The sequence below is a fragment of the Akebia trifoliata genome, chromosome 15 (genome assembly GCF_017979445.1).
Source record: "Akebia trifoliata isolate Shusen 1 chromosome 15, ASM1797944v1, whole genome shotgun sequence".
Classification (NCBI taxonomy): domain Eukaryota; kingdom Viridiplantae; phylum Streptophyta; class Magnoliopsida; order Ranunculales; family Lardizabalaceae; genus Akebia; species Akebia trifoliata.
In genome coordinates this window covers 21,358,165-21,430,253 of record NC_141389.1, presented here as the reverse complement: position 1 = coordinate 21,430,253, position 72,089 = coordinate 21,358,165, and the positions used below count along the sequence as shown (strand labels likewise).

The following is a 72,089-nucleotide window of genomic DNA, read 5'->3' as shown; positions in this document are numbered from 1 at the left end:
GATCTAAAAGGATGATCTTGGCAACAATCAAAGCAAGGAAAAAAGAAAAAATTGTAAGCTCGCTAGATCGAAAACCTAAAAAGGCGATCTAGGCAAAAGCTAGAGCATGCTCGCTAGATTGAAAACCTGGATAGGCAATCTAGGCAAAACTTAGAGCTATCAAAAAATAAAAGAAAATCTCCGTTGAGTTGAGAAGCTGAAAAGGTAGTCCGAGCCGAAATATCAGAAGTCCGAATGATCAAGTTTCAATACCCAGTTTGAATCAAATATAGACTCAGTGGATACAAGTATCTCATTTATGATTGATCTGAAGAGTTTCATGTCCCTAAGCGAACCGACGGGGAGAAAGAACAAATTCTATGATGAATTTCAGAAAGAAATATTTTGTTTCAATGTCTTTGAGCCTGACTCAAAATCTTCAATATAAAAAGTCAAAATTAAAAGTTAAACCTTTATTACGCTTGCGGTAATCAAGGATTTCAAACTTTCATAACAAGGGCACTTCCTTTTTTCTAAAGAGTACAGTTTCCCCCCTTACACTAGGGGCATTTATTTTTAAATTATATTCAATTATCCCTAGTGCAATGTTCCTTGTCAAACTAGGGGCATTTTTGTTCTGATGCCTGGTCAATTTCAACCCCAAAGGATAAGGTTAACTTTGCATTAAAGGTTACCCTCTTGATAGCAATTTTGAAAACTCCTCAGATTCAAAGAGAGTTAAAATATTTACCAAACCTTCATAAAATCCAACTTTTTATTAAAAAAAAAGTCAAATGCGAGGTTAATCCCCCATTTGTTCCCTCAAAGCTTAGTTCATTATTCTTGCACCCTGGGCAGGTAGAATATAACTTCCTAAAAAAGAAAAAAATTAGTTCATTACTCTTTCACTCCGAGTAGGTAGAGTAGAACTTCCCAGAAAAAATTAGTTCATACTCTTTCACTTTGAGTAGGTAGAGTAGAACTTCCAAAAAAAAAATTAGTTCATTACTCTTTCACTCCGAGTAGGTAGAGTAGAACTTCCAAAAAAAAAATTAGTTCATTACTCTTTCACCTGGGCAGGTAGAGTAGGACTCCCAAAATAATTAGTTCATTACTCTTTCACTCCTAGTAGGTAGAGTAGAACTTCCAAAATAATTAATTCATTACTCTTTCACCCTGGGCAGGTAGAGTAGGATTCCCAAAACAATTAGTTCATTACTCTTTCACTCCGAGTAGGTAGAGTAGAACTTTCCAAAATAATTAGTTCATTACTCTTTCACCCTGGGCAGGTAGAGTAGGACTCTCAAAAAGCTTGGTTCATTACTTTTTCCCTCCGAGTAGGTAGAGTAGAACTTTCCAAAAAAAAAATTAGTTCATTACTCTTTCACCTGGGCAGGTAGGTAGAGTAGGACTCCTAAAAAATTAGTTCATTACTCTTTCACTCCGAGTAGGTAGAGTAGAACTTCCCAAAAAAATTAGTTCATTACTCTTTCACCCTGGGCAAGTAGAGTAGGACTTCTAAAAAGCTTAGTTCATTACTCTTTCACTCCGGGTAGGTAGAGTAGAACTTCCCAAAAAAAAATTTAGTTCATTACTCTTTCACTCCAAGTAGGTAGAGTAGAGTAGAACTTTCCAAAAAAAAAATTAGTTCATTACTCTTTCACCCTGGGCAGGTAGAGTAGGACTCCTAAAAAATTAGTTCATTACTCTTTCACCCTGGGCAGGTAGAGTAGGACTTCTAAAAAGCTTAGTTCATTACTCTTTCACTCCGAGTAGGTAGAGTAGAACTTCCAAAAAAAAAAAAACAAAAATAGTTCATTACTCTTTCACTCCAGGTAGATAGAGTAGAACTTCCCAAAAAAAAATTTTTGCATTACTCTTTCACTCTGAGTAGGTAGAATAAGACTCTCAAAAAAATATAAATTTATTACTCTTTCACCTAGAGTAGGTAGAGTAGGACATTTAACTTTCTCCCAACTTTTGCTCAGATTTGTCTCAAATATCATTCAAATTTTCTCGAGTTTTGTTTTACTCAGATTTTACTCAATTTCACACAGTGCACACACTTGCACTTTTTAGTCAGAGAGAATTCTCTAAAATTCAAGGATCTGACACTGTCAGTGAGAGCTCTCGCTCAAGGACCTGACAATCTTTTAATTCAGGGAGAGCTTTACCCTCAAGGATCCGAACACCCCGACGAATTACTAAATCAGGCTGCAAAATGAACTGTCACTAGCTTTGGCATTCAGATATCGCACTATCTACCAAAATAGATTTGCTATCTAGTTTGCTTCAACCCTCTGCCAAAGAGGGGCATCTGTAGACACCCCATTTTTGCACTCGCCTGATTAATCAACTCGTCAATCCAATTGCAATGATTCCCAATGATGGATGTGTATTCCATTGCTTTATTTTGTTACCAGATGTGTTTCAGAAAATCCGGATGAGGTATCTCGAATTGACAAAACCTTAGAAACCACGCTACGCTAGGAAAATACGACCCCAGAAACATAGAAATCATCATCTTGTAGACCAAAAAGAAACTTCACGATAAAAATCACTAAACAATTACCAAAATACCCCTAACCTCAAAACAACCCTAGAGCCTACGTTACGCTTAGGAAAACTCTCTCGAACACATAAAATAACAAATCGGAACAAAATAAATCATTTCACCAATTTTAACAGAATTTGACAAAATTACGAAAATGCCCCTCATAAAGTTCACAATCATTTCACATAAAAATTTTCATAAATGACACAAACCAACATTCTCATTGAATTCCTTACGAAAAATCGATTCTAAAACATCCTAGAACATTAAAAACCGACTTGAAACGTGAAAAGTCCTCTCCGGGGAACAAAACGGTAATTTCACAATTTTCATAATTAAAAAATTCGAAATTAATAAATAAAATATTAAATAATTAAAGTGAAACATTGATGAAATTAATTTAAAAATTTTAACCTAAAAAATCGATCAATCGGACTTTCGGGTAAAATTGTTGAGGGTTCGTGGGATATTTCTTTAAGGACCCCTCCATTTGGGGGTCCAAAGAATTAAAGAAATAATGGAAGGGGGTTCTCCAAAATTTAAAGTCAATCAAACAAGACTGTAGTCAAAGTATTAAAGTCAATTAAGTGAGACTAAAGTCAAAATTAAAGTCAATTAAGCAAGACTGAAATCAAAATATTAAAAGTCAATCAATTAAGACTAAAGTCAAAACATTAAAAGTCAATCAAATAAGACCAAAAGTCATAATAGAATTCTAATTAAATAATAACTCTATCTAATAGAGTTCTAACTTAAAAACAATTCTACCTAAAACAATTCTAATTAAAACACAATTCTACCTAAAATAATTTTAACTAAAACACAACTCTAATTAAAAGATCTCTAATTAAACACTAACTCTATCCAAATCAACCTTAAAAAAATTCTATAAATAGAGGTGCTCACACCCTATTTTCGTATCAAATCATAAACCCTAAGAGAAGTAGGTCTAGAAGCTCCCCTAACCCCATAAACCCTAGTTTTGGAGCCCCAACTCCTTACCTAACATCCCTCCTTCAATTTTAGTCTAGAAAACACCTAAAATCCCTCCAAAAACACCCCCAAATCCGTAACAAATTTGAAGAGTTCAGATCAAAAAACAATGAGATACCTTGATCTAGGAGATCCGAAGTCAAATCCGGAGACAGAACGAAGCAAGGGAGTACAGTACAAGGAGCTCTTTTTGTCAGATCTGAGGGAACAAAATCCTTGCTATCGGAAAGGTGTGAAATTTTTATTTTTATTTTTATTTTTATCTAGGTTTTTAACAATGTGATATATTTGGGAAGTTAGTAGAGACCGGCTTTGGTCGGGCGGGGTTGGTGCCTAACACCTTCCAACCCCGTAACTTGATCCCCGAATTCAGATTTTTTATGGTAGATTAGTTTTTTTTATCCATGTTAGAGTCAGTTTGGTTCCTAGACCACAATAACTAGGTGGCGACTCCCAAACCTCAAGAGTCAAAAGCGGATCCGCGCACCCCGCGAATCGAGGGCGCTTTCAGTGACTAATAATTTTTTATTTTGAAAAATAAAATAAAAGTATAATTTGCGATGAACATCATTCATGACAAAAGATGATTTTCGTTTTAAAAAATCTTATTTACCACGAAAAATATTTGTTGCAAAGTGCAAGTATTTACCACAATTGAAATTTCATTGCAAAAGGATTTATTTTATTATGAAGTCTTCTCGTGGCTGATGATCATTTATTTTTAAAATTAAATATAACATGCCACAAAAATTATTTGTGGAATAAAGTGATGTTTAAAAAAAAATTAAAATTAAAATTATTTTATTTATTTTATTCACCTTGTGTGAAGAACACACTAATTATCAATTATAAATCAACAACAAGATATATGAAATCCAAAGAAAATTAATATAAGTATAATGAAAATTATAGTGTGCAAAAGTATACATTCTATTTGTCCAAATGCATAAATAAATGAAAGAATAGAGAAAATGAAGCTCCAAGAAGTTGAACCCATACGTAATATATATATATATATATAGTAAAGTTCATAGACATTAAGATAATGAAGAAAGTAAAAAATAAGTCCTCATTATGAATGTAATAAAATTCATAAATAATATTATTACCTATAATATAACTTATATACCAAAATTAACTAATCATAAATGAAAAATTCGGCAGAATGTCATTTGTTTTTTTTTACTGTCAAACATTTACAAAACCTGTCATAAACCTGTTTTCCATAACATACAATTTAATATAATCAAAATAAATAAATAAAAATAAATCCTTTGTCAATTTGTTTTGAAAAACTAAATTTCTAACTTCATCACTTGTGTATAATTTGCTAATTAGGCAAAACAAATCTCATTTTGATTGGTCCGTACAAGCTTGTTTAGGCATGAGTTACATACTCGTGCTGGTATAGGGTCAATTGGATTAATACATTAGATTTTACCCCCAAAGATGCTATGTGTGAGTTTATAATAAATCTAATTAGTAGTCAAATATTATCAAATGTCACTCACCATGAAGAAGGAGCATTTCGGGAGGGCATATGTGATGTAATAAACTATTGCATCAACGTGGTGAGATCGAACAATTTTATGTGCAAGGTGTCAATGGTGTGTGACTTCTCAATAATCTGGTCCTGCATCGTTTGACACTGGTCATGTTGGTCACGAATCTACTCCTCCAATTGGTCAACCCTCAATCGAGCCTCCTTATCCCTATCACTCTTCGAAAGGTCTTTAATATCAGTCAAGTTTGAAATTCCTTTGACTTTCCAAACATCTCCCATACCTAAGAAGGTAGGGAGGTCCACAAAATCCTTCGCATCAAACAAATTGGCGACAGAGTATATATCGATTGATGATCCTGCAAGAACAATTAAATCACAAAAAAATTATGTATATATATATACATAGGAACCCTGAAATTTCTAACAGAGAGTGCATAAAATTACCTCTCCTAGAAAACATATCATTCCTAGCTTCAGCTTCTTACCTACCTAGAGTCACACCCATATCATTAGGCTTAATCTGAACAATAGGCTTCAAAGAATCTGTAAAACTTGATCTATGAACAGCCTACTCTACATCTATCCCAAGAATTTGTCATGCTCCATTTGAGTAGTTGCTGGAGTCAGCAGTATTTTTTTGAAACGTAATTTCAATCTAGGCTCCGTAATAACCTTTTGCATTTCATCAATACGAGTCTGCTTTATTCTTCTTTTTTGAAAAAGTGTTTGCATGGCAAGTAAAATACGATGGCCTAGCGATCTTCAACCCCTTTCCTTTCGTCAAAATTAAATTTCGAAACAAAGATATTATCCTCAAAAAGACAAAAATCAAGGGCATCCAAGTGAGGCACTATGTCTTGAACCACCAATCTCTGTTACTCATATAAAATTGCCACTCATATCTTATGTTTTTAGAGGAATAAAAAAGTTGACTCAACTCTTTGTTTAGGTCAAAGACAACCACAAACTGTGTAACTCTATTATGTCTACGGATCTTGTAAAAGGAGTCGGAGTTCTAGGGATACATTAATGAAAGCCTTGTAGATGAGCAAACCTATGAGGACTATACATTTCTACCTCACAAATATTACAACAGTGAAACACGACAAATTAGGATGACAACTTATTATAAAAACTTAGATTTTAGAAGAGTCATCACCATTATTAGTTTGTATCCTTCTATCACCTTTTAGCGGCCAAACTTCCTCAGAATGCCATTTAAAGTCACTATAACTCATGGTGAGGATTAAATCCCTTCTATCTTTAACACTATCTTTCCAACAAAAGTACAAGTTGAAAATACCAACTGTGCGAACTAAATACGAAAATCCAAAATCAGCATCAAGGTCACAAAATACTTCTTAAGGAAAATGAAGTTCAACCACCAAAACAAATAATGAATGAGGCAATAACTCATGAAAACACCTACAACTATCTGTATTTTCCTACCCCAATAGGTCTGAGTTAAATCTTTGTACAGACAACATAGAAGTGGAGGTACCAAGCTGAATGTAGTACATCGAGCCGTCAGTGTTGCTACCTTGAAAATGCCTAGACGAAGAACATCACTATCTTTGCAAGGGAAAACAAAGTGATACAACCATAATGAGAGATATGCAGCCATCATAACTTCATCTTCAACATTCTGATTCACAGGAAAATCAATTTTGATAAATGGATTTTCTCCCTATTTATGACTTCCCTTAACCAAAATAACTCGAGAAGAAAAGGGGCTTTGTAATTTTATTCTAGAATGCTGACAGCAATTACGATCAAAGTAGAATAATTTTATCTTTTCTTTGTATTCCATCATCAAACGAAGATTAGAAATCCGTTCAATTTTGGTGTATCAGAAATCAAGCCATTCATTGTGCCTAACACAGTCACTCCCCTTTTCAAAAATCAGTAAAGCATATGCCTTGAACAGATACTGACAAGAAAGAGGAAGCCCTGAAATACCGTTGCAACCTATAAGTTCATCGAAATTGGGAATCACTTCTTCATAATACTCACCCATGATAGAAAGCCCAAAAATCTTCTGTATTTCCCATAAATAAATGTCAACTTCTCCACTACTCATCACAAAAGTGTTGGTCTCAAGACACCAAAACTCACATAAACTCAATACATGCCGTTAGGATTACTATATTTCTTACTAGCTGTAAATATAGCTTCACCAAGGGAAGCTATCAATTTTCTCCTCTATAGCTTATGGCTCACATCCAAGCTCCAGTCCCAAAAACCACTAAGATATCAAATGTCACCTATCGAGTGAAACGTTGTATGATTTTTTACACCAAAACAGCCTATGGGCAATTACGAGCTTGATCCTGATGAGAAGGATGACATAAAGATGGTTGACGCTCCGTATCAATCTCATCACCTGGGAGTACATCAACTGTTGAAGGGTATTCAATTAAAGCTATCATATCAAGTGATGTGTCTATTTCTGTATCCTATGTCTTCAAAGGACCAATCATCAGTGTGTGCACAACAAGCTTCAACTCCATAAATGAAATATTTCCTTCTCTTGAATGACTAGCTATCATAACATAAGGAAAACAAAGTCATTTTCCCTTTTGAAAATGATCTACGGGGTCATCTGTGGCGCCCCGTCGAACGCTAACACAAATACCCATGTCAGATCTTGAGGTACTAGGTGGCACCTCGAAATTTCGGCATGGTCTCCTCTGTTTATGTTAGCATTTCAAGGCGTTCAACCTACACCTAATAAACGACATACAATCATGCATATAACAAATAAAATATAATACTAGCGGAAGCTTATATACACTAATAACGTACGAAAGATCAGAGTGCGGAAGAACAATAATTTTATACAGGATTATACAAAGATTCCTCACTCTAACATAAGTCTTAACGCTCTAACTAGGGGTAATAACCCCAATACTCACCAAATGACGGACTCTGGCTGTCTACCTGACCCACCAGATGATTCTCACTCGTTTTCTACACTTGTTTCGCCAAGCTTCGGATCTGAAACTAAAAAATGGAGAAGGAAATGGTGAGTAATAATGGTTACCTAGTAAGGAAACAAACAATTCCTGCCAATAACCCCTCCTAACATGAACGAATAAGCATACTGAATCATTTTAAAATAATCAAAATTTTATAGAAGAAATTACGATTAACTAGTATGTATAGCCAGGGATGAGCAACTAAACATTTTAAAACTGACATTACATCAATCAACAATACTCACTATAGCATTTTCTTTATGTACCAATCTAATTGATCAAATTGAAACATTTAACATGCATTTCATTTTTATAAATATCAAAATAAGACAACAGATACATAATACACAATGGTGGAGTATTAGAATTAGAGAGTTGGGATTCACGACTTGATCGCTCCCAGTCGGGACATGATGTTACAATTCTTCTCTAGCTTTTAGTTCCTGATTTTGTGGTCGATCGCTGCACTTACCACGCTTGGTTGACCATTTATCCGGCTCAGGCTGGCCGTTTGACGTGACCATAAGCAATGGGTCTCTTTTCGATGTGTCAGAACGTTCTACTACTATAAATTGTTAGTGATCACTGACTAATCATCTTCGTCTATGCCTATCAGGCATGCATGTGATTCCCAAATATACAGACCATTCGTATACGACCACCTTTACATTACAAGTTCACTGGTAAAGATAGAGAGGAATAAACCCGGATTCCAGTTGTGACTCCACTTTCATACGCGTCCCATACCACGTATGAGCTTGATGGTCCCAACCGTACATCCCAGGATAGTACATCACTCCGGATGATATGACGCACTATCCCTTCAGGCATTCACAAACTCTTTAACAGCTCATAAAATAGCTACATATATATATTATTTTTATTTGAAAACAAAAGAAAAATTAACAATACAAGGTTGAGAATAGATATCTAGTTTCCTACCATGCAAGTGTGGCCACCCGGCCTAAAATAAATAACAAAACGGAAACGTAAACAGCGCCTCGCGCTAACAGAAATTTAAATAAACATGCAACCAACAATATTATCCCTAGATATCTGTTCACCAACCTGCACACAACACAACAACGTAAATGCAGAGATCACCCCTCGGGTGTGACTCTGACATTTTACCGTTTCATTCCCTTTTTTTTGACTTTTTACAGTTTTCAATCTCTTCATAAAATATCCATTTTCTGAAATTCATCAACTCAATATGAGTTCATTGAATATTAAATCACATTTTTCAACTATAGAATTTATTTCTATCAATAATATTGAAAAAAAAATACAAATTTCATATCAAAACAGGGTCCGAGAAATGCACAAGACCCAATTTATGGAAATAACCCGGTAAATACCTACCCACGTATATTTGTTAAAAATACAATTAAACATATCAATCATGCAATTTCTGGCGTGAATTTTTGAAATAACAAAAGAATTCTACATTTCGGAAATACATCCAAACTTTGTTTTTCAATAAAATCCTAAATGCAATATTAACAATCTACGATTACTAATAGAAATTGAGAGTTCCTTACTATCTCTAGGCAAAAGGATCGAAGCGTGTACACGAAAATCGAGGCGATCAGTACGAAAATCAAGACGAACCGAACTTGGAAGCGGTTGATTTTTAAAACCGGCCAGGTGGTTTCAAAGATCTCGATGTGTTCGTCTCTTCTCCCTTCTACGGCGGAAGACGGTTTGACCCCGAAACGGATGAAATCCGAGGTCGAAGTTTCAAATCCCCCGTATATACGTACGGCTGATTTTTTACGATACGGGGTGAAAAAGTCGAGAAAACAAAAGGAATTTAGGTGGGTTATGTAGAGAATGAAGCTGCGGACGTTTCTCCCTTCTGCGTCGGAAGACGATTTGACCCCGAAACGGACGAAATTCGAGGTCAAAGTTTCGAAATTCTCGTATATAAATACGGCTGATTTTTGACGATATTGGATGAAAAAGAAAGTGAAATGGAAAGAGGTTGGGTGGGTTTTGTAGAGAACGCAGCTGCGGATCTTTTTCTATTCTACGGCGATCGTCGAAAATGGACCGTTTGCGAGGGATCTAAGATGGAAGATCGGAAGAAAAACAATTTTTTTTTTTGTTTTTATTTGTCGCGCGGCTGTATGGACGAGTTGGGGAAGATGACATATAAAAAAAAAATTTAATATTATTTATATAAAATTTGGGACGAATTCGATATTTTGCCTATTATTTTGATCGACGATAACTTGATCATTCAGACTTCAAAACTGATAAATGAATACTCTATTTCACCTAATTTTTCATTCCGGATCTAATGGTGTAGTCAATTTCTACAAATTCTATCTCTAGCAAAAATTTACATTTTTGGTCTGAGGTAACCCCTAAACTTGATGTCGTTTTCGTTTTTGACGATAATTCGACTTCCTGATCTCCAAAAATGACAAATAAATAGTCCATCTTCAATAATTTTTCGTTAGGAATCCAATGGTATAATCAAATCTTAATAATTCTTGCTTTAGAAAAAATTCACTATTTTAGCCTGATCCGACCCGGTAATCGAGGATTTTGTAACTTTTATATTCGGACTTGCATTTAAGCATGCTTACAGGCTAAACTATGTTTTTCGATCATTTTGAATCTAATGGTGAAGTCAGATTCCATTAAAAATGATCAGAAACATCATAAAATTTTATCCCTAAGTCCCACTTTTAAGATTTTCTTTAATTTTCACTATTTTTTTTCTCGAGATACGAATTAAAAATTCGGAGTTTTACATTCTCCCCCTTAATAAAAATTTCGTCCTCGAAATTAAATCATACCTTATCGAGCTTTATCATGATTCCTCTAACATGACATTATAATAAACAACACCTATTTTCGATTACCATCTATTCTTTAGTCTCAAGTCAATCTCATTTATAACTCGTAGACTTATGTCTCCCATATTCCGTAAACCCAACACATTCATTAATTTATCACTCTAATTCAAATTCATACTCCAACAATCTATTATTTGTATAACCCTAAGATAACAATCAATTTACCTTGTATCACTTCCCCACCACTATCAACAATAATCTTTTCTATTCTTTGTCTTACTTCTCTCACCAATTACACCGTCTATTATATTTTACTAATAATTGCTATGAATATTACTCCTCAATGTATAGTCTTACCGCAAACACACCATTACCTTTATATTCAATTCAATATTACATTTTCTACTTATCGTGATATTTCTTCAAAACCTCTGTCATAACTTTGATGATTTAAAATCTTACTCGAGGGGATAAATCCTACATCTATTTTCTCACAATTCCATTAAGTCATCATTAATGCAACATTGTCACAAGATTATTCTTTCTCACATTTTACATCGACCCACCTCCTGATTAATACTCTATTAAATCTCTTTAGGATGGATGTGGACATAGGTAGGTAGTAGCCACTGTTTCTACGGAATCATAATATTTACTTATAGCACTTTCGTTTCGAGAAGTGAAAAGGAGTCACGATCGAAGTCTCGAAGTGAGTGCTTGTCTGTATAGGGCATTGATCACATAACGAGAACGAGAATAATAAATTCCTCTACTGAAAGGCAATTGTGAATGTAGAAGGCAAAAGAAGAGTTAGAGCCTACATCGAAGATAGAAAGATGAAAGGGAAAGAATGATCTATCTGTTTAAAGAAGGAGAATCAATTCAAGAAGTCGTAAAGTAAGAACTGCTTCATCTAATAGTTCAATCGTTAGGCCTCCCAAAGTTAAGCTATCTTCAATCGAAAGGAAATATATGCAACTCCTTGTGTTGATATTCAAGGAAATAACTCTCGACATGAAGGATATACAAGATACATCTGCTTATCTACTAGCGTAATATATGGAGTAATTGACTAGACTATTGATATAAAGACTAACGTACCAATTGAACACCACTTGTTTTTTCACACTTTACAATTATTCTAATACCTATTTTGCAAGTTCTTAAATGATCTTTAAAAAATCTTATTCTTTCTACGCAAGGCCTCCCAATGGTATAAATAATTCATTACTTGACCTGTGTCAGTGGTTTCTAGTTCTAGCAAGTGTGCAAACTCTTCACAGAATTATATAATCTAGAGGAACCTATATTGAGTAAAACTCCACGTTCTAACATTATAATTAGAAATTGTACCTTCCAAAACTTCGTTGGAGACAGGTACTTTCTCCTGGGTCACAATCCTTGCTCGCGACTGTGATAGAGGGCATTATTTCCTAATATGTTCCACCTGACCACACGCATAACAATGTCAATGATTTTGTCTTCGTAGATCTCTGTGGAGTAGGCAGTTGGTAGACTGGGGTTTGTAGGCTCTGAACCTACCTTATTGATTCCTTTGGCCTTGTTGGCATCATTGGAGCTCCAACTGCTCTATAACTTGGCGATTGGGAAACTCTACAACTTGATAGTGGAGGAGTTCTATATTGTGGATACACTGATCCGAGGAAGATTAGCCTTGAATACATCGACCTCTTGGCCGAATCTGATCTGGGAAGGAAAAAAATCTAAGGTCAACTCATTTGCCCCTTGGAGGTCTGAAACTCTATCTCATCTCGTTTTATCATTTAAGCTCGATTTACCGTATCTCTATAATTGGTAGTTTCAATCATCGATCTCTTAGCCCTTAGATAGGGTTATAGTCTTCTAAAGAATCTACAGGCCTTCTGCAAATCTGTCAAGATAAGCTCGGGCGCATATCGTGACAACCTAGTGAACATCATATCATAGTCTGTAATCGATAGATTACCCTGCATTAATCTTAAAAACTCCTGGTGCTTGATTTCTCGAGCAGTCTCAGATATAAATTTATCCTCTCGAATTTTACCTACTCAAACGATCTATTTTTCAATACATTTATCTCAAAACGTTACTAATGATTGGTATCCTCGTCCAACTAGAATGTAATCGACCGTCACCCACTGATCTCTTGGGCATTACATGTCACTCAAAATCTTTCAGGTCTTCAAAACCCACTTATTGACCTCAATCAGATCGAAAAGATCCCCAAATCTTAATAGACGTAATCATTGAAAATTCTACAACTACATCCTTGGATTTACCTGTCTTTTGGACTGGGAAATTCTCTTATTTTTCAAAGGCACGACCTTGTGGTAATGGTCTCTAAGGTGGAATAGTATTTTCCTTTTGCGAAGAAGTCCAGCGCTTCCTCATTTCTTGGATTTAGTGGTGTGCCTTACAATCGTGGTAAGTCTTGTACCATCTCTCACTTCCGATCGCTAGTCTTATCTGTTCAGGATGGCACGAATACGTTATCAACTTTATTTAAATCTGGTGGCCTTATTGTTTCTTCAATTGGGTTGTCTAGCATCTTTTTGAGGCACGCATCCTTAATCGATTGATATTGACTCGAACATTGTTCTCCTTTATATCTCAATTTACCACATTCGTAATATATCACAACTCTTCTTTCCAACTGATTTAGTAGTATATGTTGTTTCTTATAAAATTCTTCCATCCATTAAGTTGGTATGTCTATCATATCACACCTCACGTATGGTTATTTTTCCTATGAATTTGCTAATTTCGTAATTATTTGTCTCTTATTAAATACTAATTGCCTTCCTTCCATTTGGCTTCGAGGTGGTGGTTGTATTATTCATACTTTCCCTTTCGACTTCATATGAGACGCAACCATCTGTCCCATGCACGACATTAACTGTGCAATCAGGTTAGTGGTCTGGTCTAGAATCTGTCTCGTCTACATTGCGTTTCAGCTCTGCCTCGTCCACTCCTCTCGCTTGTGTTTATCCGTAACAAGGCAATTATTAGAATACGGCCAAAATCGCTCTTACGTAATTATGAATTACTATCGTAGCTTGGAACTTAGTAATGGACTCCATTTCCATTACTAACATAACAAACCTAGAATCCTATCCTAGGCTTACTAGGCTCTATAGACTTCTAAACACGGAAGAACTCGTAATTCCAATACGGAACTACTAATGAGCTCGGGTACCGAATTCCTAGTGACACTCTATGATTAGCGCTCTAATATATGTGGTATCAGCCGATTCCCCAAAACATAGTAGATCTGTATCCCATACGGATCTAATACTATGCTCTGATACCATCTGTGGCGTCCCGCCGAACGCTAACACAAATCCCTATGTCAGATCTCGAGGTACTAGGTGGTACCTCGAAATTTCGGCATGGTCTCCTCTGTTTATGTTAGCATTTCCAGGCGTTCAACCTGCACCTGATAAACGACATACAATCTTGCATATAACAAATAAAATATAATACTAGCGGAAGCTTATATACGTCTAATAACGTACGAAAGATCAGAGTGCGGAAGAACAATAATTATATACAGGATTATACAGAGATTCCTCACTCTAACATAAGTCTTACACTCAAAACAAAGATCTATATTACTCTTGGACGAATCGACATCACTAGGGGTAATAACCCCAATACTCACCAAATGACGGACTCTGGCTGTCTACCTGACCCACCAGATGATTCTCACTCATTTTTTACACTTGTTTCGCCAAGCTTCGGATCTGAAACTAAAAAATGGAAAAGGAAAGGGTGAGTAATAATGGTTACCCAGTAAGGAAACAAACAATTCCTGCTAATAACCCCTCCTAACATGAACGAATAAGCATACTGAATCATTTTAAAATAATCAAAATTTTACAGAAGAAATTACGATTATCTAGTACGTATAGCCAGGGATGAGTAACTAAACATTTTAAAACTGACATTACATCAATGAACAATACTCACTATAGTATTTTCTTTATGTACCAATCTAATTGATCAAATTGAAACATTTAACATGCATTTCATTTTTATATATATCAAAATAAGACAACAGATACATAATACACAATGGTGGAGTATTAGAATTAGAGAGTTGGGATTCACGACTGGATCGCTCCCAGTCGGGACATGATGTTACAATTCTTCTCTAGCTTTTAGTTTCTGATTTTGTGGTCGGTCGCTGCACTTACCACGCCTGGTTAACCATTTATCCGGCTCAGGCTGGCCGTTTGACGTGACCGTAAGCAATGGGTCTCTTTTCGATGTGTCAGAACGTTCGACTACTATAGACTGTTAGTGATCACTGACTAATCATCTTCGTCTATGCCTATCAGGCATGCATGTGATTCTCAAATATACAAACCATTCGTATACGACCACCTTTACATTACAAGTTCACTGGTAAAGATAGAGAGGAATAAACCCGGATTCCAATTGTGACTCCACTCTCATACGCGTCCCATACCACGTATGAGCTTGGTAGTCCCTATCGTACATCCAAGGATAGTACATCACTCCGGATGATATGACGCACTATCCCTTCAGGCATTCACAAACTCTTTAACAGCTCACAAAATAGCTACATATATATATTATTTTCATTTGAAAACAAAAGAGAAATTAACAATACAAGGTTGAGAATAGATATCCAGTTTCCTACCATGCAAGTGTGGCCACCCGGCCTAAAATAAATAACAAAACGGAAACGTAAACAGCGCCTCGCGCTAACAGAAATTTAAATAAACATGCAACCAACAATATTATCCCTGGATATCTGTTCACCAACCTGCACACAACACAACAACGTAAAATGCAGAGATCACCCCTCGGGTGTGACTCTGACATTTTACCGTTTCATACCCTTTTTCCCTTTTTTTCGACTTTTTATAGTTTTCAATCTCTTCATAAAATATCTATTTTCTGATATTCGTCAACTCAATATGAGTTCATTGAATATTGAATCACATTTTTCAACTATAGAATTTATTTCTATCAATAATATTGAAAAAAAATACAAATTTCATATCAAAACAGGGTCCGAGAAATGCACAAGACCCAATTTATGGAAATAACCCGTTAAAATACCCTACCCACGTATAATTTGTTAAAAATACAATTAAACATATCAATCATGCAATTTCTGGCGTAAATTTTTGAAATAACAAAAGAATTCTACATTTCGGAAATACATCCAAATTTTTTTTTTTCAATAAAATCCTAAATGCAATATTAACAATCTACGATTACTAATAGAAATTGAGAGTTCCTTACTGTCTCTAGGCGAAAGGATCGAAGCGTGTGCACGAAAATCGAGACGATCAGTGCGGAAATCAAGACGGACCGAACTTGGAAGCGGTTGATTTTTAAAACCGGCCAGGTGGTTTCGAAGATCTCGATGTGTTCGTCTCTTCTCCCTTCTACGGCGGAAGACGGTTTGACCCCGAAACGGATGAAATCCGAGGTCGAAGTTTCAAAACCTCCGTATATACGTACGGCTGATTTTTGACGATACGGGGTGAAAAAGACGAGAAAACAAAAGAAATTTAGGTGGGTTATGTAGAGAATGAAGCTGCGGACATTTCTCCCTTCTGCATCGGAAGACTATTTGACCCCGAAACGGACGAAATTCGAGGTCAAAGTTTCGAAATTTCCGTATATAAATACGGCTGATTTTTGACGATATTGGATGAAAAAGAAAGTGAAATGGAAAGAGGTTGGGTGGGTTTTGTAGAGAACGCAGCTGCGGATCTTTTTCTCTTCTGCGGCGATCGTCGAAAGTGGACCGTTTGCGAGGGATCTGAGGTGGAAGATCGGAGGAAAAACAAATTTTTTTTTTTGTTTTTATTTGTCGCGCGGCTGTATGGACGAGTTGGGGAAGATGACATATAAAAAAAAATTTCAAATATTATTTGTATAAAATTTGGGACGAATTCGGTATTTTGCCTATTATTTTGATCGACGATAAGTTGATCATTCAGACTCCAAAACTTACAAATGAATAGTCTATTTCACCTAATTTTTCATTCTGGATCTAATGGTGTAGTCAATTTCTATAAATTCTATCTCTAGCAAAAATTTACATTTTTGGTCTGAGATAACCCCTAAACTTGATGTCGTTTTCGTTTTTGACGATAATTCGACTTCTTGATTTCCAAAAATGACAAAGAAATAGTCCATCTTCAATAATTTTTCGTTAGGAATCCAATGGTGTAATCGAATCTTAATAATTCTTGCTCTAGCAAAAATTCACTATTTTAGCCTGGTCCGACCCGGTAATCGAGGATTTTGTAACTTTTATATTCGGACTTGCATTTAAGCGTGCTTACAGGCTAAACTATGTTTTTCGATCATTTTGAATCTAATGGTGAGGTCAGATTCCATTAAAAATGATCAGAAACATCATAAAATTTTACCCCTAAGTCCCACTTTCAAGATTTTCTTTAAATTCCACTATTTATTTTTTCCTCGAGATACGAATTAAAAATTTAGGATTTTACATCATCTACCCAATCTTCACGTAGTAAGCTCCGTTTGGAATGATTTTTATTCCTTGAACCTTTAAAAAGAATGTCCCTAGCCATCTCTACGAAATTTAAAAAAGTAAGAATAAACATACTTATTCAAAAATATCATGTCCTACTAAGTACTAGTGTCACATTGATTAAAGATATATAAGAGTGTGAATCGAAAACCCATTATGTTCAATAATGCTCTAGCACCAATTGACGTTGTTTGTTCATGAACACCACTGATAAATAGTTATTTTAGAGATTGGCTAACCAATGTATACAAATCCTGAGTCACATACTTTTTCTAGCCAGTTGACATTGTCTACTCCTGAGCACCACTGATAAACAGCTGCTCTAAAGATTGGCCAACCTGCATGCACAAATCCTTCATCACGTCATTCAATCAATCAACGTTGTTCGCTCCCGGCACTACTGATAAACAATTGCTCTAGAGATTAGCCAACCAGCATATACAAATCTTGAGTCACGTACTTCTTCCAGCTAGTTGACATTGTCCGCTCCCAAGTATTACTAATAAAAAAGTGCTCTAGAGACTGGCCAACCAATATGCACAAATCCTTCGTCACGTTGTTCTTCTAGCCAGTCAACATTGTCCACTCCCGATAACTACTTATAAATAACTATTCTAAAGATCTGCCAACCAGCATATATAAATCTTAAGTCACATGCTTCTTCTAGTCAGTTGACATTGTCCGCTCCCGAGCACCACTAATAAATAATTACTCTAGAGATTGGCCAATCGGTATGTACAAATCTTTCATCATGTGATTCTTCTAGCCAAATTACATTATCCACTCCTGAGCACTACTGATAAACAGTTACTTTAAAGATTGGCCAAGCAACATGAACAAATACTTCGTGGCATGGTTCTTCTACATGTATATCTTTCATCACTTAACACCATTAAACAGTTGGTACTGTCCCCTCTAGTACACGACCAATAAATAATTACTTTGGAAGTTGACTAAGAAGAAACAGAAGGTACTAAAAAAATGTAAGTTTGGGAAATTACCTTTTTCTTTTACAATGACAAAGACTTAAGCTTTAAGTTGCCGAGAAGTTCTAAGTAGCTAAGAAGCAATAATAATGATGAAAGCTCTTAGTTGCCTCCCACGTTCCAAGAATCAAGAGAGAACCTGAATCAAACATATATATAATATATATATAATATATATATATATATATATATATATATATATATAATATATATATATATATAATATATATATATATATATATAAAATGAAAAAAAAGGGACAACATCTTCAAGTTTATGATGCTCGAGAAATTTTAATCGGAAAAGAACATTTCTTACGAATAAGAAGGCAAATTCAAATTAGCAAAAGATTCCAATTCAAGAGTCCAATTTAAATCAATGAGGAATCCTAAAGGTTTCCTACGTAAAAAAACTATGTGGTTTGTTACAAGTAAAAGTCGATATGCAAACAACCACTCCTTTTGGTGTGTTACAAATAAAGGTCGATGTGTTAATAGAACTTCTAACAACAACAAAAACCCTTTATTGAGGGGTTTGTAGATTTCACTAAAAATTGATGAAAATCCTAGATCATCATAATCGACAAAAGATGATGTTTTTCGAACCATTGAAGCTCTTACTATTTATTAAAAAAAAGATCAAAAGGGAAGAAATGCATTCAGCTGATTTATTTATCTGAAGAAGAAACAAAACAAAAGAGAGAGAAATATCATCTTTAATCTCTCCTTCATTTTTTTCTCTTAAATTCAAATATCAACTCCATGGCATTGAATACAATCTCTGAATCCGTTGAGAGCAAATATCGTAATAAAAGCCGATTATTATCCTTCACACACAAAAAATGACCAGAAGAGTAGAAGAAATAGCAAGAGTTTGAAAAGGAGAAGAAAGAGATTTTACCTATGCGGAGGGCCAACGGTCTACTTATGAGGAGTCAAGGTGTCAAAGCATCTAATCACAAACCCACCACTGCCAAAGGTGTTATTTATAAAAGAATGGTGAGAGTCCTCTTTGAACAAATCGTGGAATCCAAGTTGAAGAATGAGATCTATCTTTGATATGTTGAAGTAAAATTCAAGATTGGGGAGTTGTTCTTAAACCCTACTGTTAGTGTTTAAGATAAAGTGAAAAAGCTTCATTAAAAAAAAGAATCCCTCTTAGAACCGTATATAATATTTAAGATGAAGTAAAAGAGCTTTGTTGAATATTTCTTTAAAAAAAATATTTAACTATTTTCCTCTCTTAAAATCGGTCATCGCCAACTCGATTCATTTATCTTCTATAGTGGAGTTGTAATGGCTATTGAGATCAATCGATGGCCAGAGTTTTCATCTCAAAGAACTATTATCACTTCTACAATGAAGCTGGTCTCAAACAGATTGAGAAAACGATTCCTTGCAGGATCGATTGACTCTTAAGAATCAGTTCACTATGTTATTATGTTCTTCCTGTATCAATAAACGAGATGAGTATTCGGTATCATAGATCATAATCGGATGACAGAGTTTACGACTCAAAAATGATCTGAACAGGAAAAGAAATTGAGGAGACATTCAAGCAGATCTCAAATGAAAAAAGATGAAGAAAAGGAAGCAAGAATGAGATGAGTCGAGATGTAAAAGCAGTTCGAATATGAAATGGATGGAGTTTTGGTTTTTGTGGGTACTTTTTATATTAACACACCCAACATTTAACCATTAAACCCCAATGGTTTCACACAAAATCGTTGGTCTGTAAAACCTCAATTTTCTTTTCGGCACCCTAACCTTTAGTTATATTAAAAAAATTAATTAAGGAACGGAAAGTCGCACAATTACGTGTTGACGTTGACCATTTTGATAACTGATTAAGCATATGATATTATATTACCAATTTAGAAATCAATTGTGCATGCGATGATATTATTTTATTAACTTGAAAATTTTAATACATGTGATGATTTATTGATTTAAAATTTTGATATATAAATGATATAATTACCGATTTGAAAATTTCATATATGAGATGTGTTTACCAATTAGGTAATTTATTTATGAATATGGGTTGTTTATCAATTTGAAAATTTTTATTCACAGAGTATGATTACCGATTTGAAAATTTTATGCGCATGATGTATTTACCAATTTGAAAATTTTTATGCATGTGATATGATTACTAATTTGAAAATTTACTAATCATGAATATTTTTACCGATTTAAAAATTTATTGATGCATGTGATATTTTATCAATTTAAAAATTAATCTACACATGATGATACATTTACCAATTTAGACATAAATTTTCTTATGATGATGTTCTTACAAATTTTAAAATTTATTTGTTCATGTGATCTCCATCACATCAATTATGTATAAGACTTGCTAATCGGATTTTTCATTTTCATAAGTCTTGTCACATGAGTCTTAGGGCATCTGTGACGCCCCGCCAAACGCTAACACAAATCCCAAGGCCAAATCCCAAGGTACTAGGTGGCACCTCGAAATTTCGGCATGGTCTCCTCTGTTTATGTTAGCGTTTCACGGAACTCAAACCTAATAAACCAATTTATAACAAAACCTGCATATAAAAATGTAGATACAGAAAAAAATAACAGCAGAAGACTAATTACATCTAACATGCAAGTAGATTAGAGTGCAGAAGATTTATCAATATACAGGCTTACCAAAACATTCTCACTCTAACATAGGCCTAAACTCTCAATCCAAAAACTACACACATCCTGGATGAAACTGACAACGCTAAGGGATGTGGCCCTAGTGCTCACCAGGCAATAAACTCTGATCGTCGATCTGATCGACCAGATACTCCTCAATTACTGACTCTACGCCTGCCTCGGTAGCTGCAAGTGCTGAAACTAAAAAAAATAGGAAGGAAAGGATGAGTAACAATGGTTACCCAGTAAGTCCACAGCCAATTCCTACTAATAACCTTTCCTAAGCATGATCGAATAAAGCATACTGAACATTTTAATACATGTAAGGTTTTACAATATGAAGTACGATCAACTGGTACATATAGCCAGGGATGAACAACTAAACAGTTTAAAAATTACACATAGCATCAATCGTCCATACTCATTATACATTTTCCATTTTATGCAAATAGTATTGACAACATTGAAATAAATGACATGCTTCTCAGTTTATAATTCGAAATATAACAACAGATACATACTACAAATGGTGGAGTATTGGAATTAAAGAGTTGGGATTCACGACTGAATTACTCCCAGTCAGGACATGATATTCTTCAATAACATCGCAGTTCCTGATTTTGTGGCTGGTCGTGTCTACCACGCTTGCGGGACCATTTATCCGGCTCAGGCTGGCCGTTTGACGTGACCGTAAGCAATGGGTCTCTTTTCGATGTGTCAGAACGTTCGACTACTACTAGATTGTTAGTGATCATTGACTAATCATCTTCGTCTATGTCTATCAGGCGTGCATGTGATTCCCAAATGACACTCCACTCGTATACGACCACCTTTACAATACACGTCACTGGTAAAGATAAGAAAGGAATGGACCCGGATTCCAGTTGTGACTCCACTCTCATACGCGTCCCATACCACGTATGAGTTTGGTGGTCCCTCCGAATGATGTGACACACTATCCCTTCAGGCATTCACAAACCCTTTAACAGCTCACAAAATAGCTACGTACATATATGATTTTTCATTTAAACAAAAGAGAAATTAACAGAACAGGGTTGAGAACGGATATCCAGTTCCTACCATGCAACCGTGGCCACCTGGCCTAAAATAAATGACAGTACTCAGTGCACGCGCTAACATAATCGGAAATAAACATGCAACCCTTTCATTAATAACCTGGATATCCTTTCACCAACCTACACACAACATACAATGTAAAAGGCAGACATCACCCCTCGGGTGTGATTCTGACAATTTACCGTTCATCAATTTCTCATTCTTTCAACATTCTCATTTTTCGTCTTTTCAAATCAACCATCCATTTCCAATCTTTCAAGGTCATTATTTCGGTCTTTCCATTGAAAACCTTCAAAGTTTATTCACAAACAAGGTCCCGATGACGCACGGAGCAAAAGCTGTCAAAAATAATGAAAATTGGTGAAAATTTGCCTAAGAGTCGGAAACTCAATTTTTTAAAGTTCTCGAAATTGAAAATGGGTTTTTCGAAATGAAAGTCTCGCTTACGAGATTCGACACCATATAGTTTTTATAATCTAATTCAAAGTAATGTGAAAATTATTATATTTTGAAAACTTGTCGAAATTTACATTTTGTTCTTAAAATCAAAATTTGGATTTTGATCCTTTGAGATTTGGATCTTAAAACCATTCCCATTGTTCCGAAATAGGGGGTAAAACCTTAATTTCATTAAAGAACTTAAAGTAAATGGAAAGTAAAAATTAAAGAGGACATTTACTTAAATGTTTTTAATGAAATAAAGGGTGACAAATAGTGTATAAGGTGTGAGGAGGTCAAGCCAAGAGTCAGAACACTGTTCTGATCAAAACTGTGTCTGTCGGTGGCTGTCGGTGGCAGAACCAGGATTCTGTCGGTGTAACCGACAGATTGGTCATCGGCAGATGTCGGTGGGACCGACGGTCCTGCCGCCAGAACAAAATTTTCACGCATTATTTGGTTTCGTCGGTGGCAGAAACCTCATTCTGTCGGTGGGACCGACAGGATGCCTTCGGTAGGTGCCGGTGGCACCGACCCTTCCCACCTACAGCCTGAACCTCACTCGCGATTTTTTTTGGATTTTTCGATCCCTTTCTCGATTTCTTCTTCCAATCTTCGAACCATTCGACCCACCCACGATTTTGTTATCAAAATTCGATAAAACATAAACAAAACACCTACTTCTATCATGAATTTGAAATCAAACACCAATTTCTACGATTTAAATGCAAACAATAAGTTTTGTTTCAAAACCCTAAATGCACATTTCGGAAATCTAAAGCTACCAATAAGAATTGGAAGTCCCTTACTTGGTTGTGGACGCCAAGGATACAAGCTAGCACTACAAATCAGGGTTGGATGGCTCGAGAGTCGAGGTTGGGCTGACTTGGATGCCAAATAAGCAAGGGTTTGCAAGGTATCCGACAATGACGTTCTCCTTCGCTTCTACAATGCAGTATAGACCTAGCTCCTAACTCGATGAAACCCTCGGATGGAATGTGTTGGGGTTTACTCGAGCTACCCGTCTGGTTTTGATGGAGGATGGAGAAAACGAACAAGAATGAACAACCAAAGGTGGTGAAGTTGTAGCCCTCGTCGTGGCCGACAACTTTGCCTTCTTCGTCAAGGTTCAACTCGGACTCGTTCGCTCTAGAACATGGTGAGAATGGGTTGAAACCCTAGGTCTAGAGAATGGCTGAGTTGAGTTCTTTGGAGAAGAATGAAGAAGTGAAATGAAATAAAAGAAAGTGAGTTTTCTTTTATAAGAGGGCTGAGGGTATACTTGTAATTTCCCCATCATTTCTAGTTTCGATCGTAACTTAACTATTCGGACTCGGAAAACGACAAACGAATATACCATTTCGAATAATTTTTCACTACGGATCTAATGGTATCATCAAATCTTTTCGATTCTCGCTCTAACAAAATTCTACTATTTTGGATCCCACTTAACGCGAAATTCGAGGATTTGTTAACTTTTTCCTCCGAACTTGAATTCGAACTTGCTTACAAGCTAATGTATATATTCCGATCCTTTTGAATCTAATGGCGAAGTCGGTTTTTCTCAAAATTAATCATAGCAATATTCGAGTATTTTACTCTAAATCTCTCCTTCGACATTTTCCTTTAAATCTCACCATTTAATTTCCTCGAGATATGAGTTGAAAATTCGGGGTGTTACAGCATCGGATATGATTTTAAACTTTTTCGAATTGTTCATTCTCTCGTTATGTGAGAAATTCAAGAATTGTATAATGTTTGAAGGGAACATGGCCATAGGATTTATTTGAACAACCCAACATAAATTAATGATGATGATTGGACTTTGACTGGATTATAGTCTTCTTCATTTGACCTTAGAATTTCTTGGATCGTAGTAGAGACCGATCACCTCGATCGAACATGTTTTATGTCTAACACCTTTCAAAACCCATAACTCAACCCCTTTGCCCATTTCTCATACTCATGGATCGATCCAGATTCATTTTGGAGTTATTTTGGTTCATAGACTTAAATTATGTGACGAAACTTTCAATCTTGATCATCGTGATCGATAGTTATTTAATGTCTTCATAATCTTGAATTTAATATAAAGTATCGTTATTGCATAACATGTCAGTTTTTGTATAACTTTGTTTCCTTTATGTAAAATACTTGTTCAACTTAAGATGCTAACATGTAAGGGCCATTCTTGTACCATGTACAAAAAAATATTAATGCTCATGATGTATTCATTTGAATGAATTCCTATTTTTTTTACTACCAACATCCCACCAATCATAATTGAAGATGTATACTTCATGTCTCTCTAATATTACAATACTAGAATATCAGTAAGAATATCTTAGAAGTCAATTTCTTTTGAATCATATCTCCTTTCACAATTATCTCACTGTGTTCTACAATGTTTTTCGCACGTAATAATGTGAAACCTAATCACGTTGACGATGCATCTTGTATATCGTATCATTCACAAATCAGGACTACAAGTTAAGAAATAAAATTGTTCAGAAATTTTTAAAGCTTTCTATTCATGCAATCGTTCTATTTATTGACAAAATTGTAAACGAAATTAATAAATATGCTTGTTTATGTTTAGTTATTTATATTAAGTGCTACTAAATTGTATGCAGACACTTACACGTTATTCAAACCAACGAGAAAATTGTTGTTCATGCATCTAATTGATAAAATCTTCACTCTCAATATCTTACATGTGTTCACTACATAAAAATTTATAAATTTGAATGATATTCATTAATTAATGAACATTATACATGTACTAATGATACAAATATGAAGTTTACTTTAAATAATGATTTATTTCACCTTAATTATTCAACACATACATTCGAACCTTTGCAAGATCAGTCAACGCCATTTTTTTATGTGTCGCGACTCTCAACAAATATACATTTTGACTAAAATTATGTAGTCCCTCATGTTTATTTTATTATCCGTCATTATAATTTTGTTATTTTCGGTTAAATCTTATTTTAACCCTTTTGAAATACATCGAGCAAAACGTTAAGCATTTTCTATCAATATATGTCTCTACAAAGATTTCTTCCAATTTTGTTTATGTTTAACAATTATCTTTAACATACGTAAGAACCTATTAAAAAAATTTATCTAGATTATTAATTTTATACAAATATACACACGATAAATATTAAAATTACAAATATAATTATGGAAGAGTAAACTATACATCACCTTTTTGGATGATACATCCATCAAAATGGCACTGGCCTAATAATGATTACCTTACGAGAAAGATGAATCATCAAATGGACCATAACATCACAGAATGATGGGAAAAATATTTATTCTAACTTACACAGTATGATGACAATATCTTTTTCCATTTGCTCCAATTCCTCTAACCTCAATGTCTTGAACATAATTTCTTAAAAATAAATTAAACTCAGTTAACAAATTACAAATATCTCTAGAGAGGTATCCATGTATTATTATTAATTAACATTTTCATCAACTCAAATTAAACAGCCTGCATATTTCTGTAAAAAATAATTAACATTTTAAATTTAATTAAAAAAGGAAAAATGGTATAAAAAAAATACTATAACTTGCATTACCTCCTATGTTAAACATCTATAAAACATCATCCAATTATTTTCTTTCGTAGTTGTTATGTATATATTCATCACCCGATCACAAAAACAATGAGGTTCATAACATGTCATACTATTACATTCATTCAAGATTAATAAAGAATAATAAATATATGAAAATAAATAGAATATATGTTATACACTCAAACATTAACAAAATCAAATATAATTAGTCAAATTCATAAAAATTTCAAATATAATTAGTCAAATTCAAATTCATAAACATAATTAGTCAAATATCATCCAACAAATATAACATATGTGAAATAAAAATATTATAATTCAACAGGTCTAATAAATCTAAAATATAAATATTATCATCCATCAAGTCTAACACAAATAGATATTAAAACAAGTCATATGCCAACAATGGCAACAAACTAAAATAAGTATATATTTACATAACACAAAAAACCAACTACCTCCCCTTAGACAAAACCATCTCAAACTCCCAAAACTTGAGTCTACATTCATCGAATAACATGACATAAAAAACTTCTCTAAAGTTTTTCTTCTTCATGAACATCTTAACTATGAACTTGTGGAGGATACTTTTCGATGTGAGTCCTTTTATTTTGTCTAGTATGTCTATGCATTCTTTGATACTTCAGGGTTCAACATAAGCTTGTTATTGATTAATTGCATTACTCTTTGATTCAATATAGTCAACAGACCTATCAAGAGTCTTCCAAAGAAGTTTGGCCTTACTCATTTTTTGATGATGCGATAGGGGCTAAGGTTGAGATAGACTTCTCCTCATCGGATATCCAGTAGGCAATAAGTCATTATCCTCCTCATCATTATCATCAGTCAAGTGGGCATTAAGAGTGAAAATGGGTAAAATGCATGTTGTAGAATCCCAATCCTTAAACCCTGAAACCATTGTTCCACTAAAACGGAGTCTAATTCATCTGCATATCCTAGCCCTTGTATCGTCATATTCTGTCGATTGGGTTTTTCTATATTATAAATTAAATTTTCAACAAGTTATTCATAATTGCTTAGTATTATCCTAATGATTCTTCAACTGATTTTTCTTGTAGTTTAGATAAGTTTTCTTGTTGAATTTTTTTTTTATCAATTTTTTATAGGTGGTCTTATCCATATTTTATGATGGATAAAATTAGTCTAATTCACATTTTTTCCTTTGTGACTTTTGAAGAAGTGGTATTTGGGTCTCTTGAAATATTTACCATCTAAATTATACTATGTTACATACAAATCAAAATTAAAAGAAATATTTAGAAGATTACAATAAGAGCTTTTATGCAAAGTAATATTGAGATAAATGAATATAAAGATTAAAGACTAAAAAAATATAATTAAACAATCCTATTGATTATAAATTAAAGAAAATCATTTGTTGTCAATTTAGATGATTTGACCATCTTCAATTTAGAACTTTGGGCTAATGTAAATGTGTTTCTACTAAGTTAAATGAGAATTGAAGACTTATTCCTCAAAGTGATACTCTATTTCATGCATCTTTAACTATAATTTAAACACTGAATAGTAGAGGAGATTAGTGAACCATTCAAAAATCTAAATAGTTTGAGATTATTTAATTTGAAAACAAAAATTATAAATCTCAAAATCAAAAACCTTTCACATTCTTTGTAAAAACTACAAATCACAAGAATTTTCATGGTTTAGACCAGTTTAATATATATATACGCATTCAGAAGACAAACAAACAGACTCACATCTCTACAATCGTATAAGCCGTCTGATATATAACAGATCTATGGTTCAGATGAATTGTGAATTTACAATCATTTCTAAACAATTGAAATTTCTAAAATTACAAATAGCTCCCCATAAAAACAAAACTCAGATCTCAACTTCGTCTTCTTTTCTCTTATCTCTGTTGACAAAGACGACGATGACGACAGCAGATTTCTCATCTTCCTTGATCTCTTTCTATTTCTTTTTCATGCTCATCATCTCTCAGGCGATCTACTGGAAACGAATGTGTAGAAATCGTTGATCGATCTCTTCTTTCTTATCTCTGTTAACGAAGATGACGACAATAGAATCTCTTCTCTCTTTTGGAAACACATCTAATAACTCGATCTCTTCTCTCTTTCAGCTAAATCACTCATTTCGATCTCTTCTCTCTTATCTCTACAACTCGATTTGGGTGACGGTGACTACACAAAACTTTGATCGTTTTCTTCATTCCGCTGCTGCTAAGAAAATTTTCAATCTTGTTCAAACCCTCATCTCTCATGCGATTTAATTTGTTTAAATTTGTTTCTATTGTTGTTATTTATTCTGATATTTGAGTTATATCTTCAATTTGGATGTAATTCTGAAAATAAAATTTGTTGACAAATGTGTGATTTTGAATGCTAAAGAGGCAGAGGATAAACATATAGTTAGTTGAAAAAGGTTTCGAGAAATTGTCATGCATCTATTTCGAATTAGACTATGTTATTGAATAATCTATTTTGAATTGTTTGTTAGAGTCTTGAAAATAATGTTTATTTGAAAACCAACTATTCGACGATTTGCCTCTTTGAAGTTTAACTGCACTATACACCACAACTTTTACTTGTTTAAGATGAGCAGTAATGTCGGATGAATGGAACTATTTTTCTGAATAATTTTACCAATGAGAAAGTACAACATGCTTGTTTCAACGTGGAGCTACTGTTTATTCCTTTGATATTCTTTAAATGCTATTAGTTCATTTGATGATCTTTAAATGATGAGGAAGTACAACATGCTTGTTTCAACGTGGAGCTACTGTTTATTCCTTTGATATTTTTTAAATGCTGTTAGTTCATTTGATAATCTTTAAATGATGAGGAAATACAACAAAAAACTATGTTGCAGTTGTAGTTGTGTATATTGAACTAGTTTGATTGTGTATTAATCCATTTGAGTACATTTTGGAGTGTCATCTCATCCTCATCCTCATCAAAGCCTTGTATAAAAAATTTGGGATCTGTTGAAGGAATCTTATTCCTCCATTCATTCCATTCTAAATCATAGTTCTATTAGTTGAATTTTGTTAATTTGAATATCATATGAAATGTCATTCCGTAGTTGATCTTTCAGCAACCATTAGCACCCCTATGTGCACCATCTTTATTATGGTTGTGAAATTTTAGTTCCCTTTCCAAGATGGAAAATGGAGAATGAGGCACATGTTCAACAGTATTGTCTCTTGTTGGTTGCTATTCGTTGGAGTTGCAATAATCAGGACTTAACCCCCGGCCCCATTACACAATAGACTATGCCTATGTTGCGCAAATGTGTGTGCCTGCATGCGTTATATGATTTAGTCTAAATCCTAAAGTTGAACTAGGCCCTTGAGATGATATGGTTGTAGGTCTCCTGATATGGCTGTTATGCATCAAGATACATTAGAGGACCGTGAAGTGGTTGGTGAGAAACTAAATGAAAATTTTGGGATATAGAGATTTTATAGCAAATTTTGAAATTATTATTATTATTTCAAGTTGATCAGGAAATAATCATAGTTCTATTATGCACAGTTATGATAGTACTAGATTGTGTAAAATTCACTACCTAATGGATATGGATTGCCAAAAAATACTTATATTCCTTCAATCATAGATCGCAGATTCTACTCCAATGATGATAGAAGTGGTGGCTGAGGTGTGTGACATTGTTGTAAAACGTGGGGATCGTCTTGCTGGAGTTGGCATAGTTGCTATTTTGAAAAAACTAGGAAGAATTCAAAGCAAGAAGTGTAGTGATGGTAGAGGGTGGGGTTTATCAACACTATCGATTGTTCGCAACCCATTGCGGTATTACTTCCAGTCTTGTGGACCACCATCAACATTGAAAACAAGATGGGTGCAGTTTTTCTGCAAATCAACATGGGACTGCTATCTGTGCCTTTGATGGTCTTTAAATGTTATTAGTGGGTCTAACATGTTTGTGACATGGATGTCTATATAATTGGGTGATAGCTCATACTTTCCCAGATGTTCATGTGTTATTTTTAGCTATTGGACTAATCAGTTGTTGTATAGTTCTTCGTGGGTATAATTTGGACTTTGTACATGATGAAAACCTTGTTTTGTACATGATGAAAACCTTCCCAAAGTTTAACATAATTTTTGAGGACTAAGTTTTAAGAATCTAAATGTTAGAAAAGTACTACAGAAATGAAAAAATTCATGTAGGTTGAATTTTATTCATTAAGACCAGCAAAATATTTTTTTGATTGAGTAAACAGCTTCTGAATTTCTAAACACTAGAAAGATCCAATAAAAAGTCCTACATAAACAAAATTAAAGCCCAAGAAAAAGTGCAACAAAATTAAGCATCTAAGACTCTAGAAAGCACTACATAAACAACTGACATCGAAATTTCTAATAGGAGGAGTGAACTTTGTTTTCTTTGCCTTCAAATGAACTTTATTTTTTGTATGCGAATACAGTGTGATACGCCTAAAAGGCTAAAACATTCCCATATCGGGTACCATTTTTCAATTAGTTGGATTGATTTCTACAAGTCATAAAATGGGTTAGACTTGGAGTCTTATGTACACAATCACGTGTACAGTTGGTAAATTTCTTTGCTTATGAATGTTTGGTCAATCATTTGTGGACCCCACACACAAAAGTTCAAACTTGAACAATCTTTTTTCCTGTAAAGGAGGAGACATGATGCAACAACCCCCCAATTCTTCTGGGCATGAGAAAATGAAAGCTTACAAAATTTTGCCCTTAAAACTGTACCTCAAGCTTTCAAAATATCAGAATCTAAACTTTATTTTAGAGCAATTTCAAGAAATCCAGGAGAAAAACTTTTTTAAAAAAGGTACACAGACCAAATCCAAGTGCAATTTAAAAAATAAATTACATTTGATAAATAAATTACGTTAAATAAAAAAAGGCACATAGACTAAATTTAAAGGTAATTTAAAGAAAAGTACACATAACACAAAATAGCCACTAAGCGTTTCTTTTTTACTTGTACATTTAACCCCTTCTTGACGAGCCACAACTACCTAAATTGTGTTTTTAGAAATGTATTATGGAGAAATAGAATGACCCAACTTATCCTCCATGTCATGAGAGAAGTGCCACTACAAAAACAAGGAGCCATCGTCATGTTTTGGAAATGCCATCTTCATCATCAGAACAAGCCCACTAGGGCACCATTGACATGAATTAACCTGCAAAAACACCATCACTTTGGCCCTGCCTGTACCCACGTGTTTCATCATGGCCAAGTTCTTCACTTAGAGGTGTCAACATAGTAAAGGCCCTCTCTAAAAGGATGAAACACTATTACAATTGAACATAACATCTCGAAGGTACCACTGGATTGGGCCTTGTTGTTGCATGAATGGTTGTCCCACATGCTTTGGTTAAAGACCACAAACAGACCTTTGGAATAAGAGGCCATTCAAAGTTTAGAGATTGTTACTGGCAACTATAATACCACACAACATTAGATCCCTAATACAAAGTGCAGTACCCTGGCACTCTGTTGCTCATTTGGTTTGCCAAGAGGAACGACTATACCATCTTCAAGTGACTAAAACTCCGAAGAATCCAGTGTTGTTGTACCAACCCCTTTTATGTTGCAAACCATTCAAATTTGCAACCATTTTAATGTTAAAATCTTGACCTTGCTGGCAAACAAGATGTCACAAACAAGATCATCAATAAATGACTAAGAATTGAGGAAATAAACTATGGAAGTTGATATGAACAATATGTACATACAAGAACATATATTAAAAATTGTACACAACAAATAAACCTACATAGAGCTAGGGTTGGGTTCCAATTAATTTAGAGGTTTAGACACGAGACTTTAATAACTCTTCAGCATTAATACTCATAAACACATTCAAAAATTTAAAAACTAAAATATACAACTTGAAAACTTTAGATTTGTGGAAAGGTTTATCAAATGGTCCTTGGTTCTATAACATTTTTCAACTTCTTTTATAACATTGTTATCATAAACAAACAAAATTAACAATCAGATAAATGCCTTTTTAAAAATAATAGAGTTTTCTCAAAATCCAATCATGTGAAACTAAAATTAATAGAGTTATCACTCTTAATCATCCTACATATCCAGCTATCTAGAAGAAACTCAATTTATGTTGTAGAAGAAATTCAGTAAACTTTTGAGAATGTTTCAAACCAGGACTGTTTTAATTTTTTTCCAGATCAAAACATTACACTTAAACAAGATTTTAAACCTTGATGCTTATAACTTTATTCCCCTAATAAAACATTATATCTCACTTATTTAATAACAAAAAACAAAAAACAAACAAAATAAAACAAAACAAAAATAATATAGGGATTGTATTACCTGATTGTTACAACTCCAATGAATAGCAACCAACAAGAGACAACATTGTTGAACATATGCCCCATATTTTCTTTTGAAAAGTAAATATATGCCCCATTCTCCATTCTCCATCTTGGAAAGGGAACTAAAATTTCACAGCCATAATAGAGATGGTGCACATAGGGGTGTCAATGGTTGCTAAAAGATTAACTACGATATGATATTCAAATTAACAAAATTCAACTAACAGAACTATGATTTAGACTTGAATGAATGGAGGAATAAGATTCCTTCAACATACCCCAAATTTTTTATACAAGGCTTTGATGAGGATGAGGATGAGATGACACTCCAAAATGTACCCAAATGGATTAATACACAAGCAAACTAGTTCAATATACACAACTACAACTGCAACATAGTTTTTTGTTATATTTTCTCATCATTTAAAGATCATCAAAAGAACTAACAGCATTTAAAGAACATCAAAGGAATAAACAGCAACCCCACGTTGAACCAAGCATGTTGTATTTCCTCATTGGTAAAATTATTCAAAAAAATAGTTCCATTCATCTGACATTACTGCTCATCTTAAACAAGTAAAAGTTGTGGTGTATAGTGCAATTAAACTTCAAAGAAGCAAATCGTCGACCAGTTGGTTTTCAAACAAACATTTATTTTCAAGAGTCTAACAAACAATTCAAAATTGATTATTTAATAACATAGTCTAATTCGAAATAGATGCAAGAGAATTTCTCGAAACCTTTTTCAACTAGTTATATATCTATCCTCTGCCTCTTTAGCATTCAAAACCACATATCTGTCAACAAATTTTATTTTCAAAATCACATCCAAATTGAAGATAGAACTCAAACATCAACATTTAAAATTTATCAAATTAACAATAACAATAGAAACAAATTAAATCGCATGAGAGAGGAGGTTTGTCGAGATGAATTTTCTTACCAGTAGAGAAACGAAGAAAACGATAGAGGAGGGTTTGAACGAGGTTGAAAATTTTCTTAGCAGCAGCGGAATGAAGAAGACGATAAAAATTATGTCGAGTCACCGTCGCCCAAATTGAGCTGTAGAGATAAGAGAGAAGAGATCGAAATGAGTGATTTAGCCGAAAGAGATAAGAAATCGAGTTATTAGATGTGTTTCCAAAAGAAAGAAGAGATTATGTCGTCGTCGTTTTCAATAACAGAGAGAAGAGATCGATCGACGGTCTCTACACATTCGTTTCCAGCAGATCGCCTGAGAGATGATGAGCATGAAAAGAAGCAAAGAGAGATCGAGGAAGATGAGAAATTTGTCGTCATCGTCTTCGTTAGTAGAGATGAGAGAGAAGAAGATGAGATCTGAGTTTTGTTTCTACGAGGAGCTATTTGTAATTTTAGAATTTTCAATTGTTTAGAAACGATTGTAAACTCACAATCGATCTGAACCATAGATCTGTTGTATATCGGACAGCTTATACGATTTGTAAATATGTGAGTCCGTTTGTTTGTCTTCCGAACGTGACTATATATATATATATAACATCTCATTCTCTGTAAAACCTATATCTAAACACCCAAATCACAGAATTTCACAAAATACACATGAAAATCAATCATGGAAATCATTTTTTTATAAAACCCATACCTAAACACATATAGTTTGAATTGGCCATTGAAATCATTTTTCCATTTCATGGAAAGTCATACACATAGTTTGAATCGATTTTATATATAGATTTATGAAAAAAAAAACAAGTTTTTATCAAATTTTTGGATTTTAGATGAACTTTCCTCGAAGAAGAAGATAAGATTTGAACGGAGAAAATGATCGGAGGTGCATTGATGTAGTTGTGTGTTTTTGGGTTTGAAACCCCTTTCTTTGGAGATCGATTGTAAACAGAGGATATAAACACAAAAATAATATTAATGCTTTAACCAAATGCTTTAAAATCCATGTCGATGTTGACTTGGTTGAGTTGACCCAAATTGGTCCATTCGACTAGTCAAATCGATATGAGCCAAAAGTGAAATATTACATTATAAATATATAAAAATCCTAAGAAAATTTTAAAAAATGCTAAAGAATATTAAATATTTAAAAAGTACATTCTTCTAAATGTAGGTATTTTGCTCTATTATTATTATTATTAGTTTAACTTCAAAGTTTATTAAGTTTCCTATGGATGGATTTTTCACTAACTCAATTAGGTCAGTCAGATCCCGAGCCCAACTAGTTCAATTAGACAAGTCGTCCGATTTTGTGAAAATTGAGTTTTTTTTCAATCAACTCAATTTGTGAAGACTTGTGAAGCTAGGTCAATGTGGTGCAATTGGATTGGACCCTAGTTTTAAAACATTGCTTCAACTACTTATATAGAAAATCCTTGATTTATAATCTAAAGCTGTATCATCTTCTACTCCCTCCAAAACCCTATCTTATTATTATTGAGACTTGAAAGTTGAAGATGATAGAATCTTTGGACTGAGTTTGAGAGAAAAAGAAAAAAAAAAGCAAAGGACATTTGACTTTAGGTGTAATAAAGGGCATTTAAGTCATTTCCCCACACCACTTAGAGAAAACCAAGGTCAAGGGGTAGTGATGGATTTGAAAACAATGGGAGTATCTCAAATATTTACCAGGATATGCAGCAGCATTTAATGTCCAAATCACCCAATTTCTTGACTCTCCCATCATGATTCACAAATTACATCCGCTTTTATAGAGCCCCATATTAAAAGTAGAGAGATTTATCGGGCAAACCTGATCATTTTTTTTTATTGCAAAAGCTCCCTTGGAGTTCTGACAAATCCCTGAACCTAACTTTATGAAGTTTGTTACCCACCAAACCTCATTTTACCAAGTTTGTTACCCAGCAATCCATGGAATCAAATCTACATCATAAAATTCAAATTTATGGTATTAATTTATTACTTAACACACTTTGGAATGGATTCTAACTGCATCAATTTGTGGCATCCAAACTCATGATCTGATGACACAACATTACAAATGATAAAATTTTAAGAACTTTGAAAAAGAATTTTAGTAAAAAAGAAGTTAATTTTTATTATAAAATTGTAATTTTAAATTTGGAAATACAATAGACATTCATTTCAACACAATCGACCAATGATCAAGCTAAAAAAAGTTTTTGTTTTTTAAATGTTTTATATTGAATATAAGTTTTTATATGAAATCTATAAGAAGCTGGCGTTGGATTGCTAATTTAATAATCCATGTGGGCCAACGACTCTTAATAAGATTTGAAATCTTACTATTATTATGTTAGCAATGCTAGTTTTATTCATTAAATAATTTTGCTCACGTTATCAAGTAAGGGTGTTTTAATAATAAAATTGTAATAGATAGGCCTACCCAGTAAAAAGTATTGTTCGAATCGAACGGACAGAAATCATTTATTAGATTTTTAGGCTGATTATTTTACACGTGGAAATATAATTAGTAACTAAGACACGGAACAGATATTTTGTATCAATACCTCAGACTTACTCCAATACAATCCAAGATATATTGGAGAGCTTTTCTAGGGTTTTCGAAACTGAAGAGTGGAAGCTTCTCTTTCTTCAAACAATAAAAGTTCGATCTGAGGTTTTCTTCGCGCTTCGATTCTCTCCATCTCTGTCGAATTTCTTCACTTTCACAGGTAATCTAGCGAGTCTGAAAGTATTTAATTTGGTTTTATTTCCAGAAATCCCTAACGACCAGAAACCCTAATTTTACCCAATGTTGTTTCAGGGAACGCCGTTCCAAATCGAAGTCTTTAGTCGCAGTTTCTGATCTTTAGTAATGATTTAGGGTTTTTCTCTGTTTTAGGTTTTTTTTTTTTTTGCTTATTGAATAGATCTATGCCTTGCTTTTAGAGTTTCTTTGAATATTACTTGTTTGAATTGAAACTTGAAAGAGGATTTTGTCTTGGGGAGTTTCAAAGTTGATTAATTTATTTGATGCTTTGTTAGATCCCTCTGGTTCCAAAGCTAAGAATATTGCCTCTGGTCAGAAGCCCTATAAAGAACTGAATTGTGTTGTTCTAGGTCAATATTGATCATGACAGAAGAAAAAGAAAATGAGTCTCTTTAATCTCCAAATAATGTCATTTTTATCTTTTCTCTCTCTCTCTCTCTCTCCTTTTTTTTTTAATAAAAAAATTATTTATTTGTTTTTTGAATTACTTATAAACTTTTATTTTGTTCGGTTATGGAATTTTAAAATTGATGGGAAGTGTTCAAAATCACTTTTATATCCTATATTTTTAAGTTTTCTTGTTTTTACGAGGTTCCTAAGTGATAATGATCGCTACGCAGCTGCAGCCCATTGTTGGGTCTCCCATTGAAATTATCAACACGAAGATGCAATTTTGGACTTTGCCCTTACCTTGACATTTTGATAAAAAGAGAAGAACACAATGGTAGGGAGTATACTTATAAAAAAAAAACACATGGTAGGGAGAAGTGATTTGGGTAATTAGAGAAAATGGTAGACTTTAACCATAAAACAGAGTATAGTTTCTAACAGTCTAGCAATATAAACTAGTAGTTATCTTATGATGATCGGTGTTTTGAAAGGTGTGAGGTTTACGCCCTGAAGCATAAGGAAGAAACATAAAACCGGTTGAGGTGTGTGCCGAGGTGTATGTCTCTGTGCTATGGGTCTAAGTCCTTTTATATTAGAAGATATATATTAATTGTATTTTCTATTTTTTCCCCTTCTTTTTGTTCGTTATTTTATTTCTTCTCTTTTTGTGTCTCTTTAGTGTTGTTGGCATGCAACATAATTGGAACATTTAAAAATAAATTTCAATATTAACTAGCAATATATGTAAAGAAAATTGTTGCTTCATAAATAAAATTTTGTAGTATTCAGTTATATTTTTAATAAATGTGAAATAGTTATTTATTGCAAAGCTTGCAATTATTCAAATAGAAATATTTCTTTCTTGTTTATTTATAAATAAAAATATTATATTTATTAATAATATTAAATCTTGGAACTCACATTTATCAAAGGAAGACAAATTTGGGACGAGGCTTTGATTACGAATGAATGTATGAACCTAAGCATTAGAGGAAAAAAGTCAGGGTTTGGTTTGTAAGCTTGATTCGGAGGATGCTTATGATCATGTCATTTAAGAATTTAAGATTTCTTGCAATATATGATGGGTAGGATGGTTTTCAGTTAAGATGGAGTCAGTAGGTTATGAAAAGTATTTAATCCACATTCTTTTCTATCTTGATAAATGGTTGTCCAGCTAGCTTTTTCAAAATCTTGAGACGTTGAACAAGGACCACCTCCCCTTTCACCACTCCTAGTCAATATTGTGGGAGGCCTATGGAAGGTTTGTGAGGAAAGAAGTTGAGTGTGGGATTCTAATAGGCTTTAAGATTGGGTTGATAGTCAAGCATTTTTTGATACCTCCATAGAGCAGTTTAGGCTCTTTAAAGTCTGATCTGTTGTTTTGTGTTTGTTTATGGAATCCTCATCAATTTTTCAAAGACCAAGTTATTTGGGATAAGAGGAGTTCCTATTTTGACATCTTGATAGGAATTGTGGGTTGTAAGGAGGAGTCATTACCTTTTTTCCTATATTGGTCTACCCCTTGGAATGCCACATAGGTGGCTAAGTGGTTGAAAGGGCATCTCTCAACAAGGTGTAAATCGACCCTGATCAGGAGTACTTTGGCTAGTACTCCAATTCTCTCTCTCTCTCTCTTCTCAGTTGTTAAAGCATGATGTCGAGATTGAGTAATTTGGTTCGTGATTTCCTGTGGTCTGATATTTGAACAATGTAAAATCCACCCATTAAGTGGAAATCTGTTTGGAAGCCCAAAGGGAAAGGGATTTGGAGAATATGCAAGTTCAAAGATATGAAGGTAGCGTTGCTTGGAAATGGTTATGGAGGTTTGGGGTAGAGCATCAAAATTTGTGGAGAAGAGTCATTAATAGTAAATTTGAGATGAGTTTGTTTGGATAGGACTGTGGCAATCCAACTACTTTTGGGTGTGGGATTTTGAAAGGAATTAGCAATATCTTGCTAGATTTTAGGAAAGAATGTTGTTTAAGATCAGAAGAGGCTGTAGGGTTCAATTTTGAGAAGATATCTGGTGTGGTGCATCGTACCATCTGTGAAACATCTTCCTATTGTCAGGTTCATGAAGCAATTGGAAGGAGATCTCTTGAGATCTTGGCTTTTACCTTAACTTTTTAATGATTGGGAAATTTCTTAGGTGGCTTGTCTTTTGGAACAATTGGCCCATGTCATCATCTCTTCTTGGGATGAAGATCAACTATTGTCCAAGGAACAGTGTATTTTCAATTGAATCTTTTTACAATTCTCTAATTGGATCAAAATTCCCGGTGGTTTCCTTGTGGAGCAAAAAAGCCCATCAAAAGTTTTTTTTTTTTTTCATTTAGTCAGTGGTTGCGAACATAATCATTACCATTGAAAACCTAATGAAGTAGGGCATGATTTATGTCAATCATTGTTCCTTGTGTAAATGTATGGTGATCGGTTAATCATATTATAATCCATTGTGCTTTAGCTCATGAGGTCTGTTCTCATTTCTGTTCATATTTCCTTTTATAGTAGTCCTCTGTTCTTGGCCTATTCTTGATTTGAGAGTTGGCAGAACTAGCTGTTCAGAAGGAGAGCCCTACCTTTGGCATTTGCTGTCTTTTGCCGTATGTTGTGGGATTTGGAAGGAGAAGAATTCTTGGGTTTATGATGGTATTGAAAAGCCGATCCAAGAGATTGTAATTAGCATTTTGGGTTTGGTATTCTATTGGTCAAAGCAGTTTGAGGAATGTAGGAGGCTTTTCTTCGAAGATTGGAAATGAGATTTAGTCGTGGTATCGAATCTAAGTAGGGCTGATATCTATCTGTTTTTGTTCATTTGTCGATGGTCTCCTTGACCATCGATTTGTTTTTTAATTTAATAAATCCACCTTGTACTCAGAAAAAACTTGGAATACAGTTATATGGATTTGAAACTTGAAATTTTGAAATATGTAGTGGCTGCCATAATTTTTCTATTGTCAACATTAATTTTATTTATATTGTATTATTTATTTAAAAGTCCATGCATGTGAGGCTTATGCCTTAGGCCTTGAGGCGTTGCCCAACCAAGCGCCTCACTTCACACCTCATTATGTAAGAACATTGATACATTATATTTTAAAGCTGTACAAATAATGTTAAATCATATGTATAAGTGTAACTGGAAATAAATTTACTTTTCTTTTTAAAAGAAGTAAAATTAGTGTTGGCTTGAAATTATTGCTTGAAGCAGTAGATGTCCTTCCAGGCAAAGAAGTCACCTTGCGATTAGCAATTAACAAGGAACGTAGATGAAACAAGGTTCTTCATAGAGAGTGGATTCTTGATATTTGGGAGTGGAGATTCAACATTTGCAAGCGTCACCTAGGGATGTTTTTGCAATTAGCAATTAACAAGAAAGAATTGTAGATCAATTGGTTACAATGGTCCAATTAAGCTAACCTTTTGACTTGGATATTTTTTGAGTTGGGATGGTGTTTAGCTATGTCGCAGATGTATTGTGTGGTAGGTTTCTGATTTTAAAACTTTTAAGATATGCCTACCACATTTTCCAAACCTGTCAACAGACAGACTGATCTTTGCATTCATCATTTCAACCCTTTTAGCTTGGTTGCTCCATTTTGAATTATTTATTAGAATTTGGTAATATCTTTTTTCACTCATATAAATTCAGTTTTATATTTTTGCTTCTAGATGTGATCTTTTGAAAATTGACATGAAAGTGTTACTGCAGCTATATCATGCGGAGGTACAGTCCACCGTACTATAGTCCTCCAAGGAGAGGGTATGGAGGTCGTGGAAGAAGCCCTCCTCCAAGAAGAGGACACGGCGGGTATGGAGGACGCAAGGAGCAGAATAATGGAAGCCTCTTGGTTCGTAATGTTCCTCTGAATTGCAGGTAACTTTATTTTGTACTGCTTTAGCTAGGTTTTTGTTTTGAAATGTATGATGTTCAGGATCCATTTTATGGTCCTTACATTCTTGTGCACATCTCCATGTCCTATTGATTTGTCTATGGGATTAGTCATACAAAGCCTTTCTTGGTGCCTGCAGGCCAGAAGACCTTCGAGCTCCATTTGAAAGATTTGGACCAGTGAGAGACGTGTATTTGCCAAAGGACTATTACTCAGGGTGAGGTTTTCCTGTGTGAATGGTGATGATTACTAATTGTTTAATGGTTGCTCATCCTTGTCTTCGCCTTGCACAGCCTCACTCATATTTTTAAAGGGTAATATGAATCCTTTTTAAAAAAAAAAAATTAAATGGATTACAGACTTTCAAGATGGTACATGTATTTCAGTAAGTGCTGAACACTCTGTAAGTAGTCTTGAATATTTTATCTGTGGCTCAAATCGGGATAGTTGATCGCACTATGGATGTTAATGTGGCCAAATTTCCATTTAACTGTTTCAGAGCTATTTTTCTTCCTCGGGTTTTTTCATCATGGTGTGTAGTAGAGGATAGAAAAGTTGTTCTAGGGTTGGTCATACTGCTTTTGCCATCCAATCCTCATCCTTTTTTTTTTTAATTTCTTTTTTTACATTTTTCTATGGTGAGTTACTTTTTGAACTGCTTTATCAGGGGGTTCTGTTGGTTTGAAGTTAAAACAAGCCCACGCCCCGCGTATGATGAAGGCCTACTATTTAGCATTGCTTAACGTTGTGGTCTCCCCAAGGGTGTTAAGAATAATGTTCAAATGGTGAAAGTTCGTGTATGAAGAGAAATTTTATAATTCACACATCAATAGAAGTTTGATGAGGAAGAAGGTTGAACGTTGACTAATTGAATTGGGGATTGCATGAGAAGGTTTAAGTTTGGAGCAACGTTGATTTGAAGTGCTTCATGTATTTACAAGCATGTGAAGAGTTTTCAAGTCTTGCATTTTTTTTGAAGTTGCCTGTTGCCCTACATACTTGACTATAGAAGAAAAGGTCAGCCACTAAGCTTGGACTGCTATCTGTTTTTACATTAGAACTATGCATCAACTTCATTCACAGAAGCAATCTAAGCTGAGTTTTACATAAGTGGGGTGTGGTAGGTAATAGGTATACTAAGTGATGATGTTGTCTTGGTGACTTAGTATGCTGATATTGTTTGTCGGATCTTTCTCAAGTTGGACTCCTTGTTCATTAGGGGTTCTGTTTTTTCCAGACGTACAGACTTATTGTGAAATTTTACGTGTCTCCAATGCAGGGAACCTCGAGGGTTTGCTTTTGTGCAGTTTGTGGATCCTTATGATGCGGCAGAGGCTCAGTATCACATGAACAGGCAACTTTTTGGTGGGAGGGAAATAACTGTGGTGCTTGCTGCAGAGACCAGGAAAAGGCCCGAGGATATGCGTAGCAGAGCCAGGCCAAGGTGGGTTGTATATTCATAGTCACACACCTCTTAATTATTATAGAAAATGCTATAATCTGACAATAATTTTGTTCAAGGTTCTTCATTTAACAGTCTTTCTTTATTGATGTTAATCATACTTTTGACAGAGGGCCTTCAGGTTACGGGGGACGACGATCATCTCATTATGGTAAACTGTCGACATTTCTGAATGCTTTTCTTCTGGAATCTGTGTGAATGGTAGTGTTAGAAGTCAATATAGAAAAAGTTTGCATTGTCTTTTGAATGTTTGATATTCTTTTTGAAGAATCTTGTCCGCAGCTTATATTCATCAACCATTAAAGGTTGTTGATCGCTGGGCAACCCTAGATGGTTGATTATATAAATTAGCTTTAGCTCTACTTATCTTCATGAAAAACACTTTCGTTACTTATGTAGTAAGATTTTAACTCTTACCAAGGGTCCTTGAGCTCAAATGGATTACCATATTGGCAATCTAACATCAGCCCTCTAGATTTCATGGAAAGACTCAGATCCAATCTTTTATTTTATTTTTTTCTTAAAACAAATTTTTTTTTTTTTAGCTTGATCCAAGATTTTGAAAATGGGCGGCTATCAAACTTCCATGGTAACTTCCAAATTTAAAATTAAAATTCAATGGTGAAAAATAATGTTTATTTGAAATTTTTTCTTGAAGTTAATAGAATTTTGTCCTCTACAACCTCGAGGCATCAGATCATGTTTTTGGATGTCACAAGGTCAGCCCAACGACCCTTGGTAAGAGTTGAAATCTTACTAACTTGGTAAGGCTAGGATTCTATCTGCATGAGGAAAAAGGTATCGATGTGACTACAACCTACTGTATTGGCAATGGCCACAACACCAAGTTAGGGGCAGAGCCAGGATTTTGCCTACGTGGGGGGCAATTTAAGAGTGGGAAAATTTTTGTGGGGCCAACTTAAGAGTGGAAAAACTTTGTGGGGGCAAATAAGAATAAAAAGAATAATGGGAGTAATAGCGGTGGATAAAAGTTATCTGTTGCAATAGGTTACAACCACTAATAGTCTTTGAAAATTTTGTGGGGGCAAGTGCCCCCACTGTAAATCTGCCCCTGGTTTCCATTGGCATGTGTTTTTTTGTTTCGAAACTGAGGTATCTGGGCCTCTTAGAGCACCCAACAATCCTCGGAACATGTGCACATGCACCAGGTAACTTCTGGGATAACTTCTTGAGAGTGGCCTTAGGGTCTAGGTATGTTCCCTGCTTAGTATTTGATGTGTTCGGTCTTGTGGCATTGAAAATGCTGCCAGTTCTCCAATCCATTGGAGGGGGGCATAGGGAGCATTTAAAATTAGTTGACGTGTGGTAGATCTCCTGGTTCCCAATCAAATAGCGGGATACCTGTTTTTCTTTGGAAATAATGCCACCATCACTCCTTTTTACCCTCTTATTTTACCTTACCCTACGGATTACTTGGTGATAAATTTGGGAGAAGCGAATGTGTTTGCTCAGTTTTTCATTACTATGTCAGGGATATTGAGAATTTCTTTTGTGAATCACCTGCCCACGGTCTCTTGTTATCTCGCTCCCCTTTCTTTCTTTTTTTATTTTTTATTTTATTTTTTTATTTTTTTATTTTTGGTATAAATTGTGGTATGCTCTATATCCATATGTTTGCAGGACGTTCTCGCTCTCGTTCGGTAACCCGTTCACGTTCACACTCTCCTCGTCACCCGTCAGCTTCCAGAAGCCGCTATCGCTCAAGGTAAGTTTTGGAAACACTTTTCTTAACTGTGATTAACACTGTAAGATGCAGTTAAGGCGAAGGGATGATTTATATTGGAGGATTTTGTCAGATCCTATTCTCCTGCCCCAAGACGGCAAGATGATTACTCTGTTTCACCAAGGGGAAGGAATCCGGGTCGCTCAAGATCCCCAAGGGATCTCCCACAAGAGCAAGACAGTGCTCAATTGCGACGAAGGTCGTACTCTCCTGGCTACGGCAATGCTGCTGATCGTCATCAAGTTGATGATGGCTATGTTGAGTGAGTTTAAATTTTTTATTTATTTCCTTTGACAAGTAGTTGAACTATTTATATCATGACGAGCTCATGGATCCTTCTGTGGAGGGCATCTTACCACTTTATTATGTCAACTCAAGCATGCTTGGGAGCTGCTGCTGCTGCTTAGCAGGCAATGCATGGTTTTTGAGCATTCGTGACTGAAGAAAGAAAAAAATAATTTATATATTTCGTGAATGTTAGGAATTGCAGGATCCACGATTTTTGAAAATTCAAGTCTATTAGTATGGTACATCTCAGATCTATTAACAAATTGGCTTCATCTTTGTTGTAGTACTCTTAAGAGTGTATTTTTTGGTTGAAAATATAGAAATTCTTCAAGGCGCCCGTTTGCGTATTTGGTTCTATCCAAAATAAATTCTGGGAACTAAATTTAATTGTTTGAAAATATTCTCTGAACAAAAAATACTTCAAATATTTTTTTGCTAGAAACCAAACATAGTTTTGTTCTTGCCCTTGTACAAATTCAAGTCTAGCTCAATGTGGGTGTTTCTTTTACATTGGTCACATGTTCTTTGTGCAGGAAATCTACATACGAGGCTGAGGAAGCTCGATCAGACTGGAGATCGCCAAGACAGGTATCAAGATCACCATCAGGATCACGATCTAGATCTGCAGACTTGTCACCCAGGCGCAGCAGCAGATAAATGGAAACTTTAATCTGTGGTTTCGTGGTATGAGTGTATCAGACAGATGGAGACATTAGTGTAATCTTGTGTGGAAGAACGGATGGACTCTAATATGTACCTGTGTGCTTTGACAAGGCTTTAGCTTTTTTTGTTTATTTGGTTCTTCAACGTATTACTGGGATATGCGCTTTTGCTTAAATTTATATAATTGGACCATATGGTGTGTCTGCATGTTATCCAACACAGAATGGCTGATTTTGGCCATGCAGTTGTTGTATAACATGATAACGTTATAGCTCTTAGCCTCTTGTATTGAATTGATGATGTTGGTTACCATGATTGTGCGACTTTATGATCACGTTCACATGTAGGAATCCATGACACAGGAACTGACTACTCGCATTTTGCAAATCACAAATTGTTGACTCCTTCAAAAGTAATGTCGAAGGCCCAACTTGTATTTCAAAATAGGATTTTCTTGTGCGATAGGTAGATGAAGATGAAAAAGGTTTGAATTGATTAAAATCCAAATTCATTTTATTTCATAGAGCTGGTGGTAAACTGAATAAGTTCAATAAATCGTAATTCACTCACAAATGTTAGTTCGTACAAAGTCGAGTTGTGTTATCCACCGAACGTTAGTTTGTACAAATTAGATTTATATTACATTTCTAACACTCATTCGTACAAAAGATACAAATGAGAGTTGTAATGTACAAGAGTTGAACATTAATTCATACAAATTGGAGTTACATTGAGCTCCCATCGTTAGGTCGCACAAACTAGAGTTGGCATTACACTTTGAACGTTAGTTCATACAAGCTATGGCCCAAACATGATGTAAAAAAAGGTAGTATTGTAATTTGGTTGATCAAAAGAAATAGGAGTTCAATCATTTATTATTTCTCTTTTGAGTGCAATTATAGGTAGGGGTGGCAATGGGAATTAGGAGTTCAATAATATTATTATTTCTCTTTTGAGTGCAATTATAAGTAGGGGTAGCAATGGTTCGGTCTGGTTGAAAAAAAATGTATTATGAAAAAGTTATATGAAACTTAACACAAAAATGGGTAATTTAGAAAATCCATAAATAATTGTCAATATTTGAGATACCTCTTATGTTTTATGATTTAAAACAACATATTAATGACAAAAAAAATAAACGTGTCAAAACGGGTTAAGCAAGTTGACATCCTTAATCAAAATCCGACCCATTTAATAATCGCGTTAGACAAGTTGACACTTTTATGACCCAAACCCAATTAAACTTGATCCAAACCCACTAATTTCATGTTGTTTTCTAGTTGTGTTAAGATAGCCACTCCTAATTATAGGTATGAAGTACAAGGAGGATGTTTTAAGTAGGGGTGCAACTTGGTCCGGTTCAAACCGAGAACCGAACCAAACCGAATGCTTTGGATTGGTTTGGTTTGGTTTATAATGAACTTTGGTTTGATTATGGGTTAACAAAGTAGAGAACCGACTACTTTGGTTTTGTTCTAAGTTCATGCCCAGTATAAAACAGAACCAAACCGAGAATCAAATTCTTATATTAATACCATAATAAATAAATATTATTAATCTTTTTTAAAAATTACATGCATGTTTTATGAATAAATTGATTGTTATTCTTATGAATAGATTAGTGACATTTTTTTGAGTGGATGGATTAATGACTTTCTTTAATTGATGGAAAAACTATTGACTTTTTTTTTTTGAATGAATACGTTACTGATTTTTTTTAATTATTGATGAATAGAGTAATTACTCATTATACCAAATTTCATATTCATATTTAGTAATTTTTATTAAAAATGTGTTGGTTCAATTAGGTTTTTAAGATATTGACAACCCGTAAAATTGAACCGAATCAAACCGACCTTAGCTTGGTTCGGGTTGGTTTGGTTCTATGACAATATGGTTCAGTTCCGGTTCTCATTTAATGGAATCAACCTAGGTCGGTTTGGTTCCAATTTGGCCTCAAACCGAGTCAAACCGAACCAAGTTGCACCCCTGGTTTTAAGTTGAGTGTCCTTGATTGATGTTGTAGGCATCTTCTCTTAGTCTCGCACGTAAGTGCGGCTCGTTTGACCTTTTCTTTATTAAAAGATATATGGAGTATTTAATTACTAATAGATAATAATAGAGAGTTACTATTGCTACACCAACTGTTTGCAATTCTTCAGTGATTTATATAGGAATTGGTATGGCATTAGTAAAGTTGATGTGGATCGGTTCAGTACCAAATCAATACCACTCTAATACCGATCCGATTTTTTTAATTATGTACCCGATCCGATCCCAACGAATTAATGAATGTGTGAACCGAATCCGATCTATTTCATTTTATTTTCTTAAAAATTGTTAATTCTATATGTTAAAACAGGTTTTTTTTTTTTTTTTCAATAGGGAGGAATGTCTCTATTTATGCTTGATCCATAAAATAAAATAATAAAACCTTCCAAGCCATGGATATAAATGGAACCATGATTGTGTTCTTCAATACAAATTTATTCAAATAAGGTATGTTTATTTTCTTTAAAAAAATTAGTTCTTAAATTTTAAAAGAGTTTTTTTTTTTTTTTTGCAAGGAGCAAGGGGTGATAGAATAAGTAATGCAACTGAAGCAAACAACAATAAAAAGTAATATATGTGTATATTATAAGTAATTTAATATATAAGGCTCTTTAGGTACTCTACACCTTGAACTTGGTGCTCTCGTGTTCCTGCTCCCACCCTTGCACCCCTTCTGCTTGATATGCCGCAAATCATTTGCAAATGCAAATAATTTTCTACAATCAATTTTACCGATGCTTGGTTACACAATGAAAATGATTTGCATGGATCACCTAAATTCTTAAGAAATTTCAACAAATGATTTGTGGCACACAAAAAATACCGCAAACCAATTGCAAAATCATTTCAACCAATCAACAAAAAAAAAGATTCACAAGAAGATTTCCCAATGGTTACCAAGCAATAGCACATCATTCATTGCAAATGCAAATCTTTTGTAGTGTACCAAGCAGGGCCTAAGATCCAAATTATATACCTCTCAGATTGGACATGGCCAACAATGCGGATGGTGAACCCTTTTTCTCTTCAACAAAACAGTAACTTCATAGACCATCCAACTCACATACGATTTCAAGGACCTGCTTGTATATTTTACAAGTGACACAATGGAAATAACAGTAATATTTTACGAACCGAAAACAAATAATAACAATTATCAATTTGTGAAAATATGTTTTAAAAAATGACTACACTTTTCCATCACCTCCAAAAGTACCCCAAGAAAGTCATTGAATTTTAGCACCATTGAAGGCTCCACATTGGTCAACTGTTGAGTGACAACCATAAACAACTAAATATACTCTCATAGAGTTTATGAACATTTGTTAGTTTTTCCCCTTTAAACAATAACACCACAGAATAACCAGAGCTCTCAAATTACTCCCCTCTTTTGTTTGCCAAGAAACCTAGTGTTGAATTGGGTAAATGAACTGCATTATTTTTCCACGGCAATGTCTCACCTCCTGCACCTCATCATCTATGTAACTGTAAGAAGTATTCATGGTAGTTTCAATGTCCTCATTCCACTTCTAGAGGGGCGTAGATACTTACAAATTGTGATTCTCTCTCCATTCCATTTTAGTGATGACAAGTGGGGAAGAATACCGTGAACGGTGTAGGGCAAGCTCCAATTAGCTAAATGACGTACGACCTTGGGGTAGTTTTAAGCAACAAGAGGTACCACCGATTGAGATTCTGAATTGTCAGGAACTTCTGCAAGTAGAGGACTCTTCTGGAATTCGTTTCTGAGCTGCCCACAAGCGGCACTTGCATCGAGGCCACGTGTTTGACGGATACTCACAGTTACTTTACGAGACTCAAGAGCAGCTGCAAATGCAAGAACCTGCCACATACCAAAACAACATAGTTTATCATGATTATTGATAATGGAAGCAATCGTGAAATTTAAATACAGTTTTCCTTGCCAAAACAACATAGTTTATCATGATTGCTAACAATGGAAGCAATCACGAAAACATGCAAGCACTGATGGACATAATTTCCAATTTCAGAGCTGATCAAAATTAAAAACCCCATGGGAAAGCAATCTATGCCACATATATTAGGACTATAGTCAGCCGTACCTATGTGTAACGGCCACATCATCTGTCACCTAGAGTTAGGTGTAAGCTCGCCCCGGAGCTACCCGGGAGCACCCATGTAATATCATGCAAGGCTCGTTATGAAGCCATGTCAGCCCCCGTACCAGGGCATATATGTTAGCTTAGGGTACATGTCAGCCCCGTGCCAAGGCACACTTGTTAGTTTAATGGCATTTTCGTAATAAGGGAGTATGACCAGCCTCCACTTTTGATGTTTCCTTCTAGAAACCTAGGAAAGGAAAAGTATACACTTTGTAGGAAGGGTGTCAGTGCTATCCCAATCCCCGGCCTACACCCACGTTGTTGAAGCCCAGCTCCGTGGAAGTCCCGCGTGTCATAGGATCATCTATTGCTTGTAACGCATCTATTGCTTTTGTAACGGGTTGCACTGTGTAATCAATATTATATCAACAAAGTTGCCTCTGGGCTTTGCCTCGTGTTGCCTCATTTACTTGTTTGCTAGCTACGTGTGTGTGGTGTACGATCATTTTACAGGCTTGCAAGTGGATTTGACCCCCTTGCGCCGCACGACCTCGCTTCGAAAGAATAGGGCCGTGATAGTTGGTATCAGAGCTACAGTTGTTTGAGCACAGTTGGTATTCCCCCTAGCTATTCCCCCAAGATTCCATTTAGTTCACGCGAACGATGGCAAGAGGAACTACTAGTACCGCGGACCAATCCGCTCCAAACACACCACCACCACGTACAAACAAGGAACGCATTGAGGTATTGGAGGAAAAGATAGGTATGCTATCCGGTATTGTTGATGGTATTGCGCAATTAGATGGTCGCCAGAGCACGCTGGAGGACAGATCCGAGACATTCAAAGCTAGAGTTACAGACTTCGAGGAAAACACCCGAGGCAACCTAGCTGCCTTACAAGAACAGATTATGGAGCTCACTACGAAAGTAGGTCTCCTGGTCCGCGCCGTCGGTAACGAACGGCCTACCAGTAGTGATGCTTCTCCCTCGCGTTTGCGAGTACCCGAGCCACGCACTTTCGATGGTGTTCACGATGCGAAAGAGCTCGAGAATTTCCTGTTCGACATGGAGTAGTACTTCCGTGCAGCTCGTCCGGATTCTGAAGAGGTAAAAGTAGCAACTACTTCTATGTATCTTGCAGGTGACGCCAAGCTATGGTGGCGGACAAAGTACACCGAGATGGAAAGTGGCCAATGTTCCATCGATGCATGGGAGGACCTCAAGAAAGAATTGAAGCACCAGTTCTTACCAGAGAACGTGGAGTTCATTGCCCGCAGAAAGTTGAGGCAACTCCAACATACGGGTACAGTTCACGAGCACGTCAAACAGTTTTCCGCCTTGATGCTTGATATCCGTGACATGTTAGAGAAAAACAAGTTGTTCTCATTCCAAGAAGGACTCAAGCCTTGGGTTCAGACAGAACTCCAACGGCAACGTGTGGAAGATCTCGCGTCTGCAATTGCAGCAGCCGAGCGGTTGACTAATTATACTCCCGCGGGAGGGAGCCAACAGTATGTACATCCTTAGTCAAAGGGTTACTACCAGCAACCTGAGTACACAAAGAAGTCTTCGAATGGCAAGAATGGAGGACACAGAAAGAGTTCCAGTCCGGGATCCTCACGGAACTCCTCTCCTTCATAGAGCAGAAGTACCTCGCCAGTCAAGCGTCGTCACAAGCATGGATGCGTTTTGTGTGGTGGGCCTCACAAAACATTTAAGTGCCCACAGCGAGCCAAACTGACTGCACTTTTAGCTTCCCAGAGTGACCCTAGTCACGAAAGTACGAGTGGGCAAGATTATGAAGATTCTCCTCACATGGGACCCTTGCATCTTTTGAATGCAATGAAGCAGACATCTGAGACTCAGAATAGCCAGAAACGGAAGGGTCTTATGTATGTCGATATTGAAGTTGGTGGGAAGACCACCCAGGCAATGGTTGATACAGGAGCAACGCACAGCTTCATTACCCCTACAGAGGCGAAGCGTCTCAATATTCGGTTAGATAAAGGTTCAAGCCGTATGAAAGCTGTAAACTCCCAAGCCACTCCTATCTAAGGTTTGGCCAAGTCAGTGTCCGTCAAGATAGGTACATGGAAGGGTAAACTTGATTTACTCGCAGTTCCGCTCGATGAGTTCAGAGTTGTCATTGGGATGGATTTCATGCGACAGAATAGGGTTGTACCGATGCCATTCGCCAACACCTTTGGCATGCTAGGTGAATGTCCAAGCTTTGTTCCCGTCTCCACAGGCAAGGAAGAGGGAAAATTGATTTCAGCCATTCAGTTGAAGAAAGGGTTAAAGAAAGGTAAGCAACCGAACATTGCTTCCTTGAGAGTTGAAGCCGAAAAACAAGACCATAGTTCAACTCCCACACAAGTTACACAGGTTTTAGCAGAAGTTGATGACGTGATAACAAATTTGCTTCCAAAGACACTACAGCCACGTAGGTCGATAGATCATCAGAATGAATTGCTACCTGTTGCCACACCTCTTATAGAGAGGCCTTTCAGGATGAATCCTCCAAGACTAGCTGAGTTGAGCAAGCAGCCATATGGGTCTTCGCGACGTTGTATCGAGTATCGAACATCAAAGAAGATCACCATCAAGAACAAGTATCCGATCCAGTAGAATACCGACTTGTTTGATAAACTTGGGACAGCCAAGTGTTTTTCAGAGTTAGGTCAGAGATCAGGTTACTAAGATTCAAGTTGCAGAAGAAGCCCCTCAGTTACTTCGTCAGAGTGTCAGCAAGAATTGGGATGTACCTCAGAGTGTTGTCAGCGTCAGAGATTCAAGAGTCACAGGAAAGTTATGGGACGGACCGTGCAGATTACTTGGATTCCAGCTTGATTTTCCAACTAGTGTACATCATCAATTAGATGGCCAACGGAGAGATTCAGTTCTGCGTTGGAGTATTTTAGGCATCTTGCCAATGCCGATCATCAGAATTGGGCGAATTTGTTCAATTCAACCTCTCAGAAGAACTCTTCCTCTAACAAGAGTGCTTTTGAACTTATATCAGGCCAACAGTGTTTAACTTCTCACACTATTGTTTCAGGCTACAGGAGACATAGTCCAAGGACGTACAGGTTTGCTAAACTCTGGTTACCGTACAGGTTACGCAGCATTCGCTCTGTCATCCATGCAAGAAGTCTCAAGTCGTACCATGCAGATCTAGGAGATCCCGCGCACAGCATTCCAACACGTACCACTTCTCATTCAGCTTTTCAATCAGAGCGTGTTGTCGACAAAATTCACGAAGACGTCATTTCAGCAGCAGTTCCATCCAGCAACAGCAACAGCAGCACGTGGAGTACTTCGTCACACAGGACATGCCAGAATTTGAAGCTACACAAGAGAGTGCAGAGAACCTACAACCTTTCAAGCAGCCGATTGAAGAATTTACCAGGTCAATGCGACGAGGACGTCTGCAGAATAGGTGGGGGAGTCTGTAACGGCCATATCATCTGTCACCTGGAGTTAGGTGTAAGCTCGCCCCGGAGCTACCCGGGAGCACCCATGTAATATCATGTAAGGCTCGTTATGAAGCCATGTCAGCCCCCGTACCAGGGCATATCTATTAGCTTAGGGTACATGTCAGCCCCGTGTCAGGGCACACTTGTTAGCTTAGTGGCATTTTCGTAATAAGGGAGTATGACCGGCCTCCACTTTTGATGTTTCTTTCTGGAAACCTAGGAAAGGAAAAGTATACACCTTGTAGGAAGGGTGTCAGTGCTATCCCAATCCCCGACGTACACCCACGTTGTTGAAGCCCAGCTTCGTGGAAGTCCCGCGTGTCATAGGATCATCTATTGCTTGTAACGCATCTATTGCTTGTAACGCATTTATTGCTTTTGTAACGCGTTGCACCGTGTAATCAATATTATATCAACAAAGTTGCCTCCAAACTTTGTCTCGTGTTGTCTCATTTACTTGTTTGCTAGCTACGTGTGTGGTGTACGATCATTTTACAGGCTTGCAAGTGGATTTGACCCCCTTGCGCCGCACCACCTCGCTTCGAAAGAATAGGGCCGTGACACTACGGCACGAACATCCTCTATGTGGTTGAGGGGGTAAAAGTGGAAAAATAATAGTTGGAGAGGCATTATTTAAATCTTTGAGGTTAAGGGGGTAAAATAGGAAAAATAATATAGTTGGAGGTGTATAATAAAAAAAGGGGGAGGAGGAAAGACAATAAAGTGGGTTAAAGAGGTAAAAGAGGAAGGATAGTCAAGTTAAGAGGGGTATTATTGAAAAATGAGGTAAAAGAGGAAAGATAGTAAAATTGGAGGAACATTATTGACAATCTCATCATCATCATCATCATCATCATCAAAGCCTATCTAAAAAATCAGGGTCAACTACACGAATCTTGTTCCTCCATTCAATAATGTCTACAATTGTTTACTAAATTAAAAAATAGACCAGATCTTAACTGTTCAATACATGACCTTTATTCGAAAAAATTATAGCAAATGGCCTAGAAAATAGATTGGATGGTTGGATAATCTGAGCATGTCAATTTGTGAGTAATTCAGCTTAGGAGACCTTGGTAGGACCAATACAATGACTGGTCCTAACCTCATTGCATGGAAGCTACTGTACGGGACAGAAAGATTGGAACCAAGGCTCAAATTTGGATGTTACAGCCAAGATATTCCCAAGTATGGGCAAGTTATCTCCACAATGGAGCTCAGTTTCACACAAGAAAAAATGAGTACAGAAGAGGAACATACGGTTCTTTTGTATGGACGCCGGTACTCAGAACCTTCTATGGGATTGAAAGGTATCAAGTTCACATGATAATTACTTCCCCAATTATGGAGTAGTTCTGCGAGTTCTACAGCATGTTCTGCCCCATCATTAACTCCAGCTGCCAAAGAATAAGAGTAATAAATGACATTATTATTACATAACTACCTTCTATTCATGAAATATTATTTCCAAGTCAGTATTTTGTGTACCTAAAAGTGTATACTCAAATGATACCCTTCGGCTAGTTTCGAGGAAATAGTCCTTGCAGTCCTTCATAATTGCTTCCAAGGGGTAGGACTTTGCACTAGGCACAATTTTTTCCCGGAGTTTCTGGTTTGGAGCGTGCAAGCTAATGCCAAAGAAGAAGAAAAAGAAATAAATATTATGAACCGAGGTTAAAAAATCAGCCAAACAGATAATCCCCTATTTCATACCATTCACACTCATAACCACATGGTTCTGATACATACCTATATTATGCAATATGCTATTTAATTAAATTAGGTGAGAAGCATAGGATCATTGCTTAGAAGTATTAGTATTTAAGTGGGAAAGGTGGGAGATGGGTATCTCGTACATGGAAAGTGGGTAGATTGAGGAACTAATTCCTATTTAGTAGGAAATTAAATAGGAATGGGTAGTTAGGACTCTTTTTTATTTAATTCTTCAGATCTGTATCACAAAACTTGCAGAGAAATATTATAAGAATCCTATTGGATTTTGGATACTAACCATCTCAAAGCGGTTTAGGAGGTGTGATCTCCCTTGAATGAGATTATATATATCTTTCCCCTGTTTTTATTTATTTATTATTTTTAATGTTCTCCTAAAATTAGGTACATAACAAGTTCATTCTACTTGAACCAATATGTAATTTATAGTGATAAGAATGATAATGAACCAAATCATTGATTGGATGCCTTAAGCTTGATGGATATTTTATTGGCAACCAGCCTGATAGTTAGGTTACTGGTTCAAGATCACAATAGTTGGAGAAATCAGGTTTTTCTTACTTCGCAGCTGCATTTGAAATGTCAGGCTTTTGATACTTGGGAGAAATCAGGGATAGCATACCTCCTGATAAAAGGCGACGGATAGTCCCAGACCTTCCCTCCGTAACAAATACAAATTTGCAATACGTGTACAAAATAAAACGGTCTATCACAAAAATGCAATGGCCATCATTATAATTCCCAGGTATAACACAGAGTACTTGGATCACTTCAAATCGTGCCTAAGATATTCATTTGATCAGCATACAAGCCCTTCAAAGTTTAAATAAATAAAACATTCAAGTGAAAATAGCAAACCTACAATCGAAAAAAAAATGCAACCATACCTGACAGCCAATGTGGACTGGAGTTTGTGTGATGCCAACTTTTTAATTGTGTTTGGAACCCCCACAGTGGAAATTGTAATCATTCTTTGCCCAATTTGAACATCCTTCAAGGAAAAAAGGAGGAAAATCTTAAAATGGATGGGCCAGACACCAAGAAAACCATTTACTGGGATTTACCAAAAGCAGATTAGCAATAATGGGAAGCAAATTATGTTAAGAGAGAAGTTATGTTTAAAAATCAGTTCAACAAAACTAGGAATGTAGTTCAAAACCATATATGACCTAGATATTGTATATCAAAAATTTTGTTTCAAAATTCAGAGAAATACTCAGCTATTTAACAATCAAAAAGTTTATAGTTTAGAGTAGATGCAAAACTAGGATCCTGAAGAGCTACTTTGGGTGTACAAGGGCTTTGAAATAAGCCAGATGAAGACAGAGTATATAGAATGCCACTTAAGTAAGGATGCACCGGTAAATATTAATGGCCAGGAGATTCCTGAAATCAACCATTTTCTTCATCTTGGTTTATGTATCTATTAGGATAGAAAATTGAGGATGTTGCCCATAAAATGCTTGATGGTTACAGAGGAGATACTGTTCTGGAGTTCTGGGACTGACGCATTTCAATCAAATTAAGAGGAAGTTTTATAAGATGGTAATAAGGCAAGGTGTGCTTTATAAGGCTGAAAATTGGAAAATCAAGAAATGAACATGTTCACAGATTAAGCGTAGCAAAGATATGAATGTTGAGATAGATAGGTGGAAAGACATAAGGATAAAATTAGAATAAACTCGTTTGTCAAATGCAATAGTCCCTATAGGTGATAAACTAAAGGAAAGTTTGCCATGGTTTGGCGATGTGTAGCGGAGACTGGTAACGATCCCAATTAAAAGGAACATCCATGTAAAAGGTGAGTGGGAGTCCAAAAAGATAAGGATCAAAGCATGAGAGCATATATAAAGACACTTTGAAGTATCAGAATATATGACTTTAGACAGAGTTGACTTGAGGAACATGATTCATTCAATCGAATCTAGATATTTAGGCTAATGCTTTGATAATGATGTCTACAGTAGTTGAACTTTTATAAGAATATTAAATATATGTAGCCCCAACTTCTGCCAGTTATCTGGTGTGAAATAAGGTAAATGGAAAGCTTTACCAAGAAGTTTTGGTCAGTCATTGGCAACATAAATTAAATTATTTTCTTTTACAAGTAATCAAAAATTAAATGATCAAATAATTCATACGAGGAATCTGAGAATATGTAATAACAGATCCTAAAAAAAGATCTATGAGACTGGGAGTAAATATGAGATGTATCAGGTTGAGTACCAAAGATGTTGGAGAGACTATAATGAGAAGATAAGGATAGATAGGAAAATTATTAAATTAACCTCCCTAAACTAGATATCTTTAACTCTAATGGATATTCTATTGGCCATAGGACCCTAGTGAGGTAGTATGGTTCTAGATCGTGGGGCTAGTGGGGAATGTGAATTGGAGGTTGATGGGAATCGAGGATTTGTATGACTAAAGATACTTGTATTTCTCTGTAGAATTATGTAATCTAGTTCATAAACTTAAGCATAATATCCTGTAAATTTCAAACAAATATGGACTTCAATGGAAGACTGTTCGGACTCAGGAGTAACTTTCCCAATGTCCCCACTGAAGACTAGTGACTGTCTCAAGTCCATATGAAGAAATTTTTTGCTTGTAAGAAAGTTTCTCGATCTTATGTACAATACAACAAACAACGACACAGCCATGCACTTGGTGACATCATCATCAAAGCCTTATCTTAAAGATTTGGAGTCGGATGAATGAATCATGTTCCTCCATTCAATTCTGTCAAGACCCATGTCTTACGTTATTGTATCATATCTGCTTCCATCACCTCAATCCACATCCTTTTGAGACTTCCTCTCACCCTTTCGGAACTTTCAACTTGTATATTTCTTCCAATTGGGGATGTCATTGGCCTTTGTTGACATGCCCCAAACAATCTCAATCGACTGTATCTTAGTTTATCACCTATTGCAGCTAATCCTACATTTTATCAAATGCTCTCACGAGTTTATCTTTCTTAGTTGTTCCATTCACCTATCTCAGCATCCAAATCTCTGCTATGCTCAATCTATTAACATGTTTCTTCTTGTGCACATGAGAACAAAATATGATTAACTGAAAGAGCATAAAGCAGAAGATTGTATCATTTTCAATGATTTAGTTATAGGGAATTCTTTTCCCTAAGATCTTTTTATCTTTCCTCTTTTTCTTTAATAAATTATACCTAACAGTATGAACTCCTTCAATTTTATTTTATTTTCTATAAGTGAACTCTTTCAATTTTCAAAATAATGGATTACATTATCTACTTTTATCTTACGTATACAATAGAAGAGACTTAATCATCCACACGATGTGCGTGAAAGAGTTAAAGATTGACCTTATTCAAGCATCGATGTGCTTCTAAAACTGCATTTAGGTTCAACATTGGCTCACCCATTCCCATAAACACAACATTTGAAACCCTGTGCTTAAAGAGCTCCTCTATCGCCAAGACCTACATAAATAAAATGAAGAAATATTACACATTGAATAATAGACAGAAATCAATTTCCTTTAGAGATGGCTTCAAAATAAACCTATAGAAAGTTAACTTTAGATGACCTGCTCAACAATTTCATGCCGCTGTAGGTTCCGTGAGTATCCTCCCTTCCCGGTAGCACAAAACGAGCAACGCAATGGGCAGCCTACCTGGACATTTTAAGCAAACAGAAAAGAAAAAGAAATAAGATAATATTGGGAATAAAGAAAAAATAATTATATTACCAAAGAAATAATCTAACAGAAATTTGAATCAATATTTGGGAACAATTCTTGGAAATCATTTTTATACTGACAATGTTCTTTGAGATAGAAAGCTGTACCTGCGAGGAGACACACGCAGTAAGGCGGCAAGAACCTTTATCATCTTCAACTGGTATACCGACAGTTTCAATCAGCCGGTTATCCTCAAGTTTTAACAGTATCTGCCACATCAGAGATCACCATAAAAAACAAGAGGTTAGTCTATATATCCCATTCAAGTATTCTGCTTATCCCATAGATACTCGACTTCAAATACCCATGATTCACTTTTTACATGAAAAGTTGAATTTCCTTCAAATTGACATGTATTAGAAAATATTTCCACCTTGGATATCAGTTAGCTTTGCATGGAAACAGAAATACAAATACTTATGTTTATCGAAATAAATCTTTCCAAAGAAGAATCTCTTGTATCAAATCCACTTTTATTTTGGGTGGTTAACGAGCTCTTACCCTTTTTCTTCTCTCTTTGACTTTCCCCTTTTTTTTTAATTTAAAGAAGTGTTGTATATCAGAAATTTAAATCTGGGATAAGGAGCCCCATTACACAGAGAGAATCAAGATAGATATGACAAAAAACTCTTTTGATTATTAATTTATTCATGGATGCTAATTTAGTAAAGTAAATTTATTTTGAACCTCCCACTTCCATCTGTAACCTAGAAATTGGGTTCTTAATAGCTTAAATGTACTACCTAAAAGATCCACTAAAGGTTTGTTAGCCCAGCACATTCATTGCTTTCAGTTCCACCACTTACAAATTACCACTTTCTACCCATGTTAATATATCACGAATCCATCAAACCCACTTCTTACCTACACCAGAATAATTCACTTGGAATTTTGACAATTATATAATATTCAATATCTCTTTTCAATTTTACATAAAATCACAAATAGGGGCTTAAAACGGGCCAGATATGAGTATGTTAGAGATAAGGATTGACATTGGGTCAGCCTTCTTCATGTAGTTACAAGATGCAGTTATAGAACCACTCCACATGTTTCCATATATACTAGTTAACTACTTGTAACCATCACAGAAACTGCTATACTCATGATTTATAAATAGAACATCTTTTTCACCAATAAGAGTTGAAAAGAAAGAAAGATTTTCTTTAACATATCTTGTACTTTTAGGGTATCAGAGCAAGATCCTAAAACTCTTTCAATCTCATAATGTCCTCCTCTTCCACTACCAACACCACCATTCCATCCTCTACTGTCCTTTCCATGACCCCTCCATCAAACTTCAGCCATCAACCAAACTAACATCAACGAATTCTATGCTTTGGAAACCACAATTTATGCTTCTATTGAGGACATATGATTTTATTGGCTATGTTGATGGCACAACCATGTGCCCACCAAAAATGATCTCCAATACAGCCAGGGTTGTTCCACCCGTCAATCCTGAATACCATTTGGCAACGCCAAGATCAACTTGTATTAAGTTGGATTATCTCATCTCTCAGTGAGGATGTTCATGCCCAGATTATCGGGCTTTCCACATCGTACGAGGTTTGGACAGCACTTGAGAATTCTTTTGCCTCTCATTCTCATGTCTGGATCCTCCAACTACGTATGGAATTACAAACCCTAGAAAAGGGAAGTGATCCTGTCCACAAGTATTTCAATCGAACCACTACTTTGGCTCACCAATTTGCAATTGCTGCAAAACCAGTTTCGGAAGAAGATATGATCCTTTACATTCTTGGTGGCTTACCATCCATCTATGGACCTTTTAAGACCTCCATTACCACCTCATGCTGAATCTATCTCTCTTAATGAACTTTATGGATTTCTTCTTACCAAAGAGCTTTGTCTTGCTCATGACATTCATCATGATGAACCTCTACCGGCTGTTAACCTGGCTCACAGAAATAACAATCACCCCACAGATCGTGGGAATAACAGTTATCGTGGACATCCGGGCAACAGATTTTGTAATCGAAGTCATGGCCATGGTCATTATTCACCCAACTTCAATCAGCAAATTCACAATGTTTCTTCTCCTTCTGTCAAACCTACATGTCAAGTATGTAATCGCATTTGCCATACTGCCCTTTGCTGCTATAATCGCTTCAATGAAGCATTCCAAGATCCACCTCCAACACCATCACCTCAAGCATATCATGCTGCTTTAGGCTCTCCGTTAATTGAACAATGGTACCCAGATTCAGGAGCTACACATCATCTCACACCTGAATTATCGAATCTGCATGTTCATTCTGATTATCATGGCACTGATTCAGTGAAAATGGGTAATGGATCAGGTTTGCAGATTAAGCATATTGGATCTTCCACTCTTCATACGCCTAGATCAGATTTTAGGCTTAATGAAATTATACATGTTCCCAGCATTACTCGTAACCTCATTTCTGTTCAAAAATTTACACGAGATAATGATTGCATCTTCAAATTACGCCCATTTCATTTTGTGTCAAGGATCAACGAATGGGGATGGAACTCTTCAAAGGACTCTATGAACTAGACATACCTAAAGATGGTTTGAATAAAGAAATTCATCTAAGCTCTCGGCATCAACGATCATGGGGAACAAGCGACTCGGTCATCCCAATTTTCGTACTGTTAACAGTGCTCTCTCCAAGTTCAGCACTCCGTTTTCTCTACATAAAGTTTCTTCTATTTGTGATGCTTGTCAGAAAGGAAAGAGTCATGCCTTACCTTTTCCTTCCTCTTCTACTCCTGTAAAAGAACCTCTTGAATTTATTTAATCAGCTGTATGGGGCCCCGCCCCTGTAATCTCTACAGAAGGACATTTGTACTATGTTCATTTCATTGATGCTTATAGCAAGTTTACATGGTTGGTTATATTCTCTATCAAAAAAAATCTGATGTCTTCTCTACATTTATAAAGTTCAAATCTTTGGCGGAAAATCTTTTTGACCGAAAAATCAAATTTATGCATACAGATTGGGGAGGAGAATATTGAAAATTTTCCAAGTATCTTACATCTTGTGGTATTGGATATCATGTATCTTTCCCACATACCCACGAAAAAAATGGTATCGCTGAGCACAAACATAGGCACATTGTTGAAACTGGTCTAGCACTCATGGCACAAGCATCAGTACCTGTCAACTACTGGCAATATGCTTTTGAAACAGCCATTTATCTTATTAACAGGCTACCCACCTTCGTACTTAATAACATCAGCCCTCAAAAGTTATTTAACAAATGCCCTGATTACCAATTTTTACGCACTTTTGGGTGTGCGTATCCATGTCTTTGACCGTATCGATCACACAAATTGGAATTTCGGTCCACTCGATGTATTTTTCTTAGCTATAGCTCTATGCACAAAGGCTATCGTTGTTTCAATTCGGTGAATCATCGCTTATTTATTTCCCGATATGTGGTCTTTGATGAGGAGTGCTTTCCTTTTGCAGGAATTTTAAAATCCTCACCCCTACGCTATGATACTGTTTCATCACTTCAAATCCACATGCCTTCAACCAATCAATCATCTCCTATCATCTACCCCACACCACTTCCTCCTAATCCCTCACCTCATCAAATTGTTAACCCATCCAAAAAAAAAACCATCTCTAAAACCCATCCCATGGTTACCCGCCTCCAAGATGGCACTAGAAAACCTTAAACTTTCTCGAGTACCAAACACCCTCTCCCAATGGCTCTCTTGGCTGACCTACCAATTGAAAATAAAAAGACCTACATAAAAACTAGGAAAAGAAAATCCTTCTAATAGTATTCTTGTAGGTCATCGCCACCTATCTCAAATCTAGAAAAAAAAATTTGGTAAACCATGAGTCCTAGAACTCCGTTGGATCTTCCTTTCTTTCCAAAGATTATAATAACAATAAGAAAATATGGCCTGCTTCAAACACATACAACGTAGTCAATAAAATAAATCTATAGGAGCATCAACATACACATATGTATCACATTTATTTTGTTTTCAATATATAGATAGATACATACATACATACATAATGAAATGCATAAGGCTTGATTTTCGCATCAGTTCGGCCAGACTCTTAATTCCAAAACACAAGATCTTCCTCGAAGGTATTTTCTTTTATCTAAGAACGTTTCATTCAACTCGTTCCCTTTAGGGTGAACATTTCCTCCCTAAGATCCTCAATCACACAAATAATCAAACACATTTGCAAACCACGCACAAGACATATATATATATATATATAATAAAACTAAAAACATTCTCATGCCTTTAAGAACATCGGAGAAAATCCTACATTATATTGTCTGATTCACACCTAACTCATATTAAAATCATAATTTACCCTGGACTATGGGTCGCGTTATACTAGGTATTCAACGGTATTTGAGGGATATAGTGATGTCAATTGGATATCAGATTCTGAATAATCAAAATCCACATTCAGAATCTGATATCCACAAGTGGATATATATTCACATTTGGAAATGCAACTGTCTCTTAGAAATCCTCTAAACAGACAGGTATAGCCCGATCCACCATGGAATCGGAATTTATAGCTTTAGATAAAACAAGTGAAAAAGCTGAGTGGCTTCGACATTTATTAGAGGATATTCCATTATGGCCAAAACCCGTGCCCATCAACTGTGTACATTGTGATAATCAAGCAGTGACAACAAGGGCACAAAATAATATGTATAATGGTAAGTCTAGACATATTCGTCATAGGCACAATACTTCTCAAATGGACTTATTTCCATTGATTATATAAAGTCCAATGACAATCTCGCATATCCGCTAACCAAATGTAACAAGATAGCAAATATATTGCACATCGAGGGGAATGAGATTAAAGCCTCACAAAAGAGTCACCTCAATGAAAATCCAACCTAATTGATTTGAGATCCCAAGATTTAGGTTCAACGGGACAACTACTTGTGTGTGACTCACCAATAGCACTGAGGAGATTATCCCGCCTACCCACTCATATGAAGTAATAGTACTGCTTGCAACGGTTTTTAAGGTAAGCTATACTTTTAATGATGCCTATAACTTATTTTCACAAGTGGGACACATCAGGGTACTCTTAATAGATATGAGTGTAAAGTTGGGCCATTTCCATGAGAATTTATAAGGTTAATATTCTCTATAGCACTCATGAATCCAAGAATGTTCAGGGCCAAAATGAACACAACCGTGAGAATTAACTGCGTCAAGAAATGAACTATGTGAATTTTATTATCTTGATTTACACCTAAGGTTGAACAACTCAAGACATCATGTTCACTGATTAACTAGCAAATCCTATAACTTTCACTAGAGAAGATTCAAAGTCATAAGCTACCTATCCTGATGTAGTACCATTCCTATTTGTACTCTTTATTCTTTTGTTTTGTTTTGTATGTTTTTGTTTTTTTCGTCTTTTAATTGTCGACATTTTCACCCACATGGGGGATTGTTGGAAAAAATCTGCAGATTTTACAGATTTTTATGACCAAGTGAGTCATTTTGAGCCATGATATAAGTGCGACCCACATTTTTTTTTAGGCAGGTTCACTTGGGTACCTATTCTCCTCATCAAAGATAATATTTTCAGTTAGTAAGTTGTCTAAAACCCTTTATGGATGAACGGGTAATCAGCTCTAAACAACCCCTACTACCCATGGTTTGTTTTTGTGAAACCCTTGATTTTTGTTCATGAAACTCTTTAGTCCCACATCGGATAGGTAGAAGGAAAATGTCTAGCTCTTATGTAGAACTTCTCATATCACTTAAGTGAATATAAGAGAAACTTGGGTAAGGCCATACACACGCAAGGGGCCCATGGGCTTAAGAAGGATTTAAAACCCATGGTTCAAAAATCCTTAGTGCATGTGCATGCACACGATGCACATGTAGGTGGGATGGTGCAAGTCTTGACCATTTGTCTTCACGTGAGTATGCACGAAAGGCCCTTTTTTGTTGGATCTAGTTTTGGGTTTGGGCTTAATCCGAATCTTACCTTTGGTATTTCGTTGAAAAGACGCATCCCTTTAATTTCATCCGTTTTTGTTGTCTGCCCGTCCAAGAAAGGTGTCTCCAAAGAGACACATTTTCTATTCTGAGAGACTCGATATCTCTTTCTTTCCTGTTTACATGTCTTTCGTCATTGAGTTTTTTATTAGATTTTTTATTAATTTACATTTTGATTTTCGTGTGTATTTTTTGAGAATACAAACATAAGCGTTTGGTTCGCTAAGCGTACAGATTGAAGTGCTACCTCTGTACGTGTAATCGTTATATCCTAGGAGGCAGTTGCTCACAAAACCATAGACAACAAATAACGAGAACAAATTTGTCTTAAGGAGATTTTGTTGGACACAAGCCTCGATCAATTTCTCCTTCACTTTTCTCTTTTGGGTTTGGATTTTTCTTTATTTCTTATTCGTTAATTATTATTTTTTTGTTCTATTAGGGAAACTAGATTCTCACGGTCCCATTTATATCCATGGCTCAAAGTGACCCACTTGGTCACAGAAATATGCAGATTTTTTCCAATAGTGTGCAAGTGTGTGTGGGTGTGGGTGTGGGTGTTTGCGCATGTGTGTTTATCAAAGCTAGGTATTGCCACCTAGTAGGCATGCTTCTAACAAGATAAAAAAACACATGAATGAACTGAAATAGGTTGCAAAAAGCTTAAGACCAGCGGTTGGGAAATCAACTTGTGCATACTTTACGGTCGTGAAAACTCATCACGAGTCCATAATACCCTAATAGTCCCCCAGTATTACAGTCAAAGTTATGAGGTTTCCCCACAATCATCATTGAGTCATTCATTGTCCAATTCATCAACCACAAAAACTTAACTTACATAGACAAACAAAGAAAGATTATAACAAAAAGAAAACAATAAGGAAGTCATGAGTCCGAGTGACTCCCTCAATGTTGAAACCACCAAGACAACTATTGAGAAAAGGGAAATTTGCATCAATTACAAGAATCAACTAAGCCATAACTATAAAGGGTCTTCATTTTCGCATTACCATATGTTAAATCAAAAAATCACAGCAGATTTTTTGCATTTGGTTAGCTTGCAATTTCTACATCAACTCACAAATTCATTATAATTGTTATGCTTGTGCCTTGTCTTGGTGGTATTATATTGGCAGAATGAACCGTACACCAAGATCACTTACGGGTCCAACTCGCAAATATTTTTGAGTAACTTGTTCCTCAATTTGAAGCTAAAAGTAATTTCATTTCTTGTACGGATTATAAATTTATAACCATCTCTTTTTGCGTTTCTATGAGAAATATTTTCTGTTTTATGAAGAGGAAGTGAGATTGAGAAATTGTAGGGATCAAAAAAACCTCACCTTCATATTTAAACATGTAAAAAAATATATTATTATTGCTTCTCGAGCCACTTTTTTTTTTTCTTTAATAATCTTATATGTTTGTATATACCAATAAAACTCCATTGATCGCAACCAGAGGCACAGGATTTTTCTCACATGGGGGCAACTAAGTATGGAAAAAAAATATATGGGGGCAACTAGACAAGGGGAATTTTTGTTGGGGCAATAGTGGCAGATTTTTTTTATCCGCCGCTGTTATCTATCGCAATAGCTTAGAAAACCTTGTAAGGTTTAAAAATCTTGTGAGGGCAAGTGCCCCCACTATAAATCCGCCCCTGATCTCAACCCACCCAGAGGGATGAAATTATAGATAGCATCATTGTCATTGATTCAAATCAATTACATTAGTAATCGGCGCCTCAAGTAATCAAAAAGCTATGAACACTACTAACCTTTATAGTGCCATCAGCTGCAGTGACGACATTGTGAATGGGCGATCTCCCGACTTTCCATCCAGCTTCCTTAAGATCATTTCTGAAGGCTAGAGGCACTGTTCAACATAATTAAGCTACTATCAGTGAATAAAAGGCGGGAAAAAAGGGAAATTTGGCCAAAAAGGAAGAGAAAAAAATGTGAAGTTCCCATTCTGAATTAATATTTACCAAATAGGAAAACTGTTAAAATTACTAAAATAACTCTTAGTGTTTATCATTAAACATCACATTTTGAGAAGGGTATATTTCTGAGAAAAAAACTATGAAGTTTCAGTTCTGAATTAATATTTACAAAATAGGATAACTCTTTAAATTACTAAAATACCCTGTAGTGTTTATCATTAAACATCACAATTTGAGAGGGTATTTCTGAGAAAATTAATGTGAAGTTCCAGTTCTGAATTAATTTTTACCAAATAGGATAACTCTTTAAAATTACTAAAATACCCCGTAGTTTATCATTAAACATCGCATTGGTATTTCTTTTCCTAAAAAGATTAATTAATTCCGAAAAAAAATGTGAAGTTCCAGTTCTGAATTAATTTTTACAGAATATGATAACTCTTTAAAATTACTAAAATACCCCTTAGTGTTTATCATTAAACATCACATTTTGAGAGGGTATTTCTGAGAAAAGATATGAAGTTCCAGTTCTGAATTAATTTTTACCAAATAGGATAACTCTTTAAAATTACTAGAATATCCCGTAGTGTTTATCATTAACCATCACATTTTGGGAAGGGTATTTCTTTTCCTATTTGGTAATTAATTCCGAAAACGGAATTAAAATGAATAGTTCGCTGGAATGGGAATTTCACAATTTTCAGAAGAAAAAAAAAACAAAATTAGGGTAAAATGTTGAAATCCAAGCATAACAAAGTAGACTCACAGTGACTGAAATCCTGAATTTCTTTAACCTTAGTCTTGTATAGGAGATGATGAAGCTGTTTCCCTCTGTAACTTTGCTGATAAAAATTTAAACAAATAATATATTATTTTAAATGGAAAATTACAATTATATTATAATTTTTTTTTTTTTTTAGTTTTTATTTAATAATTTACCATGCCAAAGTCGGTAGCGAGCTGTTGAAGGTCCTGTTCAGACATGCCGAGGAGCACGTGCGAGTCCACATAAGAGACTCGTGCGGGAGAGGGGACAGAGACGGTGCGAGAGGGGATGGAAATGGAGCGCGAGCGGACTGCACGTGCGAGAGGAGCTGAGCAGATATGGTGCAGCAGCGCCATTTGAACACTCGGGAATGGATAGCTCCACTGTTCGGACTTGAAGAGTTAACAGGGAAAACTTTTAGAGGGTTATACCCTCGATGCGAAAAGACAACAGTACCCTCCGCAGATTTCTGTTTTTTTGGGGGTGATTTGGATTTTGGACTTACCCTCCACGGTAATATATCTTGGTTATCAATTCTTTTACGGATAAAAAATAATAATAGTAAGGCAAAATTTCTTAAAAAGGGTTTTCTTTAAAGCCATGTCATAGTTTGGTCTTAGTTACAAGCCCACTTAGAAAGATAGTAGGTAATGGAGACAAAGAAAATAGAGTTCAAGCTAGTCAAGATGGAACATCGAGAACTTAAGATTTGGTCTCGGGAAGGTTCCTTATATCAGAGAGACATTCCTTGTGCCAGTTTATATAATGATAAGTAATGATAATCAAACAGATGACCAATAAGCATAGCTATCACAACAAGGTGAGAAAGAGTCAGAAGTACTCCCCAAACATGAGTTGCTCTTTGAGGATGATATCAATAGTCTATTCAATGAGGATTTTCGACAAAGAGAGCCCGTGAAAACGGATGATGCCAGCAATAGCGGTTTTTATTTCACACCCAGTGTTAATTGGGATTCTTTTTTAATCCTACCTCTGGAAGACATATCACTATCAGATGACCATTACACTTCTGTGATGGTCATCACAACTAAATCAAGAGAGGCTCTCTCCCCCTCAGTAGTCTACCTTGCAAAAGAATCGAATGTACTTCGCAATTGGGACATCGTCCCAGTCACCTTTGATGCTGCTATGGCTTAAAAAAATGTTGTTAGCTTCGCATTTTTTTCCCAAGAACCCTAATGTACCTTCATCCTCGGAGGGTATTTGTTTAGAAGGTCCACCTTTATTAATAAAATCTTTAAAAAATTTAGAAAATCAGAAGCTTGCAAAGTTGTTTGAACCAAGAAATATGAGATTAAATGTCACTTCAAACCCAACTTCGATTTCATGAAGATTGAGGAAGAGTTTGGTGCATAAGAAGTCGACGTCCCAAAAAATTGAAAAACACTTGTAGAACGTCGTGAAAAAAAGCATTAAGCAAATGTTGGGGAAATAGACTCAATAAATCTAAGATCCGAAGATGACCTAAAAATAGTCAAAATTGGATCCCTTCTAATCTCCCAACCCAAAAGATGAAAATGATTGAATTCCTTTGATAGTACCAAGATGTGTTCACATGGTCCTATCAAGATATGCTGGGACTTGACACCAATCTTGTAGTACACCGTTTACCCATTCTTCCCAATACAAGACCGATCAAGTAGAAACACAGAAGATTGAAACCAAAATAGACTCTCAAAGTCAAGGACAAGGTAACGTAATATATTCAAGTAAGATTTTTAATAATATCATTCAGAATGGCTTGCAAACATAGTACCAATATCTAAAAAAAATGGAAAAGTAAGGATATGTGTAGATTACTGAAACTTGAACAAAGCTAGTCCAAAGGATGATTTTTCAATTTTGAATATCGACACACTCATCGATAACACAATAAGAATGACATGTTCTCGTTTATGGGCGGCTTCTTTGGCTACAATCAAATCAAGATGGTAGAAAAAGATCAAGAGAAAACCATATTTATCACACCTTGGGGTACTTTTCACTACATGATTATACCTTTCAATCTTACAAATGTCAGGGGCAACCTATCAACGAGCCATAACTACTCTATTTCATGATATGACTCATAAAGAAATGAAAGTATATGTGGATGATATAATCATTAAGTCTGATTTGGAAGAAAACTACATTGTCAATTTACGTAAAATATTTGATCGTCTGAGAAAGTTCAATTTGAGACTTAATCCCTCAAAATGTGTATTTGGAGAAATTTTAGAAAAGTTATTAGGTTTCATCATAAGTCAAAGAGGTATTGAAGTAGATTTTATTAAAGCAAAAGAAATAATTGAAATGCTAGTATTAAAGACAGAATCAGAAATACGAGGTTTCTTGAAAAATATTCAGTACATCAACAGATTTATTGCACAACTCACGTCAATCTATGAACCTGTTTTCAAACTGTTAAGGAAGAATAAATCTTCGGAATGGAATAGCAACTGCCAAGAGCCATTCGACAAAATTAAGAAGTATCTGTTGAATCCTACGGTCTTAGTTCCCCATACCCCAGAGAGACACCTATTAATGTATCTGTCAGTACTTGAAACATCTTGGGATGTGTACTAGAGCAGCATGACGAGACCAGTCATAAGAAAAATGTGATATACTACCTCAACAAAAAGTTTACAAATTACGAGGTAAAGTATTCTCCGCTTGAAAAGACATGTTGCGCCTTAGTTTGAGTATCTCAAAGATTACGCCACTATTTGCTAAGTTAAAAAATATAGTTTATTGCTAAGATGGATCTATTGAAATACTTGTTTGAGAAACCACTACTCACTCGTCACACTGTTAAGTGGCAACTATTGCTATCAGAGTTCGATATCGAGTATGTCACGCAAAAGACAATCAAAGGGCAGGCTATCGCAGATTATCTAGCAAAGCACCTTCTTCCAGATTACAAACCATTGAAGATCAACTTTCCAGATGAAACCATTCTTTTTACAGAAACAGAAGACAATCAATTAGAAGGATAATGGAATCAAGGCTATTTTAGTGAAGTCTAATGGATCGCATTTGCACATAGTAGTTAGGCTACGTTTCTAGTGCACAAACAATTAAGTAGAATATGAAGCATGCATAGTGGGTCTCAAGGCAATAATAGAAATGAAAGTTGATCAGATCAATATATTTGTAAATTCCAATCTAGCTGTTCACTAGACTACCAGTGAATGACAGACACAAAAACAGAGATCGATACTGTACCATGAGAATATCGAAGAACTAAGTACTAATTTTTCTCAAATCACTTTCAATTATATGCAGATATGTCCTACCTAGAGCAATTGTATCAAATAACGCTTTCAATGTGAAGAACAAAGACATGAAGAAGCTCTGTGAAGATTTTCAAATAAAGCACCATAGATCAGTGATTTATAGACCAAAGATGAATAGAGCAGTGGGCGTAGCTAACAAGAATATCAAGCGGATCATTGTAAAGATGTCAATAACTTACAAAGATTAGCATCAAATGTTACCATTTGCTCTCCATGCATATAGAACCCCTATTGGGGCAACACCATTCTCACTCATCTATGGAATGGAGACAGTCCTTTCAGTTGAGGTAGAAATTTTTTCTCTCAAAATCTTTATGGAAGTAGAGTTGAAAGAAATTGAATGGGTTAGAACACAGTATGACCAGCTAAACCTAATTGAGGAGAAAAGTCTCGTTGCTATGGCATGGATAGTTGTATTAGAAACAAATTGCACGAGCTTACAACAAGAAGGTTAAACTGAGATATTTTCAGTCAGGTGATCTAATTCTAAAGAATATCTTCCCGATTCAAGAAAATTCAAGAGGCAAGTTCAAACTAGACTACGAAGGTCCCTTCGTAGTAAAAAACATGGTGTCAAAAGGTGTGTTAATCGTAAAGATGGATAGTGAAGTATTTCTTGGGCCACTAAATGCTGACATATTTAAGAAATATTACACATGAGATCCCATACTTGAAAGGAAGAGAGATCATTTTTCATTTCCCATCCTTTTGCCAAAATCTCCCTTAGTTAAACCCTTTTGAGCTTGATCGTTTCCTTGACCACTTAGAACTAGGGCAAGCTAGTGAGTAGGCTGGGGAAAAATAGAGAATACACTGGGCAATTTGATGGAATAGCTAGGTATTTTCAATATAAAAAATTCAAATCAAAAGAAAAAAAAAAAACTCCTGATTCGCATGAGGATAAACTGTGACCGACTAAAAGTACAAAAAAAAAATCAAAAATAGAATTTTCAGTCTTAATCCCAACTCGCATCTCAAAAGTCAAGAGAAAGTCGAGAAGATAACATCATTGAGAATTCTAATAAAAAGTGTAGTTTAGAAAACAAGAAGGGCACCCTCAGTTCTTACCTAGCATATTTTCTTTCTTTTGAGCCTTTTAGTCTTTCTTTTTTAAACTTAGCCATAGTTTACATTACAACCCAATAAAAGTCCTCTTCGATTAGATAAATGATCAAATGTAAGATCCTAAAATTAACTATTGGTGATGATGGAATTCGGATAATATTTGGTAGTAAAAAAAAAAAAAAGCAGATATGAGCAATAAGGACACATTGATCTTGTGTATTCATTTTGTTGGAAGATGTGAGAAAGGAGATCAAATAGGATATTCAAAAGCAGATACAACTACTAGAACAATTGAATTATCAGAAGAGTAGCTGGAAAGTAAGGTCTCTGATCTACTAGTTCAGCTCGAATCACCAGACCACCAGAGTCATTGGGAATTCGTATGGGCTTAAGTTTTTGTCTCTATTTAATTTGTAATATTAATCAATATAGCACAATCTAAAAAGCCACAATAAATATCTAAAAGGGCATTGTAAGTAAAAATATCGGCTATGACAAGATCAAAACTACCGACACAATGAAAACCCAAAAAAGGGCATCGATGTGCAAAAATAGTAGGAAATTGGACTTGGTGAAAACCTTAACAAGCACTAAAAGTACCATTGGTAAGAAAAATAGAAAAAAGTAAAAAATAGAAAAAATCGCCAAGAGTTTCTTTTAGATACCGCCAATCAACTCAAACACCTCTTCGTATACACATTCACCTCAACTTCTCAAATTTTCAAAGACAGACCTTTTTTAATTTGGGGATAAAGTCCAAAGGATCCAGGAGAATGGGTCCACATAATCTATTTGACCAATTTACCTCGATGACTTAAAAAATGTTCAAACTCGACCTACACATGTCCTAACCTTACCTGACTCGAATAACTTTGTAAACCAAAAATAATCTACTTGCTTTCTTTCAATTTAATTTTACAAATTTAAAAATCCAAAAAGATCTTAAAACCATCAAAATTTTATATGTTCAGCTTATCAGGAAAAATCTAAAATTTGTATATGTAGACACCCAAATTTGACCGGACCCTTGACGTAAAATGCCCCAAAATATATTAAAATTGGAATGGGCCCCAAAGTCAAAACCTTCAAAAAAAATCACGTGTCCACAGTATCAAAATAACAAATTTCAAAAAAAAATGTAGATATATCTAAGGCCAATAATACTAAAAAATTATTTTTCCATTCATTGCATAATTTTACATCTTTTTGTCCAAGTGTGCAGAAAATAAAGATGCAAGAAATAAAGGAAATTCCTTCTAGTTACTGGAAACATAAGATCAACTTCGGACTGGAATACTTTTTTCAAAAAGTAATCAAATAATAATTAAAATAAATTTTTAAACCAAAAATCCTTAAATA

General features: G+C 35.4%; 2 protein-coding genes across 2 annotated transcripts; one reads left to right on the top strand and one right to left on the bottom strand.

The window, feature by feature from the left end:
- Window positions 1–35,957: 35,957 nt before the first annotated feature.
- LOC147384588 (serine/arginine-rich SC35-like splicing factor SCL30) lies at window positions 35,958–44,786 on the top strand. Its single transcript, XM_086425389.1, has 8 exons — window positions 35,958–36,116; window positions 40,257–40,421; window positions 40,577–40,654; window positions 41,717–41,881; window positions 42,010–42,050; window positions 43,541–43,625; window positions 43,717–43,905; window positions 44,465–44,786. The coding sequence occupies exons 2-8, from the start codon at window positions 40,264–40,266 to the stop codon at window positions 44,586–44,588; spliced, it is 840 nt and encodes a 279-aa protein (XP_086281515.1). The 5' UTR covers window positions 35,958–36,116; window positions 40,257–40,263; the 3' UTR covers window positions 44,589–44,786.
- Window positions 44,787–47,753: 2,967 nt separating this feature from the next.
- Window positions 47,754–66,773, bottom strand: LOC147384587 (Radical SAM superfamily protein). The gene is made up of 10 exons (XM_086425475.1): window positions 66,543–66,773; window positions 66,370–66,445; window positions 65,439–65,536; window positions 57,765–57,866; window positions 57,505–57,591; window positions 57,281–57,397; window positions 54,825–54,928; window positions 53,695–53,834; window positions 53,467–53,603; window positions 47,754–48,489 (listed from the first exon to the last, which is right to left on the bottom strand). The coding sequence occupies exons 1-10, from the start codon at window positions 66,723–66,725 to the stop codon at window positions 48,310–48,312; spliced, it is 1,224 nt and encodes a 407-aa protein (XP_086281601.1). The 5' UTR covers window positions 66,726–66,773; the 3' UTR covers window positions 47,754–48,309.
- Window positions 66,774–72,089: the final 5,316 nt, after the last annotated feature.

Bases quoted from the DNA above. Each gene is read 5' to 3' on its own strand.
- LOC147384587 (XM_086425475.1), bottom strand. From the start codon at position 66,725: ATGGCGCTGCTGCACCATATCTGCTCAGCTCCTCTCGCACGTGCAGTC. The intron at 65,537-66,369 runs GTGAGTCTACTT...TATGTTGAACAG, and splicing joins AATTCAGGATTTCAGTCACT to TGCCTCTAGCCTTCAGAAAT. The intron at 53,835-54,824 runs GTATGGTTGCAT...CTTTGGCATTAG, and splicing joins CAGTCCACATTGGCTGTCAG to CTTGCACGCTCCAAACCAGA.
- LOC147384588 (XM_086425389.1), top strand. From the start codon at position 40,264: ATGCGGAGGTACAGTCCACCGTACTATAGTCCTCCAAGGAGAGGGTAT. The intron at 40,655-41,716 runs GTGAGGTTTTCC...TCTCCAATGCAG, and splicing joins CCAAAGGACTATTACTCAGG to GGAACCTCGAGGGTTTGCTT. The intron at 42,051-43,540 runs GTAAACTGTCGA...ATATGTTTGCAG, and splicing joins ACGACGATCATCTCATTATG to GACGTTCTCGCTCTCGTTCG.